The sequence below is a fragment of the Oncorhynchus masou genome, unplaced genomic scaffold (genome assembly GCF_036934945.1).
Source record: "Oncorhynchus masou masou isolate Uvic2021 unplaced genomic scaffold, UVic_Omas_1.1 unplaced_scaffold_643, whole genome shotgun sequence".
In the NCBI taxonomy this organism is placed as follows: domain Eukaryota; kingdom Metazoa; phylum Chordata; class Actinopteri; order Salmoniformes; family Salmonidae; genus Oncorhynchus; species Oncorhynchus masou.
In genome coordinates this window covers 7,293-66,843 of record NW_027012865.1, presented here as the reverse complement: position 1 = coordinate 66,843, position 59,551 = coordinate 7,293, and the positions used below count along the sequence as shown (strand labels likewise).

General features: G+C 43.8%; 3 protein-coding genes across 3 annotated transcripts; 1 reads left to right on the top strand and 2 right to left on the bottom strand.

Moving 5' to 3' along the window:
• Positions 1-11,446: 11,446 nt before the first annotated feature.
• Positions 11,447-20,874, top strand: LOC135536610 (zinc finger protein 32-like). Its single transcript, XM_064962896.1, has 4 exons — positions 11,447-11,885; positions 12,311-12,408; positions 12,610-12,787; positions 19,646-20,874. Exons 1-4 carry the CDS (start codon positions 11,675-11,677, stop codon positions 20,383-20,385), a joined length of 1,227 nt encoding a protein of 408 aa, XP_064818968.1. The 5' UTR covers positions 11,447-11,674; the 3' UTR covers positions 20,386-20,874.
• A 10,456-nt stretch (positions 20,875-31,330) lies between these two features.
• Positions 31,331-35,705, bottom strand: LOC135536611 (zinc finger protein 3-like). Its single transcript, XM_064962897.1, has 4 exons — positions 35,407-35,705; positions 34,853-34,950; positions 34,542-34,719; positions 31,331-32,063 (listed from the first exon to the last, which is right to left on the bottom strand). The coding sequence occupies exons 1-4, from the start codon at positions 35,672-35,674 to the stop codon at positions 31,597-31,599; spliced, it is 1,011 nt and encodes a 336-aa protein (XP_064818969.1). The 5' UTR covers positions 35,675-35,705; the 3' UTR covers positions 31,331-31,596.
• A 12,372-nt stretch (positions 35,706-48,077) lies between these two features.
• On the bottom strand, positions 48,078-55,396 carry LOC135536605 (uncharacterized). Its single transcript, XM_064962892.1, has 6 exons — positions 55,000-55,396; positions 54,482-54,579; positions 54,175-54,352; positions 50,769-51,009; positions 48,639-48,971; positions 48,078-48,372 (listed from the first exon to the last, which is right to left on the bottom strand). Exons 1-6 carry the CDS (start codon positions 55,160-55,162, stop codon positions 48,078-48,080), a joined length of 1,308 nt encoding a protein of 435 aa, XP_064818964.1. The 5' UTR covers positions 55,163-55,396.
• Between the last annotated feature and the right edge of the window lie 4,155 nt (positions 55,397-59,551).

The window sequence follows — 59,551 nt, the reverse complement described above, 5'->3', positions numbered from 1 at the left end:
CAGCCAGGTACAGCCAGGTACAGCTAGGTACAGCTAGGTACAGCCAGGTACAGCCAGGTACAGCTAGATACAGCTAGATACAGCCAGGTACAGCCAGGTACAGCCAGGTACAGCTAGATACAGCTAGGTACAGCCAGGTACAGCTAGGTACAGCCAGGTACAGCCAGGTACAGCCAGGTACAGCCAGGTACAGCTAGGTACAGCTAGGCCAGGTACAGCCAGGTACAGCTAGGTACAGCTAGGTACAGCCAGGTACAGCCAGGTACAGCTAGATACAGCTAGATACAGCCAGGTACAGCCAGGTACAGCCAGGTACAGCTACAGGGTACAGCCAGGTACAGCTAGGTACAGCCAGGTACAGCCAGGTACAGCTAGGTACAGCCAGGTACAGCCAGGTACAGCCAGGTACAGCTAGATACAGCCAGGTACAGGGTACAGCCAGGTACAGCCAGGTACAGCCAGGTACAGCCAGGTACAGCTAGATACAGCCAGGTACAGCCAGGTACAGCCAGGTACAGCCAGGTACAGCCAGGTACAGCCAGGTACAGCTAGATACAGCCAGGTACAGCCAGGTACAGCCAGGTACAGCCAGGTACAGCCAGGTACAGCCAGGTACAGCCAGGTACAGCTAGGTACAGCCAGGTACAGCCAGGTACAGCCAGGTACAGCCAGGTACAGCCAGGTACAGCCAGGTACAGCCAGGTACAGCCAGGTACAGCCAGGTACAGCTAGGTACAGCCAGGTACAGCCAGGTACAGCTAGATACAGCTAAGTACAGCCAGGTACAGCCAGGTACAGCCAGGTACAGCCAGGTACAGCTAAGTACAGCCAGGTACAGCTAAGTACAGCCAGGTACAGCCAGGTACAGCTAGGTACAGCCAGGTACAGCTAGGTACAGCCAGGTACAGCCAGGTACAGCTAAGTACAGCCAGGTACAGCCAGGTACAGCTAAGTACAGCTAAAGTACAGCCAGGTACAGCCAGGTACAGCTAGGTACAGCTAGATACAGCCAGGTACAGCCAGGTACAGCCAGGTACAGCTAGGTACAGCTATGTACAGCTTGGTACAGCCAGGTACAGCTAGGTACAGCTAGGTACAGCCAGGTACAGCTAGGTACAGCCAGGTACAGCTTGGTACAGCCAGGTACAGCCAGGTACAGCTTGGTACAGTCAGGTACAGCCAGGTACAGCTAGGTACAGCTAGGTACAGCCAGGTACAGCTAGGTACAGCTAGGTACAGTTAGGTACAGCCAGGTACAGCTAGGTACAGCCAGGTACAGCCAGGTACAGCTAGGTACAGCCAGGTACAGCTAGGTACAGCCAGGTACAGCTAGATACATCTAGGTACAGCCAGGTACAGCCAGGTACAGCCAGGTACAGCCTGGTACAGCCAGGTACAGCTAGGTACAGCCAGGTACAGCTAGGTACAGCCAGGTACAGCCAGGTACAGCTAGGTACAGTTAGGTACAGCCAGGTACAGCTAGGTACAGCCAGGTACAGCCAGGTACAGCTAGGTACAGCCAGGTACAGCTAGGTACAGCCAGGTACAGCTAGATACAGCTAGGTACAGCTAAGTACAGCCAGGTACAGCCAGGTACAGCTTGGTACAGCCAGGTACAGCCAGGTACAGCCAGGTACAGCCAGGTACAGCCAGGTACAGCTAGATACAGCTAGGTACAGCCAGGTACAGCTAGGTACAGCCAGGTACAGCTAGGTACAGCCAGGTACAGCTAGATACAGCTAGGTACAGCCAGGTACAGCTAGGTACAGCTACAGCCAGGTACAGCTAGATACAGCTAGGTACAGCTAGTACAGCCAGGTACAGCCAGGTACAGCCAGGTACAGCTAGGTACAGCCAGGTACAGCCAGGTACAGCCAGGTACAGCCAGGTACAGCCAGGTACAGCTAGGTACAGCCAGGTACAGCTAGGTACAGCCAGGTACAGCCAGCTTGGTACAGCCAGGTACAGCTAGATACAGCTAGGTACAGCTAAGTACAGCCAGGTACAGCCAGGTACAGCCAGGTACAGCCAGGTACAGCCAGGTACAGCCAGGTACAGCTAGATACAGCTAGATACAGCCAGGTACAGCCAGGTACAGCCAGGTACAGCTAGGTACAGCCAGGTACAGCTAGGTACAGCCAGGTACAGCCAGGTACAGCCAGGTACAGCCAGGTACAGCTAGGTACAGCCAGGTACAGCCAGGTACAGCCAGGTACAGCTAGGTACAGCCAGGTACAGCTAGGTACAGCTAGGTACAGCTAGGTACAGCCAGGTACAGCCAGGTACAGCCAGGTACAGCCAGGTACAGCCAGGTACAGCCAGGTACAGCCAGGTACAGCCAGGTACAGCCAGGTACAGCCAGGTACAGCTAGGTACAGCTAGGTACAGCCAGGTACAGCCAGGTACAGCTAGATACAGCTAGGTACAGCCAGGTACAGCCAGGTACAGCCAGGTACAGCTAGATACAGCTAGGTACAGCCAGGTACAGCCAGGTACAGCCAGGTACAGCCAGGTACAGCTAGGTACAGCCAGGTACAGCTAAGTACAGCTAGATACAGCCAGGTACAGCCAGGTACAGCTAGGTACAGCTAGGTACAGCCAGGTACAGCCAGGTACAGCTAGATACAGCTAGGTACAGCCAGGTACAGCCAGGTACAGCCAGGTACAGCTAGATACAGCTAGGTACAGCCAGGTACAGCCAGGTACAGCCAGGTACAGCCAGGTACAGCTAGATACAGCCAGGTACAGCCAGGTACAGCCAGGTACAGCCAGGTACAGCTAGATACAGCCAGGTACAGCTAGGTACAGCCAGGTACAGCCAGGTACAGCCAGGTACAGCCAGGTACAGCTAGATACAGCCAGGTACAGCCAGGTACAGCCAGGTACAGCCAGGTACAGCCAGGTACAGCCAGGTACAGCTAGATACAGCCAGGTACAGCCAGGTACAGCCAGGTACAGCCAGGTACAGCCAGGTACAGCCAGGTACAGCCAGATACAGCCAGGTACAGCCAGGTACAGCCAGGTACAGCCAGGTACAGCTAGATACAGCCAGGTACAGCCAGGTACAGCCAGGTACAGCCAGGTACAGCTAGGTACAGCCAGGTACAGCCAGGTACAGCCAGGTACAGCCAGGTACAGCCAGGTACAGCTAGGTACAGCCAGGTACAGCCAGGTACAGCCAGGTAAGTAGCCAGGTACAGCCAGGTACAGCTAAGTACAGCCAGGTACAGCCAGGTACAGCTAAGTACAGCCAGGTACAGCTAAGTACAGCCAGGTACAGCCAGGTACAGCTAAGTACAGCCAGGTACAGCTAGGTACAGCCAGGTACAGCCAGGTACAGCTAAGTACAGCCAGGTACAGCCAGGTACAGCTAAGTACAGCTAAAGTACAGCCAGGTACAGCCAGGTACAGCTAGGTACAGCTAGATACAGCCAGGTACAACCAGGTACAGCCAGGTACAGCTAGGTACAGCCAGGTACAGCCAGGTACAGCCAGGTACAGCCAGGTACAGCCAGGTACAGCTAGGTACAGCTAGATACAGCCAGGTACAGCCAGGTACAGCCAGGTACAGCCAGGTACAGCCAGGTACAGCTAGGTACAGCCAGGTACAGCCAGGTACAGCTAGGTACAGCCAGGTACAGCCAGGTACAGCCAGGTACAGCCAGCCAGGTACAGCTAGGTACAGCCAGGTACAGTTAGGTACAGCCAGGTACAGCCAGGTACAGCCAGGTACAGCTAGGTACAGCCAGGTACAGCCAGGTACAGCTAAGTACAGCCAGGTACAGCCAGGTACAGCTAGGTACAGCCAGGTACAGCTAAGTACAGCCAGGTACAGCCAGGTACAGCTAGGTACAGCCAGGTACAGCCAGGTACAGCTAGGTACAGCTAAAGTACAGCCAGGTACAGCCAGGTACAGCTAGGTACAGCTAGATACAGCCAGGTACAACCAGGTACAGCCAGGTACAGCTAGGTACAGCCAGGTACAGCCAGGTACAGCCAGGTACAGCCAGGTACAGCCAGGTACAGCTAGGTACAGCTAGATACAGCCAGGTACAGCCAGGTACAGCCAGGTACAGCCAGGTACAGCCAGGTACAGCTAGGTACAGCCAGGTACAGCCAGGTACAGCCAGGTACAGCCAGGTACAGCCAGGTACAGCCAGGTACAGCCAGGTACAGCCAGGTACAGCTAAGTACAGCTAGGTACAGCCAGGTACAGTTAGGTACAGCCAGGTACAGCCAGGTACAGCCAGGTACAGCTAGGTACAGCCAGGTACAGCCAGGTACAGCTAGGTACAGCCAGGTACAGCCAGGTACAGCCAGGTACAGCCAGGTACAGCTAGGTACAGCTAGGTACAGCCAGGTACAGCCAGGTACAGCCAGGTACAGCCAGGTACAGCCAGGTACAGCTAGGTACAGCTAGGTACAGCTAGGTACAGCTAAGTACAGCCAGGTACAGCTAGGTACAGCTAGGTACAGCTAGGTACAGCCAGGTACAGCTAGGTACAGCCAGGTACAGCCAGGTACAGCTAGGTACAGCCAGGTACAGCCAGGTACAGCCAGGTACAGCTAGGTACAGCTAGGTACAGCCAGGTACAGCCAGGTACAGCCAGGTACAGCCAGGTACAGCCAGGTACAGCCAGGTACAGCCAGGTACAGCCAGGTACAGCCAGGTACAGCCAGGTACAGCCAGGTACAGCCAGGTACAGCCAGGTACAGCTAGGTACAGCCAGGTACAGCCAGGTACAGCTAAGTACAGCCAGGTACAGCCAGGTACAGCCGGGTACAGCCAGGTACAGCCAGGTACAGCTAGGTACAGCTAGGTACAGCCAGGTACAGCCAGGTACAGCCAGGTACAGCCAGGTACAGCCAGGTACAGCTAAGTACAGCCAGGTACAGCCAGGTACAGCCAGGTACAGCCAGGTACAGCCAGGTACAGCTAGGTACAGCCAGGTACAGCCAGGTACAGCCAGGTACAGCCAGGTACCCAGGTACAGCCAGGTACAGCTAGGTACAGCCAGGTACAGCCAGGTACAGCTAAGTACAGCCAGGTACAGCCAGGTACAGCCAGGTACAGCCAGGTACAGCCAGGTACAGCCAGGTACAGCCAGGTACAGCCAGGTACAGCCAGGTACAGCCAGGTACAGCCAGCCAGTACAGCCAGGTACAGCCAGGTACAGCCAGGTACAGCCAGGTACAGCTAGGTACAGCTAGGTACAGCCAGGTACAGCCAGGTACAGCCAGCCAGGTACAGCCAGGTACAGCTAAGTACAGCCAGGTACAGCCAGGTACAGCCAGGTACAGCCAGGTACAGCTAGGTACAGCCAGGTACAGCCAGGTACAGCCAGGTACAGCCAAGACCCCATTTTTGATTGGCAGTTTTTCTAATTTAATTTTAGGTTGCTTGTTGTACCAAATACATATTGACATTGCTCTGTGAACTGTTTTAAAGAACGTCTCAGTGATATGATGGGAGATCATCTGCAAAGGACATAACAGCCGGGGGAGTACATTCATTTTAATTACCGCAATACATCTGACCAATAAAGTCTCAACGAGGATCACCCAATCAGATCCTCCATCTATCGATGATCACCCAATCAGATCCTCCATCTATCGATGATCATCAGATCCTCCATCTATCGATGATCAGAATCAGATCCTCCATCTATCGATCACCCAATCAGATCCTCCATCTATCACCCAATCAGATCCTCCATCTATCACCCAATCAGATCCTCCATCTATCGACTACATCTCTTTCTACTGAATAGACTGCTAATCAGATCCTCCATCTACTGACTACATCTCTTTCTACTGAATAGACTGCTAATCAGATCCTCCTCCATCTATTGACTACATCTCTTTCTACTGAATAGACTGCTAATCAGATCCTCCATCTACTGACTACATCTCTTTCTACTGAATAGACTCTAAGCAGATCCTCCATCTACTGACTACATCTCTTTCTACTGAATAGACTGCTAATCAGATCCTCCTCCATCTATTGACTACATCTCTTTCTACTGAATAGACTGCTAAGCAGATCCTCCATCTATTGACTACATCTCTTTCTACTGAATAGACTGCTAAGCAGATCCTCCATCTACTGACTACATCTCTTTCTACTGAATAGACTGCTAAGCAGATCCTCCTCCATCTACTGACTACATCTCTTTCTACTGAATAGACTGCTAAGCAGATCCTCCTCCATCTACTGACTACATCTCTTTCTACTGAATAGACTGCTAATCAGATCCTCCATCTATTGACTACATCTCTTTCTACTGAATAGACTGCTAAGCAGATCCTCCATCTACTGACTACATCTCTTTCTACTGAATAGACTGCTAAGAGATCCTCCATCTACTGACTACATCTCTTTCTACTGAATAGACTGCTAAGCAGATCCTCCATCTACTGACTACATCTCTTTCTACTGAATAGATTGCTAATCAGATCCTCCATCTATAGACTACATCTCTTTCTACTGAATAGACTGCTAATCAGATCCTCCTCCATCTATTGACTACATCTCTTTCTACTGAATAGACTGCTAAGCAGATCCTCCATCTACTGACTACATCTCTTTCTACTGAATAGACTGCTAATCAGATCCTCCATCTATTGACTACATCTCTTTCTACTGAATAGACTGCTAAGCAGATCCTCCATCTACTGACTACATCTCTTTCTACTGAATAGACTGCTAATCAGATCCTCCTCCATCTACTGACTACATCTCTTTCTACTGAATAGACTGCTAAGCAGATCCTCCATCTATTGACAACATCTCTTTCTACTGAATAGACTGCTAATCAGATCCTCCTCCATCTACTGACTACATCTCTTTCTACTGAATAGATTGCTAATCAGATCCTCCTCCATCTACTGACTACATCTCTTTCTACTGAATAGACTGCTAATCAGATCCTCCTCCATCTATGACTACATCTCTTTCTACTGAATAGACTGCTAATCAGATCCTCCATCTATTGACAACATCTCTTTCTACTGAATCGACTGCTAAGCAGATCCTCCATCTATTGACTACATCTCTTTCTACTGAATAGGCTGCTAAGCAGATCCTCCATCTACTGACTACATCTCTTTCTACTGAATAGACTGCTAATCAGATCCTCCATCTACTGACTACATCTCTTTCTACTGAATAGACTGCTAAGCAGATCCTCCTCCATCTACTGACTACATCTCTTTCTACTGAATAGACTGCTAAGCAGATCCTCCTCCATCTACTGACTACATCTCTTTCTACTGAATAGACTGCTAAGCAGATCCTCCATCTATTGACTACATCTCTTTCTACTGAATAGACTGCTAAGCAGATCCTCCATCTACTGACTACATCTCTTTCTACTGAATAGACTGCTAAGCAGATCCTCCATCTATTGACTACATCTCTTTCTACTGAATAGACTGCTAAGCAGATCCTCCATCTACTGACTACATCTCTTTCTACTGAATAGACTGCTAATCAGATCCTCCTCCAGGCTGCATGATTTATGTAAGATGACATCCGACAGTTCCCTGGAGAGGCGCCCTTAATATAAACACCCTTAATATAGACACCCTTAACCTTAATATAGACACCCTTAATATAGACAACATTAATATAGACACCCTTAATATAGACACCCTTAACCTTAATATAGACACCCTTGATATAGACACCCTTAACCTTAATATAGACACCCTTAACCTTAATATAGACACCCTTAACCTTAATATAGACACCCTTAATATAGACACCCTTAATATAGACACACTTAATATAGACACCCTTAATATAGGCACCCTTAACCTTAATATAGACACCCTTAAGATAGACACCCTTAACCTTAATATAGACACCATTAATATAGACACACTTAATATAGACACCCTTCATATAGACACCCTTAATATAGACACTCTTAATATAGACACCCTTAACCTTAATATAGACACCCTTAACCTTAATATAGACACCCTTAATATAGACACACTTAATAGAGACACCCTTAATATAGACCCCTTAACCTTAATATAGACACCCTTAACCTTAATATAGACACCCTTAATATAGACAACATTAATATAGACACCCTTAAGATAGACACCCTAAACTTAATATAGACACCCTTAACCTTAATATAGACAACATTAATATAGACACCCTTAACCTTAATATAGACAACATTAATATAGACACCCTTAATATAGACAACATTAATATAGACACCCTTAATATAGACACCCATAAGATAGACACCCTTTACCTTAATATAGACAGCCTTAATATAGACAACATTAATATGACAACATTAATATGTGGGTATAGACAACATTAATATGTGTGTCTCTTGTCCAGGGCTGAACTCTGACCCTTTGGGGGTCATGTGGTCAACAACAAAAAGCTCCAATGTTGAGTAAAGTATTTTGACTATTTCAACTGGAATAAATGCTGCCCTTGGTAACAATCACCAACACATGCAGTTAAAATAGAATACTATAGCCTACCATGACTATATCCTACCATGACTATATCCAACCCACCTCCATGTGTTGCCACTATCATGTATCCTACCATGACTATATCCTACCATGACTATATCCATGTGTTGTCACTATCATGTATCCTACCATGACTATATCCAACCCAGCTCCATGACTATCATGTATCCTAATGACTATATCCAACCCACCTCCATGTGTTGCCACTATCATGTATCCTACCATGACTATATCCAACCCTACTCCATGTGTTGCCACTATCATGTATCCTACCATGACTATATCCACCATGACTATATCCATGTGTTGCCGCTATCATGTATCCTACCATGACTATATCCAACCCAGCTCCATGTGTTGCCACTATCATGTATCCTACCATGACTATATCCAACCCACCTCCATGTGTTGCCACTATCATGTATCCTACCATGACTATATCCAACCCACCTCCATGTTTGCCACAATCATGTATCCTACCATGACTATATCCAACCCTACTCCATGTGTTGTCACTATCATGTATCCTACCATGACTATATCAACCCAACTCCATGTGTTGTCACTATCATGTATCCTACCATGACTATATCCAACTCCATGTGTTGTCACTATCATGTATCCTACCATGACTATATCAACCCTACTCCATGTGTTGTCACTATCATGTATCCTACCATGACTATATCCAACCCACCTCCATGTGTTGCCACTATCATGTATCCTACCATGACTATATCCAACCCAACTCCATGTGTTGCCACTATCATGTATCCTACCATGACTATATCAACCCTACTCCATGTGTTGTCACTATCATGTATCCTACCATGACTATATCCAACCCAACTCCATGTGTTGTCACTATCATGTATCCTACTTGGCTGAAGCTTTGATTCAGTGGAAGAAGTATTGAGGAGAAGGAGGTTAAAGGTCACCCCAGGATACAGCTGTTACTCTACACTATCCCTAGATAATACAGTAATGAGAGAAAATGTATAGAATATTTAGGGTCCTATCAAATATATCTCTATAACATCTGCTTTGTTTTTTTTAACCTAATTCATTTTTTTTCTCTCAAATTCTGTTTTCTCTAATTAGTTTTTCCAGATTTCTGATTTGTCCCAATTTCTCTGTTTTTCTCTCTCTGAATCACACTGTTAATAGAGAAACTACACAACTGGATGTTCTAAGTCCACAACAATACTTAAACCACATCAGGAGAACACGTTTGAAGTCTGAGAAAAATCTAAGAAATGTTCATTTTTGTGTGTAGATACCCTTTAATTGAAGTGGCACCAGCAAGAGCCTTGCTTGGTTAGTGGTGTCTCTGTAGCACACATGTGATTGCAGAGCTTTCTGAACAAATCACAACTGGATTGATGCAAATAGTCATGATATCATTCTGCCAGGTTTTGGGGAATCTTTTCCATCAACCAGAAGATGGTTGTCATTTGCATCATCGCTAACAGCTACACATAGTGGATCATTAGCATCATCGCTAATAGCTACACATAGTGGATCATTTGCATCATCGCTAACAGCTACACATAGTGGATCATTAGCATCATCGCTAATAGCTACACATAGTGGATCATTAGCATCATCGCTAACAGCTATAGTGGATCATTAGCATCATCGCTAACAGCTACACATAGTGGATCATTAGCATCATCGCTAACAGCTACACATAGTGGATCATTAGCATCATCGCTAACACATAGTGGATCATTAGCATCATCGCTAATAGCTACACATAGTGGATCATTAGCATCATCGCTAACAGCTAGCATTACATCATAGTGGATCATTAGCATCATCATTAACAGCTACACATAGTGGATCATTAGCATCATCGCTATACATAGCTACACATAGTGGATCATTAGCATCATCGCTAATAGCTAACATAGTGGATCATAGCATCATAGTGTGGATCATTAGCATCATCGCTAACAGCTACACATTGGATCATTAGCATCATCGCTAACATAACAGCTACACATAGTGGATCATTAGCATCATCGCTAACAGCTACACATAGTGGATCATTAGCATCATCACATAGTGGATCATTAGCATCATCATTAACAGCTACACATAGTGGATCATTAGCATCATCATTAACAGCTACACATAGTGGATCATTAGCATCATCGCTAACAGCTACACATAGTGGATCATTAGCATCATCTCTAACAGCTACACATAGTGGATCATTAGCATCATCATTAACAGCTACATCATAGTGGTAGACTGCACTCAGACAGGGGCATTTCTTGGCTGTTTCCTCTTCAGAAAGTTGAAGAAAATACAAATCACTGAGGTGAATTTAAAAACGACTTGCAGGCAGTGGGTTCAGAATAACTATGAATACAAATTATAACACCACCCAATAGGGCACTTCAGAGACTGGAAGGGCAAAGGGGCATGTGCTCTACAAAGGTAGAGTCCTGTCTGTCCACCTCCTATCTGTCCTTAAACAAAGTGGGCACTGCTTCATGTGGCAACAGCAACACTCACATAAATAACCCACATGCCGCTGGGTGAGAGAAGATTTCATTGTATTTGGGAAGCATTATGTGGGGTGTTATTATGTGTTGTTAGTGATGAACCTTGGTCAATTTAGCTCGGAATATGCCACCCTCTTCAATCTGTCACCTAATCCTGACTAATGGGCAGGTCAATCCTGGAGGAAAGTTTTGGCTGTAAGAAGGAAGAGAAAAAATAACATCTGGTTGTTTTTAAATGACTTCTTATGACATTGTTTACCAGAATAAACAGAGTAATGGAGATTCCAGTCTGCGTTACCCACTCCAGTCAGCAGATGGCGAAGTGAGTTTTTCAGGTGATGCTTCTTGCGTGACGTATAATCGAATGGACGGACATGAAGCCGCTTCAACAGCGACAAAAGGCTACTGATTTAAGCGGTGGTTTGCTAGCAAACAAAACATAATCATTGAAGCGTTTTAGACCAATCTTGTGTATATTACTCTTCGTGTTTTGAACATTCATCTGTTTACTTATCTACTAGCTCATTTCAACGTAATTTGCTTGTGAAATTAGCAACATTGATACGGCATTAGGCTAATCTCCCGGAGCATAAACTCACTAAACAAGACGGAGAAAGAAACTGGTGAAATTAGAGAAATAAGCTTTCAGAATGAAAAGGGAGGAAGAGGAGGCTATCACAGTGAAAGAAGAGGATGATATTACACTGAAAGAGGAAGATGGGAAAGAGGTTGTCAGAGTGGAAGAGGAGGTAGAAGCTTTCAGAATCATAAAGGAGGAAGATGAGAATGTAGTGAAAGAAGAGGAAGAGGAAGACGTCTTGGGAGTGAAAAAGGAGGAGACTGAAGAACTGATTAACACCAGTGAGTACTGTCTTAAAAACGGGCACAAAAACGGGCACAAACTATGCAGTTGTTGAACTAATGTGGGCTTTTAAAGGGGCAATCTACTGAAGTTAAACACTTGAATATGTTGTTCAGTACTGTAGGAATTGTTTACGGGTCGATCTGCCATTGGTACATATATTCTGGGAACTTGTAATTAGATGTGTTGGATTCTCCACGTGGTCGATATTAAAGGGCACTTCATCTAATAACAGGATTTTAAAATTCAATACTGGTGCATCATTTTTACTTCAAATATCAAACAGAAAATGAACCCGTAAACAATATTTTATAAAATCATGATGATGATGGCCATTTTAGGCCCTTTTTAGACATATTAAATCCTCTTGTATCATAAGATATAACATAAGTTTACCATCTGTTTGATGTTGTCATTCACGCAGGAGAGAGACATGACTATGGTGGATCCTCTGGGGAGCTTCAACAACATCCTGATGCTGACGAGGCAGAGAAGAGTCTCTCCAGATCAGAACACCAGATGGTACAGCTTGGTCTGGTCTAGAATACAGCTTGGTCTGGTCTAGCATACAGCTTGGTCTGGTCTAGAATACAGCTTGGTCTGGTCGAGCATACAGCTTGCTCTCTCTGGGTCTGGGCTGTGTTTCTGTAAAGCAGTTTATGACAACAGTGACATCAGCATCCATAATGATATGTGTCTGTGTCCCCTCTTTATGGTTACCAGGACAACGCTAGCCCTTCCTCCCTCCCGGAGTCCCCGTGTCGTACCTCTCCTGGTAGCACCTTACTGCTGGGTATGAAGAGGTTGTCTGTGCTGCTGGTGGACTGCAGGAAAACATTGGGGCTGAGTGGAACTGTGAGAGGAGGAGAAGAGAAGAAAGGATCAGATTTGACTCATCAAAGTAAGTGCTGTAGTTTAGTTTCAACAAATAAAATGATTACTAGCCTGTTCAACCTCTCTTTCGTGTCGTCTGAGATTCCCAAAGATTGGAAAGCAGCTGCGGTCATCCCCCTCTTCAAAGGGGGGGACACTCTTGACCCAAACTTCTACAGACCTATATCTATCCTACCCTGCCTTTCTAGGGTCTTCGAAAGCCAAGTCAACAAACGGATTGCTGACCATTTCGAATCCCACAAAACCTTCTCCGCTATGCAATCTGGTTTCAGAGCTGGTCATGGGTGCACCTCAGCCACGCTCAAGGTCCTAAACGATATCATAACCGTCATGGATAAGAAACAATACTGTGCAGCCGTATTCATTGACCTGGCAAAGGCTTTCGATTCTGTCAATCACCACATCCTCATCTGCAGACTCAACAGCCTTGGTCTCTCAAATGATTGCCTCGTCTGGTTCACCAACAACTTCTCTGATAGAGTTCAGTGTGTCAAATCGGAGGGCCTTTTGTTCGGGCCTCTGACAGTCTCTATGGGGGTGCCACAGGGTTCAATTCTTGGTTCGACCCTTTTCTCTGTATGCATCAATGATGTCGCTCTTGCTGCTGGTGAGTCTCTGATCCACCTCTACGCAGACGACACCATTCTGTATACTTCTGGCCCTTCTTTGGACACTGTGTTAACAACCCTCCAGACGAGCTTCAATGCCATACAACTCTCCTCCCGTGGCCTCCAATTGCTCTTAAATACAAGTAAAACTAAATGCATGCTCTTCAAACGATCGCTGCCTGCACCTGCCCGCCCGTCCAACATCACTACTCTGGATGGTTCTGATTTAGAATATGTGGACAACTATAAATACCTAGGTGTCTGGTTAGGCTGTAAACTCTCCTTCTAGACTCATATCAAACATTGCCAATCCAAAGTTAAATCTAGAGTTGGCTTCCTATTTCGCAACAAATCATCCTTCACTCATGCTGCCAAACATACCCTAAAACTGACCATCCTACCGATACTCAACTTCGGCGATGTCATTTACAAAATAGCCTCCAATACCCTACTCAATAAATTGGATGCAGTCTATCACAGTGCCATCCGTTTTGTCACCAAAGCCCCATATACTACCCATCACTGCGACCTGTACTCTCGTTGGTTGGCCCTCGCTTCATACTCGTCGCCAAACCCACTGGCTCCAGGTCATCTATAAGACCCTGCTAGGTAAAATCTCCCCTTAGCTCAGCTCGCTGGTCACCATAGCAGCACCCACCTGTAGCACACGATCCAGCAGGTATATCTCTCGAGTCACCCCCAAAACCAATTCTTTCTTTGGTCACCTCTCCTTCCAGTTCTCTGCTGCCAATGACTGGAACGAACTACAAAAAGCACTGAAACTGGCAACACTTATCTCCCTCACTAGCTTTAACCACCAGCTGTCAGAGCAGCTCACAGATTACTGCACCTACCTGTACATAGCCCATCTATAATTTAGCGTAACAACTACCTCTCCCCCTATTGTAGATTTATTTATTTTGCTCCTCTGCACCCCATTATTTCCCCATTATTTCTACTTTGGCACATTCTTCCACTGCACATCAACCATTCCAGTGTTTTACTTGCTATATTGTATTTATTTCGCCACCATGGCCTTTTTTTGCCTTTACCTCCCTTATCTCACCTCATTTGCTCACATCGTATATAGACTTGTTTATACTGTATTATTGACTGTGTGTTTGTTTTACTCCATGTGTAACTGTCGTATGTGTCGAACTGCGCTGCTTTATCTTGGCCAGGTCGCAGGTGTAAATGAGAACTTGTTCTCAACTTGCCTACGTGGTTAAATAAAGGTGTTCTCAACTAGCCTACCTGGTTAAATAAAGGTGTTCTCAACTTGCCTACCTGGTTAAATAAAGGTGTTCTCAACTAGCCTACCTGGTTAAATAAAGGTGTTCTCAACTTGCCTACCTGGTTAAATAAAGGTGTTCTCAACTTGCCTACCTGGTTAAATAAAGGTGTTCTCAACTTGCCTTCTCAACTTGCCTACCTGGTTAAATAAAGGTGAAATAAATAAATACGTTTAAAAAAATAGATCTTCCCACTGGTATCTTTTACCAGGACAACTAGCAGAGTTATGTTAGTTGACATGAAGCTAGACTGAGAGAAACCAATTGACTCTAGAACTGAACTCCAGACACTCCAATGCGTTACATTGCCTGTCTCAGTCAACCCCCCCCAATGCGTTACATTGCCTGTCTCATATCTTTACAAGACTCTAGAACTAAACTCCACACTCTTCAATGTGACTCTAGAACATACAAACTAAACTCCACACTCAATGTGGTCTGTATTGCTTCATTAACGTCCCATCTACTGAACTTGTTAAAGATGGCACATATGTATTTAAAACAAGCTCTCTAAACCTTTTCTAAAAGCTATGAAATATGATTAAATGAAAAGCTATTTTTGTGAGACTTGTTCTTCGTCTCTGTAATGGATCAAATGTATTCAATTTCCTATTTTAACAGGTCAAATGAAGCCTGAACAACATATAGACCTTAAAGAACATGGTTTAATATGTATATATATATATATATATCTTAAAGAACATTGTTTAATTTGGAAATGACTCACTTTATTTGTTCATGTGTAAATGACGTCAGTGTGGTGCTAACAGTTTAGCTTCCTCAAGTGTCCCTGGATGTCTCCATCTGTGACGTTTCAAGCTAACATTCTCTGTTTCACGGAAACATGGTTCACTCGGGATACGTTATCAGAGTCGGTACAGCCACCTGGTTTCTTCGCATCGCGCCCACAGGAACAAACATCTCTCTGGTAGGAAGAAGGGCTGGGGTGTATATGCCTTATGATTATTAACGAGACGTGGTGTCGTCATAACGACATACAGGAAGTCAAGGCCTTTTGTTCACCTGATCTACAATTCCGTACAATCTAAATGCCGATCGCGTTATCTACCAAGAGAATTCTCTTCAATTATAATCACAGCCATGTATATCGCAGACACCAAGCAGACACCTCGACGGCCCTGAATGAACTTCATTGGACTCTATATGTAAACTGGAAACCACATATCCTGAGGCTGCATTTTTTGTAGCTGGGGATTTTAACAAGGCTAATCTGAAAACAAGGCTCCCTTAATTTTATCAGCATATCGAATGCGCGACCCGGGCTGGCAAAACCCTGGACCCTTTCGGCAAATCTGACCACGACTCCATTTTGTTGCTCCCAGCCTATAGACAGAAACTAAAACAGGATACGCCCATGCTCATGTCTGTTCAACGCTGGTCCGACCAATCTGATTCCACGCTTCAAGATTCTTTGATCACGTGGACTGGGATATGTTCCGGATAGCGTCAAACAGTAACATTGATGTATATGCTGATTAGGCAAGCGAGTTTATTAGCAAGTGCATCGGTGATGTTTTACCCACGGCGATTATTAAAACCTTCCCCAACCAGAAACCGTGTATTGATGGCAGCATTCACGCAAAACTGAAAGCGCGAACCACTGCTTTTAATGAGGGCAAGGTGACCGGAAACAAATAGTGTAGCTATTCCCTCTGCAACACAATCAAACAAGCTAAGCGTCAGTTTAGAGACAAATTAGAGTCGCAATTCAACGGCTCAGACACATGACATATGTGGCAGGGTCTACAGTCAATCACGGACTACAAAAAGAAAGCCAGCCCCGTTGCGGACCCCGATGTCTTGATCCCAGACAAACTAAACAACTTTTTTGCTTGCTTTTTGAGGACAATACAGTGCAAATGACACGGCCCGCTACCAAAACCTGCGGGCTCTCTTTCACCGCAGGCAACGTGAGTAAAACATTTAAACGTGTTAACCCTTGCAAGGCTGCCGGCCCAGATGGCATCCCAAGCCGCGTCCTCAGAGCATGCACAGACCAGCTGGTGTGTTTACGGACATATTCAATCAATCCCTATTCCAGTCTGCTGTTCCTACATGCTTCAAGAGGGCCACCATTGCTCCTGTTCCTAAGAAAGCTAAGGTAATTGAGCTTAATGACTACCGCCCTGTAGCACTCACTTCCGTCATCATGAAGTGCTTTGAGAGCCTAGTCAAGGATCGTATCACCTCCACCCTACCTAACACCCTAGACCCACTCCAATTTGCTTAAAGCCCCAATAGATCCACAGACGACGCAATCGCCACCATACTGCACTATGCCATATGGACAAGAGGAATACCTATGAGAGAATGCTGTTCATCGACTACAGCTCAGCATTTAACACCATAGTACCCTCCAAGCTCGTCATTAAGCCTGAGACCCTGCGTCTCGACCCCGCCCTGTGCAACTGGGTCCTGGACTTTCTGACGGGCCGCCCCCAAGTGGTGAGGGTAGGAACCAACATCTCCACTCCGCTGATCCTCAACACTGGGGCCCCACAAGAGTGCGTTCTCAGCCCTCTCCTGTACTCCTTGTTCACCTATGACTGCGTGGCCATGCACACCTCCAACTCAATCATCAAATTTGCAGACGACACTACAGTGGTAAGCTTGATTACCAACAACGACAAATTGGCCTACAGCGAGGAGGTGATGGCCCTCGGAGTGTGGTGTCAGGAAAATTACCTCACTCAACGTCAACAAAACAAAGGAGATGATCGTGGACTTCAGGAAATAGCAGAGGAGCCACCCCCCTATCCACATCGACGGGACAGTAGTGAAATGGTCCACCCACACAGAAAGCATCGTGAAGAAGACAGCGCTTCTTCAAACTCAGGAGGCTGAAGAAATTTGGCTTATCACCAAAAACACTCACAAACTTTACAGATGCACAATTGAGAACATCCTATCGGGCTGTATCACCGCCTGGTACGGCAACTGCTCCGCCCACAACCGTAAGGCTCTCCAGAGGGTGATGAGGTCTGCACAACGCATCACTGGGGGCAAACTACCTGCCCTCCAGGACACCTACACCACCCGATGTCACAGGAAGGCCAAAAAAGATCATCAAGGGCAACAAACACCCGAGCCACTGCCTGTTCACCCCGCTATCATCCAGAAGGTCGAGGTCAGTACAGGTGCATCAAAGCTGGGACCGAGAGACTGAAAAAGAGAAACTGGAAAACAGCTTCTATATCAAGGCCATCAGACTGTAAAACAGCCTTCACTAACATTGAGTGGCTGCTGCCAACATACTAACTCAAATCTCTAGTCACTTTAATAATACAATTTTTTGATGTAATAAATGTAATCACTAGTCACTTTAAACAATGCCACTTTATATAATGTTTACATACCCTACATTACTCATCTCGTATGTATATACTGTACTCTGTACCATCTACTGCATCTTGCCTGTGCCGTTCGGCCATCGCACATCCATATGTTTATATGTACATATTCTTATTCCATCCCCTTACATTGTGTGTGTAAACGGTAGTTGTTGTGAAATTGTTAGATTACTTGTTAGATATTACTGCATGGTCGAAACTGGAAGCACATGCATTTCGCTACACTCACATTAACATCTGCTAACCATGTGTATGTTAACAATAAAATGTGATTTGATTGGACAGCTCCATCTGTGACGTTTCAAGCTAGCTGTGGAGAGAGTTTTGATTTCCCAAGGAATCGTTCTCACCTCCCAGTTACACATGTTCAGGTTGACTTTCCCAGTCAGGAATCGACCATATACACGACCATACCAGTCAGGAATCGACCATATGCAGTACCAGTCAGGAATCGACCATATGCACTACAGTACCAGTCAGGAAAGTACCAGTCAGGACACAACAGTACCAGTCTCATTCAACCAGTCAGGAATTTTACCAGTCTTTATTTCTACTAATTTCTACATTGTAGAATAGTAGTGAAGACATCAAAGCTATAAAATATCACATATGAAATCATATAGTAACCAAAAAGGGTGAAGTGAATCTTCAAACCACCGTTTGCCTACAGATTCTGGTTTGATACCCAGCTGTGTCGCAGCCGGCCACAACTGGGAGAGCCAATTGGCCCAACATCGTCCGGGTTGGGGGAGGGTTTGGCCGGTGTCCTTGTCCCATCGTGCTCTCCTGTGGCGGGCCGGGCTGATGCACGCTGACACGGTCGCCAGGTGTAAGGTATTTCCTCCGACACATAAGTGCGGCTGGCTTCCGGGTTAATTGTGCATCGTGTCAACCGCATTGCGGTTGTGTTTCGGAGGACGCATGACGTTCGCCTCTCCCGAGTACGGGAGTTGTAGCGATGAGACTAACTACCAATTGATGAAAATTGGGGCAAAAAGGGGGGTAAAAAAATATAAATATAATAATCCTTTTTAAAAATCTGCCCCAAATATTTCATTATTTTTATTTTACCCAAAATACCATTCCATTAGTGATTAGTCTAAATCAGAAAATGTGCCATTTTAACATCATGTTCGAACCATTGAGACAACGGGGAGATGTTACAGAGGTGCTTTGCGTCTCCAATGAAAAAAATACATATTGTTTTTGACAAAATTACTTATTTTAGGTTTAAGGAAGTGTGTAGGTCGCATTCTGTATCATACAGCTATGAAGGTTATATATTTACAACCACCTGCTCAATAGGAATCCAGAGATGTCTGTGTCTTGAGTGTCGTAGAACTGTTGAGTTGTTTGTGTTCTGACTTCTAAAACAGAAAGAAAAATAAGAATATGAATAAGTAAGTAAACATATTACCAGGAAGCTCTACAACATTTGTTTTAAAATCACACCAAGATTGTCTTAAATTATGAAATGTTTGGAAACTGGCCCCAGGTTGAGGGATCTGATTTGGATTAAACCTCATAGCAAGGCAGTTTTATCACGTGGAGATTTAATTCTGTTCTCTCTTTAAATGAACACTGTCTTTGGCAGGAGGAAAACCAAACTTGAAGGAACCAGAGACGACCAAACCAGCAAGACGACACCTCTGCTCCCAGATTGGAAAGAGTTTTACCAAGTTAGGAAGCCTGAAAAGACATGAGAAGAGTCTCACAGGGGAAAAGCCTTACCACTGCTCCCAGTGTGGAAAGGGTTTTAGACAGCAAGGAAGCCTGAAAGCTCACGGCCGAATACACACAGGGGAGAAGCCTTACCACTGCTCCCATTGCGGAAAGGGTTTTAGACAGCAAGGAAGCCTGAAAGTTCATGGCCGAATACACACAGGGGAGAAGCCTTACCACTGCTCCCATTGTGGAAAGAGTTTTAACAGGTTAGGAGGCCTAATAACTCATGAGCGAATACACACAGGGGAGAAGCCATACCGTTGCGCCCAGTGTGGAAAGAGTTTTGGCTCGTTAGGAAACCTGCAATCCCATGCGCGATTACACACGGGGGAGAAGCCATACCATTGCACCCATTGTGGAAAGAGTTTTCGCATGTTAGGAAACCTGCAATCTCATCTGCGAATACACACTGGGGAGAAGCCATACCATTGCACCCATTGTGGAAAGAGTTTTAGCATGTTAGGAAACATGAAAGCTCATGAGCAAATACACACAGGGGATAAGCCTTACCACTGCTCCCAGTGTGGATCTAGGTTTACCAGGTTAGGAAGCCTGAAAAGACATGTGGACACACACCGAAGCCTTTCCATTGCGCCCTGTGTGGAATGAGTTTTAACCATTTAGGAGACCTGAAATTAAATTAGAGAATACACACAGGGGAGAAGCCTAACTATTGCGCCCTGTGTGGAACGAGTTTTAACCATTTAGGAAACCTGAAAAGAAATGAGAGAATACACACAGGGGAGATGCCTTTCCTTTGCGCCTAGTGTGGAAAGAGTTTTAGCTTGATAGGAAACATAAAATATGATCTAAATACACCCATGGGAGAAGCCTTACAAATGTCACTTATAAGGCACGTGAGGATCCACACAGAGAAAAATAACTTCTCCTACTGTGTAAACTGATATTTCACATCACATTGACTTAAAATTCATCAGAGAACATACACAGTGCTCCCATTGTCTTATTTTATTAACTGACAATGTGTTTAATTGTTTATAGCATACTCTAAAATATATTTGTATGTTTTTATTAGAAAATAAAACTGAATATGGAGTCTGTCAGTTTGAATATAGAGTAGATCAGATTCCATGTGTTTAAATGGTCCTTTTTTAAAAGTCTGATTGTGTGTTTATCTGGGTGTGTCATTCCTCCAGCACTACAGATAATCAAGTGATATTTGTAGATCAGATTCCATGTGTTTAAATGGTCCTTTTTTAAAAGTCTGACATTGTGTGTTTATCTGGGTGTGTCATTCCTCCAGCACTACAGATAATCAAGTGATATTTGTAGATCAGATTCCATGTGTTTAAATGGTCCTTTTTTAAAGTCTGACATTGTGTGTTTATCTGGGTGTGTCATTCCTCCAGCACTACAGATAATCAAGTGATATTTGTAGATCAGATTCCATGTGTTTAAATGTTCCTTTTTTAAAAGTCTGACATTGTGTGTTTATCTGGGTGTGTCATTCCTCCAGCACTACAGATAATCAAGTGATATTTGTAGATCAGATTCCATGTGTTTAAATGGTCCTTTTTTAAAAGTCTGACATTGTGTGTTTATCTGGGTGTGTCATTCCTCCAGCACTACAGATAATCAAGTGATATTTGTAGATCAGATTCCATGTGTTTAAATGGTCCTTTTTTAAACTCTGATTGTGTGTTTATCTGGGTGTGTCATTCCTCCAGCACTACAGATAATCAAGTGATATTTGTAGATCAGATTCCATGTGTTTAAATGGTCCTTTTTTAAAAGTCTGACATTGTGTGTTTATCTGGGTGTGTCATTCCTCCAGCACTACAGATAATCAAGTGATATTTGTAGATCAGATTCCATGTGTTTAAATGGTCCTTTTTTAAACTCTGACATTGTGTGTTTATCTGGGTGTGTCATTCCTCCAGCACTACAGATAATCAAGTGATATTTGTAGATCAGATTCCATGTGTTTAAATGGTCCTTTTTTAAAACTCTTTGTGTGTGTTTATCTGGGTGTGTCATTCCTCCAGCACTACAGATAATCAAGTGATATTTGTAGATCAGATTCCATGTGTTTAAATGGTCCTTTTTTAAAAGTCTGACATTGTGTGTTTATCTGGGTGTGTCATTCCTCCAGCACTACAGATAATCAAGTGATATTTGTAGATCAGATTCCATGTGTTTAAATGGTCCTTTTTTAAACTCATTGTGTGTTTATCTGGGTGTGTCATTCCTCCAGCACTACAGATAATCAAGTGATATTTGTAGATCAGATTCCATGTGTTTAAATGGTCCTTTTTTAAACTCTGATTGTGTGTTTATCTGGGTGTGTCATTCCTCCAGCACTACAGATAATCAAGTGATATTTGTAGATCAGATTCCATGTGTTTAAATGGTCCTTTTTTAAAAGTCTGACATTGTGTGTTTATCTGGGTGTGTCATTCCTCCAGCACTACAGATAATCAAGTGATATTTGTAGATCAGATTCCATGTGTTTAAATGGTCCTTTTTTAAACTCTGATTGTGTGTTTATCTGGGTGTGTCATTCCTCCAGCACTACAGATAATCAAGTGATATTTGTAGATCAGATTCCATGTGTTTAAATGGTCCTTTTTTAAAAGTCTGACATTGTGTGTTTATCTGGGTGTGTCATTCCTCCAGCACTACAGATAATCAAGTGATATTTGTAGATCAGATTCCATGTGTTTAAATGGTCCTTTTTTAAAAGTCTGACATTGTGTGTTTATCTGGGTGTGTCATTCCTCCAGCACTACAGATAATCAAGTGATATTTGTAGATCAGATTCCATGTGTTTAAATGGTCCTTTTTTAAACTCTTTGTGTGTGTTTATCTGGGTGTGTCATTCCTCCAGCACTACAGATAATCAAGTGATATTTGTAGATCAGATTCCATGTGTTTAAATGGTCCTTTTTTTAAACTCTTTGTGTGTTTATCTGGGTGTGTCATTCCTCCAGCACTACAGATAATCAAGTGATATTTGTAGATCAGATTCCATGTGTTTAAATGGTCCTTTTTTTAAACTCTTTGTGTGTGTTTATCTGGGTGTGTCATTCCTCCAGCACTACAGATAATCAAGTGATATTTGTAGATCAGATTCCATGTGTTTAAATGGTCCTTTTTTTAAAGTCTGACATTGTGTGTTTATCTGGGTGTGTCATTCCTCCAGCACTACAGATAATCAGAATAAGACCTTCAAATATGTCAATCATCATGTCACCATAACAACAGGCTGCACCTGTGTCCTTGTATGAATAAAGTCCCGCCCAGGAACAGGAAACTATAAAGATATGTGCTCATCACTCAATGCTTCAGGAATTCAGACTGTCTCCACTGCACTGTGTAACTCTGTTATTCTCTCTGAGCTCAGAAATAAAGAATCTTGGTTTGACTTGGACTCCAGCAGATCCTTATTTTATAATATCCACCACAACTCTCCCACGGATTGCTGTTTATTATTGTCTCAATGAAGAGTTCCTCTTTCGACTTTCCTGGGGGCATTTACAAACCTCCCACTGGTTGAATAAACGTTGTTACCCGAATTATGAGATTATTATTGTTTTTGTCAAATGGCAACCAAGCATCGATCATCATGTCACCAGAATAAGAACCTCAAAATGTATTGGAAAGGAGCATCAAGCTCATCACGTGCACTTTCACCACCCTGTGAAGTTCATAACTTATTTCATCTGTAGCCTAATAAACTCCACATGGTTTCTCAAGTGGTAGTGGGAGGACCACACAACATATCATCACGTGACTCCAAGTTAACTAAGATGTGATTGTTATTATATAAATATTTGCTCATAAAGGAGATTCCATCGCCATTTCTCACTTATACATTTTTACTGACACAAAAAGACCTGTACCATGTCAAACAAACTAACAAATTGTCTGTACTGGTGACGATCAGTCAGTGATGAGACTCCAGGGATGGTGATGAAGGCTGTAGGAATGAAGATCAGACAGTAGTGCTGGTCAGGTAGGGGTGTGATTGAGGCAGCCAATGATTATGAGGAAGCATGCGGGGAACAGGCTCCTTTCTACTACCATTCTGGGGTCTGGATACATGCCAACAAAGACTACAACTGCTTCAAACAATGGGAGTGGCTACCATTGACCATCACACTTTCTTTCATAACCAGGAAGCCCATGTTGAGCCAGCAGTGTTCCCACCATGGAAGAGGGAGAAGGAAGCCGTCATCCAGTTTCTCATATTGTCCATGTTGAAGTTATTCAGGTACATTGACCCCCTGTATATAGCCTCCACATTGACTCTGTACTGGTACCCCCTGTATATAGCCTCCACATTGACTCTGTACTGGTACCTCCTGTATATAGCCTCCACATTGACTCTGTACTGGTACCTCCTGTATATAGCCTCCACATTGACTCTGTACTGGTACCCCATGTATATAGCCTCCACATTGACTCCGTACTGGTACTCCCTGTATATAGCCTCCTCATTGACTCTGTACTGGTACCCCATGTATATAGCCTCCACATTGACTCTGTACTGGTACCCCATGTATATAGCCTCCACATTGACTCTGTACTGGTACCTCCTGTATATAACCTCCACATTGACTCTGTACTGGTACCCCATGTATATAGCCTCCACATTGACTCCGTACTGGTACTCCCTGTATATAGCCTCCTCATTGACTCTGTACTGGTACCCCATGTATAAAGCCTCCACATTGACTCTGTACTGGTACCCCATGTATATAGCCTCCACATTGACTCTGTACTGGTACCCCATGTATATTGCCTCCACATTGACTATGTACTGGTACCCCCTGTATACAGCCTCCACATTGACTCTGTACTGGTACCCCCTGTATATATCCTCATTATTGTTTTTTTTTTAATGTTTATTTAGTAAATATTTTCTTAACCCTTATTTTTCTTATCTACGTTGTTGGTTAAGTGCTTGTCAGTAAGCATTTCACGTTAAGATCTACACCTGTTGTATTCATGTGACAAATAATATTTGATTGTAACTAAATATGAAGTATGTCAGTTTCAATGTTACGGTCTTTGATTCAATTATATTTTTGAAACTCTGGCTGTGTGTGTTTATCTGCGTCATTCCTTGATCATTCCTTGTGGTCCTGTAGCTCAGTTGGTAGAGTATAGTGCTTGTTAAACCAGGGTAGTGGGTTTGATTCCTGGGACCACCCATATGTAATGTGTTTGCACACATTACTGCAAATCACTTTGGATAAAAGTGTCTGCTAAATGGCATATATTCTAGTCCGGAACAGCTGATGCCCTCATGCATGCCTCAGTGTTGCTTGCCTCGAAGTGATTTAGCTCGTCTGATAGGCTCGTGTCACTGGGCAGCTCGCGGCTGTGCTTCCCTTTGTAGTCTGTAATAGTTTTCAGGCCCTGCCACATCCGACGGGCTTCGGAGCCGGTGTAGTATGATTCAATCTTAGCTCTGTATTGAGGCTTTGCTTGTTTGATGGTTCGTCGGAGGGCATAGCAGGATTTCTCAGAAGCTTCTGGTTTAAGAGTCTCGCACCTTGAAAGCGGCAGCTCCCTTTAGCTCAGTGCAAATGTTTCCTTTAATCCATGGCTTCTGGTTGGGGTATGTACCTACAGTCACTGTGGGGACGATGTCCTCAATGCACTTATTTCTAAAGCCAGTGACGGATGTGGTATACTCCTCAATGCAAAACAGTCCTGGCATTACACACCTGGCTAAAAGACTATTGTAGCTCTGCTGGAGTCACTTTTATTGATAACTTTGACACCTTCTGATAAGCATTAAAAACCTTTGGTGATACAGTGGCAGCAACACATGGTTATAACATCTACAGAAAAGACAGAAATGCCAACGGAGGCGGTTTTGCTGTTTATATTCAGAACCACATTCCTGTAAAGCTTAGAGACGATCTAATGTGAAATACTGTTGAAGTAATGTGGCTACAGGTTCACCTGTCTCACCTAAAGCCCATTCTGGTGGGAAGCTGCTATAGACCACCAAGTGCTAACAGTCAGTATCTGGATAATATGTGTGAAATGCTTGATAATGTATATGATATCAACAGAGAAGTATATGTTCTGGGTGATTTAAATATTGACTGGCTCTCATCAAGCTGCCTACTCAGGAATAAACTTCAAACTGTCACCAGTGCTGGCAACCTGGTTCAGGTTATCAATCAACCTACCAGGGAAGTTACAAACAGTAGAGGAATGAAATCATCAACATGTTTTGATCATATCTTTACTAATGCTGCTGAAATGGGTTTTAAAGCAGTATCCAGATCCATCAGATGTAGTGATCACAATATAGTAGCCATGAGTAGCCGCTAACTCATCCAGTTTGTTATTTAATGACCTGCACATTTTGACGGGGTGATCACCGGGAGCGGGCGAGTTCTGCCCCGCCTCCATAAGCTGTTCCTGATAACTTAGTTATCTTAGTTAACTTCTTCTTAGTTAACCTTTTGTTTGTTTGTTGATTTTGTAGAACAACCATCTGGCAAGGCCATGCTGTTTTGGAGAGTGTGCACTTCATCTGGGAAAGAGAGCAGAAACTCACGGGAGTAGGTGATAGTGGTTGATTTACTCACTGAATCCATACAACCATTGTAACATTTCCGCATATTACTGCGTTTAGGTGTCACGCCCTGACCTTAGAGAGCTTTTCAATTTCTCTATTTGGTTAGGGTGTGATTTAGGTGGGCAATCTAGTTTTCCTATTTCTTTTGTTCGGCCTGTTCCCAATCAGAGGCAGCTGGTTAGGTCGGGGTGTGACTAGGGTGAGCATTCTAGTTTCTTTATTTCTAGGTTGGCCTGGTATGGTTCCCAATCAGAGGCAGCTGTCTGTCGTTGTCTCTGATTGGGGATCATACTTAGGCAGCCTTTTTCCCCACCTTAGGTTGTGGGATCGTGATTTTGTATCTGTGCTGTGTAGTAGAACTTTACCTTCGTTTTGTTTTTTGTTTTGGTGTTCATTTTAAATAAAAGTAAGATGTTCGCCGACCACGCTGCACCTTGGTCTCATTCCAACAACGTACGTAACATTAGGATTAAGGTCGTCACACATGCCACCGAACAATATACTTTTAAACTGGCGACGGATTTAGACAAAATGAAACCAAATTTAACATATAAGCAAACAAACAATTCACGCAGGTGAGATCAGGGACTGGCGACGCCCAAAACAGGATACAACAGGTTCTATCTCATACAACAGGTTCTATCTCATACAACAGGTTCTATCTCATACAACAGGTTCTATCTCATACAACAGGTTCTATCTCATACAACAGGTTCTATTTCATACAACAGGTTCTTACTCATACAACAGGTTCTATCTCATACAACAGGTTATATCTCATACAACATGTTCTTTCTCATACAACAGGTTCTTTCTCATACAACAGGTTCTATCTCATACAACAGGTTCTTTCTCATACAACAGGTTCTTTCTCATACAACAGGTTCTATCTCATACAACAGGTTATATCTCATACAACAGGTTATATCTCATACAACAGGTTATATCTCATGTAACAGGTTCTATCTCGTAGTATTGCGATCCTAGCGAGGCAACACAAACATTCTAAATTCTAAATGTTCTTTATGAGTAGTATTGTGATCCTAGCGAGGCAACACAAACATTCTAAATTCTAAATGTTCTTTATGAGTAGTATTGTGATCCTAGCGAGGCAACACAAACATTCTAAATTCTAAATGTTCTTTATGAGTAGTATTGTGACCCTGGGGTGGCAACACAAACATTCTAAATTCTAAATGTTCTTTATGAGTAGTATTGTGACCCTGTGGTGGCAACACAAACATTCTAAATGTTCTTTATGAGTAGTATTGTGACCCTGGGGTGACAACACAAACATTCTTAATGTTCTTTATGAGTAGTATTGTGACCCTGGGGTGGCAACACAAACATTCTAAATGTTCTTTATGAGTAGTATTGTGACCCTGGGGTGGCAACACAAACATTCTAAATGTTCTTTATGAGTAGTATTGTGACCCTGGGGTGACAACACAAACATTCTAAATGTTCTTTATGAGTAGTATTGTGACCCTGGGGTGGCAACACAAACATTCTAAATGTTCTTTATGAGTAGTATTGTGACCCTGGGGTGGCAACACAAACATTCTAAATTCTAAATGTTCTTTATGAGTAGTTTTGTGACCCTGGGGTGGCAACACAAACATTCTAAATGTTCTTTATGAGTAGTATTGTGACCCTGTGGTGGCAACACAAACATTCTAAATTCTAAATGTTCTTTATGAATAGTATTGTGACCCTGGGGTGACAACACAAACATTCTAAATTATTAATGTTCTTTATGAGTAGTATTGTGACCCTGGGGTGGCAACACAAACATTCTAAATTCTTAATGTTCTTTATGAGTAGTATTGTGACCCTGGGGTGGCAACACAAACATTCTAAATTCTTAATGTTCTTTATGAGTAGTATTGTGACCCTGGGGTGGCAACACAAACATTCTAAATGTTCTTTATGAGTAGTATTGTGACCCTGTGGTGGCAACACAAACATTCTAAATTCTAAATGTTCTTTATGTTCTTTATGTAGTATTGTGACCCTGGGGTGGCAACACAAACATTCTAAATGTTCTTAATGTTCTTTATGAGTAGTATTGTGACCCTGGGGTGGCAACAAACATTCTAAATTCTAAATGTTCTTTATGAGTAGTTTTGTGACCCTGGGGTGGCAACACAAACATTCTAAATGTTCTTTATGAGTAGTATTGTGACCCTGTGGTGGCAACACAAACATTCTAAATTCTTAAATGTTCTTTATGAGTAGTATTGTGACCCTGGGGTGGCAACACAAACATTCTAAATGTTCTTTAATGTTCTTTAACACAAACATTCTAAATTCTAAATGTTCTTTATGAGTAGTATTGTGACCCTGGGGTGGCAACACAAACATTCATTCTAAATTTCTAAATGTTCTTTATGATGAGTAGTATTGTGACCCTGGGGTGGCAACAAAAAATTCTAAATGTTCTTTATGAGTAGTATTGTGACCCTGGGGTGGCAACACAAACATTCTAAATTCTTAATGTTCTTTATGAGTAGTATTGTGACCCTGGGGTGGCAACACAAACATTCTAAATGTTCTTTATGAGTAGTATTGTGACCCTGGGGTGACAACACAAACATTCTAAATGTTCTTTATGAGTAGTATTGTGACCCTGGGGTGAACACAAACATTCTAAATGTTCTTTATGGTAGTATTGTGACCCTGGGGTGACAACACAAACATTCTAAATTCTTAATGTTCTTTATGAGTAGTATTGTGACCCTGGGGTGGCAACATTCTAAAAACATTCTTAATGTTCTTTATGAGTAGTATTGTGACCCTGGGGTGGCAACACAAACATTCTAAATGTTCTTTATGAGTAGTATTGTGACCCTGGGGTGGCAACACAAACATTCTAAATTCTTAAATGTTCTTTATGAGTAGTATTGTGACCCTGGGGTGGCAACAAACATTCTAAATGTTCTTTAAACAAACATTCTAAATTCTAAATGTTCTTTATGAGTAGTATTGTGACTCTGGGGTGGCAACACAAACATTCTAAATGTTCTTTATGAGTAGTATTGTGACCCTGGGGTGGCAACACAAACATTCTAAATGTTCTTTATGAGTAGTATTGTGACCCTGGGGTGACAACACAAACATTCTAAATGTTCTTTATGAGTAGTATTGTGACCCTGGGGTGACAACACAAACATTCTAAATGTTCTTTATGAGTAGTATTGTGACCCTGTGGTGGCAACACAAACATTCTAAATGTTCTTTATGAGTAGTATTGTGACCCTGGGGTGGCAACACAAACATTCTAAATTCTTAATGTTCTTTATGAGTAGTATTGTTACCCTGGGGTGGCAACACTAACATTCTAAATTCTAAATGTTCTTTATGAGTAGTATTGTGACCCTGGGGTGGCAACACAAACATTTTAAATGTTCTAAACCAGGCCAGAACTTGTCCGTAACAGACCAATTTGGGTTTCCAATCTCTCCAAAAGAATGTGGTGATCGATGGTATCAAAAGCAGCAATAAGGTATCGGAGCACGAGGACAGATGCAGAGCCTCGGTCTGACGCCATTAAAAGGTAATTTACCACCTTCACAAGTGTAGTCTCAGTGCTATGATGGGGTCTAAAACCAGACTAAAACCATAATAACATAATATTGTATATAATATTTATATAATAACCATCATATCTGAGTTAACTTGGAGTCACATGATGATATGTTGTGTGATCCTCCCACTATGACTTGAGAAACCATGCAGTTTATTAGGCTACAGATTAAATAACTTATGAACAACACAGGGTGGTGAAAGTGCACGTGATGAGCTTGATGCTCCTTTCCAATACATTTTGATGGTCTTATTCTGGTGACATGATGATTGATGCTTGGCTGCCATTTGACAAATAAAATAATATCTCTCTTATCCATAATAATCTCATCATGTAGGTAGCCTACCAACACTGTATCTGTGAGCTGCTGACTACAGTGCACGGGACAAGAGCACATTTTCTATATAACGCAGCAGTTTTATAAAACCGTCAGTAGAGTTGAAATTGATTTAACTTGTATTTTTCATTCGGTAATTTCGAGAATTTAACAGCAAACGTAATTTTTTTGTGCACTACGTACCAATAATAATAATAATAATCTCATCATGTAATCATGTAGGTAGCCTACCTGCACTGTATCTGTGAGCTGTTGGCTATAGAGCACGTTTTCTATATAATGAGAAGAGCTGAAAATGCAAAAGAACACCTGCTGCTTATTCAAACCAGCCCACTGGGCACAGACGTCAGTTTAACATCTCGTTTCTATTTACATTTCTTTGAGTTGTCAACTAAAGTGAATTCAACACGAAATCAACACAAAATGTCACCGGTCACTGGATTTAGGTTGCAAGTTGGGTGAAACACAAAAACATAAAAGTACCTGAGAAAAATACCTGATTTTTACAAATCCAATCAGTTTTCTACATTGATCTAACACCATCACATGGATTTGTTTTGTTGAAATTATGAAACAAAGTTTATTCAACCAGTGGGAGGCTTGTAAATGAAACCAGGAAAATAAAACAAAGAACTCTTCATTGAGACAATGATAAACAGCAATCCGTGGGAGAGTTGTGGTGGATATTATAAAATAAGGATCTGCTGGAGTTCAAGTCAAACCAATATTCTTTATTTCTGAGCTCAGAGAGAATAACAGAGTTACACAGCGCAGTGTAGACAGTCTGAATTCCTGAAGCATTGAGTGATGAGCACATATCTTTATAGTTTCCTGTTCCTGGGCGGGACTTTATTCATACAAGGATGCAGGTGCAGCTTGGTTTGCAACACAGGATGATAGTCCCAAAAACAGGAGATTATAATAGGACACATACTCAGTTATGTTTTCCATTACAGAGTCTGAACATTTTAATTTCATTAAATCATCATTGGGCCAACAATGCAAATGTAAACAATGGAGCAAATGCATCAGATCCAAATATCACTTGATTATCTGTAGTGCTGGAGGAATGACACACCCAGATAAACACACACATAGTCAGAGTTTAAAAAAATAATATACTACTCTATATTCAAACTTACATACTCAATTAATGTTTTCTAATAAAAACACACAAATATATTTTTGAGTATACTTTGTACAATTCAATATGGTATAAACAGGTAAACACATTCTCAGTCAACAATATAAGACAACGGGACCACTGTGTATGTTCTCTGATGAATTTTAAGTCAACGTGATGTGAAATATCAATATACACACTAGAAGTAATTATTCTCCAGTGTGGATTCTCACATGACGTTTAAGTGACCATGATGAGTAATACGTCTTCCCACAGTCTGAGCATTTGTAAGGGTTCTCCTCTGTGTGCAGTCTCATGTGTTCTTTCAGCTTTCCTGAATGGTTAAAACGCTTTCCGCAGTGAGAGCAGTGGTAAGGCTTCTCCCCTGTGTGCATTCGCTCGTGAACATTCAGGTTTCCCGACTCTCCAAAACTCTTTCCACACTGGGAGCAATGGAAAGGCTTCTCCCTTGTGTGTATTCGTTCGTGAGATTTCATGTTTCCTAACTGGTTAAAACTCTTTCCACACTGTGTGCAATGGTGTGGCTTCTCCCCTGTGTGTATTCTCTCATGTCTTCTCAGGCTAACTAACTGGTTAAAACTCTTTCCACAGTGGGAGCAGAGGTGTTGTCTTGCTGGTTTGGATGTTTCTGGTTTCTCCAAGTTTGGTTTTCCTCCTGCAATAAACAGTGTTAATTTAAAGAGAGACCTGAATGAAATCTCGACATGATAAAAACTGCCTTGCTATGAGGTTTAATCCAAATCAGATCCCTCAATGTCCTGAGGTCAGCTTTCAAACATTTCATAATTCAAAACAATCTCGGTGTTATTTTTAAATCAAATGATGTTGTAAAGCTTCTTGGTAATCACTGATATGTTTACATTAACTATTATTATCTCAGTTTTATAAGTCGGAACACAAACAACTAGAATGTCTGTCTTGAGTGATCTAGAACATCGCTGGATTCCAATTGAACAGGTGGTTCTAAATATATAACCTTCATAGCTGTATGATACAGAATGTGACCTACACACTTCCTTAAACCGAAAATAAGTAAAGTCCAAAAACTTGGAAACAGGCACATAGCACATTAGTAACATCTCCCATTGTCAATAGGGTCGACACAATGGCTTTTTTTTTTATTCACACATATTTAATATTTTGACTACCATTAAGGTCACGATAATTTGGGTAGATGTTCCAAAAAACCTTGTGCTGGGGACAATATAAATATTTAAGTGAAAAGATTATTTCTCTCAAATTTGGTGCACAAATTTGTTTACATCCCTGTTAGTGAACATTTCTCATTTTTGCCAAGAAAATCTATCCACCTGACAGGTGTGGCATATCAAGAAGCTGATTAAACAGCATTATCATTACAATAAAAGGCCACTAAATGTGTTTTGTCACACAACACAATGCCACAGATGTCTCAAGTTTTAAGGGAGTGGCAATTGGCAATGCTGACTGCAGGAATATCCACTGGAGGTGTTCACTTGGGGGTGTACTTACTTTTTTGTTGCCAGTGGTTTAGACATTAATAGCTGTGTGTTGAGCTATTTTGAGGGGACAGCAAATTTACACTGTTATACAAGCTGTACACTCACTACTTTACATTGTAGCGGAAAGTGTAATTTCTTCAAAGTGTAAAAAGATTTTCAATTTTACAGTGTTGTCACATGAAAAGATATACTTCAATATTTACAAAAATGTGAGGGGTGTACTCACTTTTGTGATATATATATATATATATATATATGTATGTAGTCACAAGTATGGACTCACCTACTCATTCAAGGGTTTGTATTTTTTACAATTTTCTACATTGTAGAATAATAGTGAAGACATCAAAACTACGTCAAATAACACAAATGGAATCATGTAGTAACATCAAAACTACGAAATAACACAAATGTGATAAACAAATCAAAATATATTTTAAATTTGAGATTCTTCAAAGTAGCCACCCTTTGCCTTGATGACAGCTTTGCACACTCTTGGCATTCTCTCAACCAGCTTCATTAATTATGTAATGGCGGAGACGCAGGTTCATATAGGGTCGATTTTAAATTAAGACGTACAGAAAACGTTTGACCTCTGTCATTGCCAACAAAGGGTATATAACAAAGTATTGAGATAAGCTTTTGTTATTGACCAAATACTTATTTTCCACCATTATTTGCAAATAAATTCATTAAAAATCCTACAATGTGATTTTCTGGATTTTTTCTCATTTTGTCTGTTGTAGTTGAAGTGTACCTATGATGAAAATTACAGGCCTCTCATCTTTTTAAGTGGGAGAACTTGCACAATTGGTGGCTGACTAAATACTTTTTTGTCCCACTGTATGGTCGATTCCTGACTGGTAGTGTATATGGACGATTCAGTGGGAAAGTCAACCTAAACATGTGTAACGGAGGTGAGAACGTGCCGTAAACTCACTCCACAGCTTGAAACGTGACAGATGGAGCTGTCCAACTGGTACCTTTTCTATAGCTCCATCGGTTCATTGTCAAGGAGAAAGGTCACATGTGATGAGAAGCAGAGGATCACTAGTTTGAGCACAGTATGGGGACAGTGACAATGGAGGCTAAACTGGCACACTAACGTCAGTTACACATGAACAAATAAATGAATTTTGTCCATTACAGAGACCGAGGCCAAGTCTCACAAAAAAGGCTTTTCATTCAATCATATTTCATGGCTTTTAGAAAAGGTTTACGGAGCTTGTTTTAAAAATATATGTATTTGACATTTTTAACCAGTTCTGTATATCAGATGTTAATGAAGTAATACAGACCACATTGAAGTGTTTTGAATTGCTCTTGCCTGTTCTACAGTCTTGTAAAGACAGGGGGGGTTGACTGGGACAGGCAATGTAACATCCATAATGTTTTATGGAAACGTTTTTGTAAAACAAGCACCTTACATCAGATCAACTAGAAACTTTTTCTCCAAAGACAACTTTCAAGGTTTTATATGGTCTATTGGTTTCTCTCTTTTCATTGGCAGAATCCTTTTTCAGTGTTATGATATTCATAACATCCATATCCACCAGTCCACCTTCCTGTCAACTAACAGAACTCTGCTGGTTGTCCTGGTAACAGATACCAGTGGGCAGATCTATTGTATTTGTTCAAACTAAACTACTTACTTTGATGTGTCAAATCTGATCCTTTCTTCTCTTCTCCTCCTCTCATAGTTCCACTCAGCCCCGTTGTTTTCCTGCAGTCCACCAGCAGCACAGACAACCTCTTCATACCCAGCAGTAAGGTGCGACCGGGAGAGGCATGACACAGGGACTCTGGGAGGGAGGAAGGGCTAGTGTTGTCCTGGTAACCATAAAGGGGACACAGACACATATCATTATGGATGCTGATGTCACTGTTGTCATAAAGTGCTTTACAGAAACCCAGCCCAGACCCCGATAGAGCAAGCTGTATGCTAGACCAGACCAAGCTGTACCATCTGGTGTTCTGATCTGGAGAGACTCTTCTCTGTCTCGTCAGCATCAGGATGTTGTTGAGGCTCCCCAGAGGATCCACCATAGTCATGTCTCTCTCCTGTGTGAATGAGAACAGCAACAGAGTCTTACAAAAGGCATGAATATGTCTAACATCATGATTTTATAAAATATTGTTTGTGATACAAATGTAAAATGGGATATATTAAATGGGATATATTAAAGGGTCATTCCATGAAATGGAATGGAAATGGGTGCCTGTTGCATCCCTTTGATATTTAAGTAGACATTATGCACCAATATTGAATTTTAAAAGCCTGTTATATAGTAGATGAGGTACTCTTTAATATAGACCACGTGGAGAATTCAATATATCTAATTTAAAAGTCCCAAAAATATATGTACCAATGGTGGATTGCACCTTTAACAATTTATACAGTACTGAACATATTCAAGTGTAGAACGTCAGTAGAATGCCCCTTAAAAACCCCACGGTGGTTCAACAAATGCCTACTTTGTGCCCGTTATTAATTATTGTTTGTAAGACAGTACTCACTGGTCTTAATCTGATATTCAGTCTCCTCCTTTTTCACTCCCAAAACGTCTTCCTTCTTCTCTTTTATTGAGATAGCCTCCTCTTCCTCTTTTACTCTAAAATGTTCTTCCAATGTTATGGCATCTTCCTCCTTTCTGACAACCTCTTTCACTGTAATATCATCATCTTCTTTCAATGTGATAGCCTCCTCTTCCTCCTTTTTCATTCTGAAAGCTTCTTCCTCTCCTTTCATCACAGCTTCTTTCTCCGTCAAGGTTAGTGACCTCATGATCCGGACGATTAGCTTAGTGCAGTATCAATTTAACACATTTGCAAATTTAACAAGCAAATTACGTTTAAATTAACTAGCAAAAACGTAAACACATTTTTGTTCTAAACACTAAGAGTAATATACACAAGATTGGTCTAAAAAAAACTTCAATGTTTCGGTTTTATGTTAACTAGCAAGCTGCCGCGTGATTAAATCAGCATGTTGTTGCTGGTGAAGAAGCTGCCCGTCTCGTCCACTAGATTATACGTCACACAAGAAGCATTATCCTGAAAGACGCACATCGCCATCTGCTGACTGGAGTGGGTAACGCAGACTGGAGAAACATCTCCCTTACAATGTTTATTCTGGCAAGCAATGTCATTCATTTAAAAACAACAAGATGTTATGTTTTCTCATACTTCTTACTGCCAATACTTTAATACAGGTCATCCTCCATGGAGTTCGACAGACCCTGGTGGAAAGCGGTGACCAGAGCCTCAGTAGTCCACCCACTCTCTGTGGCGACGCCTGTAGCACTGGGTGATGAGACTTGGGCATTGGCTCTTCCTGGGTTGGAGTTGCCAATACAGGGCTAAAATTAAATTGTACTACACCAGCTCTGACGCTCGTCTTATGTGGCAGGGCTTGCAAACCATTACAGACTACAAAGGGAAGCACAGCCGCGAGCTGTCCAGTGACACGAGCCTACCAGACGAGCTAAATCACTCCTATGCGCACTTCGAGGCAAGCAACACGTCGGTTCTCCATAGCATGAGTAACACCTTAAACAGGTCAACATTCACAAGGCCGTGGGGCCAGACGGATTACCAGGACCATCGAGTCTGCTGATAAGAATGCGCTGATTGACAGAGTCAAAAGCCTTGGCCAGGTCGATGAAGACGGCTGCACAGTACTGTCTCTTATCGATTGCTGTTATGGCGGTTATGATATCGTTTAGGACCTTGAGTGTACGGCTAAAGGCTATAAGAACTGGTCGTCTAGTGCCTTAGGAACAGAGAATAAAAGGAGCAGGTTTCTGGGCGTGGTAGAATAGATTCAGGGCATAATGTACAGACAGGGGTATGGTAGGATGTGAGTACAGTGGAGGTAAACCTAGGCATTGAGTGACGATGAGAGCGGTTGTGTCTCTGGAGGCACCAGTTAACCCAGGTGAGGTCTCCCCATGTGTGGGGTGGGACAAAAGAGATATCTAAGGCATGTTGAGCGGGACTTGGGGCTCCACAGTGAAATAAAACAATAAGAACTAACCGAAACAGCAGTAGACAAAGCATATTGATGTCAGAGGCCTAAAGCAATCAAAGGTGTTGCTAAGCTAAAACAACAACGGGGCAGTTAGGACGCAGGACCTGAGTTGAAGGCCGACAGATCAACTAAATGAGGTACAGTGTTAATGAACAGTCCAGCAGGCATCAGCTGTGTAGCCGAGTGATCATAGGGTCCAATGAGCAGCAATAGGTGAGTCAGGGAGCCGTTCGGGAGTCGCTACTACGCTCGGCAAGCGGGAGACACGGCGTTCAGAAAGCTATCGGGCCGGGGCTTGCAGATGGGTCTTCGGATATCGCAATGGAAAAGCCTGTTGAAACCACATCGGGCGATTACGTCGGCAGAACAGTCGTGATGGATCGGCTCGGTGTCGACAATAAAGGGTCCAGGCCAATTGGAAAAAGAGGTTTTGTAGCCCAAGAATTAGCTGTTATTACTTCGTCGGCTAGTCGGGAGATGCGCCTAGCTCAAGGCTAACTGGTGCAGGCTTCGGGACAGAGGCGCTAGCCACAATAGCCACTCGGTTGCAGCAAGCGAGCAGCAATGATCTGGTGTAATGGTCCAGAGCATGCGGCAGGAATCCCGGTGATGTGGTAGAGAAAAGCAGTCCGATATCCTCTGGTTTGATATCGCGCTGTGCAGACTGGCAGGAAGCTGGTGTCTGAGCTAAAGGTGAAGACCGCTGGCAGTGGCTAAGAATGACTAGTAGCTAGTTTGCTGGCTAGCATCTGATGGAGGTTCCAGTTATAAGGTATATTTAAAAAATGATGAACCAACTCCTTTTCCATATTTCTATAAGAGCCCCCGTGACCCAATTCACATCAGGACTAAGCAAACCCCAGCATGAGCTGTGGTTGCGGATAGTTAAATATCCACAAAACATCATATCTACATAACGGTTGCGGATAGTTAAATATCTACACAACGAACAGTGAGCTGTGGTTGCGGATAGTTAAATATCTACAAAACATCATATCTACATAACGGTTGCGGATAGTTAAATATCTACACAACGAACAGTGAGCTGTGGATGCGGATAGTTAAATATCTACACAACGAACAGTGAGCTGTGGATGCGGATAGTTAAATATCTACACAACGAACAGTGAGCTGTGGATGCGGATAGTTAAATATCTACACAACGAACAGTGAGCTGTGGATGCGGATAGTTAAATATCTACACAACGAACAGTGAGCTGTGGTTGCGGATAGTTAAATATCTACATAACGAAAAGTCACTTACGTTCCAAATAACGGGAGGACTTGTTCTCAACCATACAGGAACAGGAAACGTGGCAGCTTTTGCTCTAACACGTGAAATGTTATGAACTCTGAAATATTGATCACTCAAGAAGAAGTGAGTCCTCGGTGACAGACAGCAGCTGGAAAGGTAGCAAATCTAGTACGACAACACTGACCGACGTGGACCTCCAGAGAGAGGTAGACCTTTCAGACCACGTGACCACACCACAAGCGTTATATTTATATAATTAATTATATAAATTATAATTATATATTCAGGAAAATTATAACTTTGTAATCTGAACATTTTCTGTGGTGCCCCGACTTCCTAGTTAGTTAAATTTACATGATTTGTTTAATCACGTAATAATAACTACAGAGAATTGATTTGATAAAATAACAGTCTTCCCCTTTTTATGATACTAAAGACAAGACAATATAGTTATTGTACAGTCGTGGCCAAAAGTTTTGAGAATGACACAAATATTAGTTTTCAAAGTCTGCTGCCTCAGTTTGTATGATGGCAATTTGCATATACTCCAGAATGTTATGAAGAGTGATTAGATGAATTGCAAAGTCCCTCTTTGCCATGCAAATGAACAGAATCCCCCAAAACATTTCCCTGCATTTCAGCCCTGCCACAAAAGGACCAGCTTACATCATGTCAGTGATTCTCTCGTTAACACAGGTGTGAGTGTTGACGAGGACAAGGCTGGCAATCACTCGGTCATGCTGATTGAGTTCGAATAACAGACTGGAAGCTTCAAAAGGAGGGTGGTGCTTGGAATCATTGTTCTTCCTCTGTCAACCATGGTTACCTGCAAGGAAACACGTGCCGTCATCATTGCTTTGCACAAAAAAAGGCTTCACAGGCAAGGATATTGCTGCCAGTAAGATTGCACCTAAATCAACCATTTATCGGATCATCAAGAACTTCAAGGAGAGCGGTTCAATTGTTGTGAAGAAGGCTTCAGGGTGCCCAAGAAAGTCCAGCAAGCACCAGGACCGTCTCCTAAAGTTGATTCAGCTGCGGGATCGGGGCACCACCAGTACAGAGCTTGCTTAGGAATGGCAGCAGGCAGGTGTGAGGGCAGCAGGCAGGTGTGAGTACATCTGCACGCACAGTGAGGCAAAGACTTTTGGAGGATGGCCTGGTGTCAAGAAAGGCAGCAAAGAACCAACTTCTCTCCAGGAAAAACATCAGGGACAGACTGATATTTTGCAAAAGGTACAGGGATTGGACTGCTGAGGACTGGGGTAAAATAATTTTCTTTGATGTATCCCCTTTCCAATTGTTTGGGGCATCCGGAAAAAAGCTTGACCGGAGAAGACAATGTGAGCGCTACCATCAGTCCTGTGTCATGCCAACAGTAAAGCATCCTGAGCCTATTCATGTGTGGTGTTGCTTCTCAGCCAAGGGAGTCTCACTCACAATCTGACAGAAATATCTAAAGACAGTGATGCAGCAAACTTTGTGGAAATTAATATTTGTGTCTCAAAACCTTTGGCCACGACTGTAGGATACCTGATAGTGGCAACACATGGAGTAGTGTTGATATAGTCATGGTAGGATACATGATAGTGACAACACATGGAGTAGGGTTGATATAGTCATGGAGACAACACATAGGATACATGATAGTGGCAACACATGGAGTATAGTCATGGTTGATATAGGAACTGCATGGTAGGATACATGATAGTGGAGTAGGGTTGATATAGTCATGGTAGGATACATGATAGTGGCAACATGGAGTGGGTTGATATAGTCATGGTAGGATACATGATAGTGGCAACACATGGAACTAGGGTTGGATATAGTCATGGTAGGATACATGATAGTGACAACACATGGAGTAGGGTTGGATATAGTCATGGTAGGATACATGATAGAGACAACACATGGAGTAGGGTTGATATAGTCATGGTAGGATACATGATAGTGGCAACACATGGAGTAGGGTTGATATAGTCATGGTAGGATACATGATAGTGGCAACACATGGAGTAGGGTTGATATAGTCATGGTAGGATACATGATAGTGGCAACACATGGAGTAGGGTTGGATATAGTCATGGTAGGATACATGATAGTGACAACACATGGAGTAGGGTTGGATATAGTCATGGTAGGATACATGATAGTGACAACACATGGAGTAGGGTTGGATATAGTCATGGTAGGATACATGATAGTGACAACACATGGAGTAGGGTTGGATATAGTCATGGTAGGATATATGAGTGACAACACATGGAGTAGGGTTGATATACATGGTAGGATACATGATAGTGACAACACATGGAGTAGGGTTGATATAGTCATGGTAGGATACATGATAGAGACAACACATGGAGTAGGGTTGATATAGTCATGGTAGGATACATGATAGAGACAACACATGGAGTAGGGTTGGATATAGTCATGGTAGGATACATTGAGCGGCAAGATGTTCTTTACGATTCGGCCATCAGATTTGCCAACAATGCTCCTTTTTGGACACATCACTACACTCTATACTCCTCTGTAAACTGGTTCTCTCTGTATACTGTACTATACTCTGTATAGCCGTCGCAAGACACACTGGTTGATGCTTAGCTCACTCCCCTCTATCCAAGATACCTACATAACTACCTACCTACCTATACTTATTTCCCACCATAATTTGCAAATAAATTCATTAAAAATCCTACAATGTGATTTTCTGGATTTTTGTCTGTCATAGTTGAAGTGTAACTATGATGACAATTACAGGCCTCATCTTTTTAAGTGGGAGAACTTGCACAATTGGTGGCTGACTAAATACTTTTTTGCCCCACTGTATGTTTAAATGTCTGGACTAAAGTTTTTGAATAAAATAAATATTTGAAAGAAAATGTAATTTACCTTCAATGAATTAAAACTCTCTCTCTCACACCTTGGGTAGGAATGTTAAGGGTCAAGAAGTTGTGAATCTAGGGGGGCCCTTGTACACAGGGGAACTATATGTACACAAAATAATTAACAACCTGGACCCCCAGGTGTCTTTTAAAACATATGTTTTACTAACGACCTAAACAGATTATTTGTACTATTTTAAAAATAGTTCTCGGGGTGGATGTGTCTGTCTTTGAAAGGGTCCTTGTAATATTTAAGATGTCCCCTTTACTGATGACCTAAACAAATACATTCTACCCCCCATAAAAGAGGGATGTCTCAGTCAACCCCCCTACATATCCCAAGAGGCCTCACACCACCCTCTTTGAAAGGGTCATTGTAATATAACTCATTGAACTCTTTAACTATGCTTGCTTTACTGAGGACCTAACAGATCACTTTTACACTTTTAAAAATAGTTGTCAGTTTCCCAGATTTAAAAGTCAAGAGGTCGTGAACCTAGAGGGGCCCTTGAACACATGTTGTGTTTCGGTAAACGTTTTCTGTTTATGAAGGAATAAATGATTGACCGGATATTGACCACAAATAATATATCATTGTAGTCTTTAACGATGTGCCCTTTACTAATAACTTAAACAGATCATTTTACCCTTTTACTGCAGGGGGCAAATTATGGGGCCTTCACTGCTGCAGAAATGTTTTGGTACCCTTCCCCAGATCTGTGCCTCAACACAATCCTGTCTCGGAGCTCTACGGACAATTCCTTCGACTTCATGGCTTGGTTTTTGCTTTGACTTGCACTGTAAACTGTGGGACCTTATATCGACAAGTGTGTGCTTTCCAAATCATGTCCAATCAATTGAATTTACCCCAATCAAGTTGTAGAAACATCAAGGATGATCAATGGAAACAGGATGCACCTGAGCTCAATTTTGAGTCACAAAGCAAAGGGTCTGAACAATTATGTAAATGTGATATTTGTTTTGAATAAATGTGATTTTTTTTTTTTTACATTTGTTTTATTTAATCAATTGTAGAATAACGTTGTAACATAACAAAATGTGGAAAAAGTCAAGGGGTCTGAATACTTTCCAAAGGCACTGTAAGTGATTCAGACAGCATAATTTCTATATTCTAATTCAAAATCATTGACCCATAAGAACACCTGACCAAAGCCAGGCGTGACCCATATAGAATTAAAACATTCTTAATAAGAAATATAATCTAATAAACAAATGTTTGCATAACCAAAGACATCAACACTGACACCAACATTGTATTTAGCTTGGCTTTCATATGGCCAGGAAGGTCATTCAGAATAACAATAGACAATAGTTATTGTTGCTAGTTTAGCGATGAAGACAGTGAAGGTTCAAGAATGTTGGATCCACCCATTCCCCCCCCCCATTTTCACCATTATTGACAAACCCAAATCCAACTGCCTGTAGCTCAGGACCTGAAGCAAAGATATGCAGATTCTTGATACCATTTGAAAGGAAAGACTCTGAAGGTTACGGAAATGTGAAAGGAATGTTTGTAACATCTTTGAAATGCAAGAGAAAGGCCATACTGTATTATTCCAGCACAGGTGCTATTTAGATTTTGGCCACTAGATGGCAGCAGTGTGTGTGTGTAAAGTTTTAGACTGGTAACGTCAGGAATGAGCGAGCGATATGACATTTAGTAGGAAGTCACCCAGGTGTCCCAGACAAGTTGCCCAAATGTACCCAAGTGGCCGAATTGGTAAAGTGATACATTTTCAAGAAAATAACTATATACAACATACAAAAAATGATATGTTAACACCCCCCCCCCAAAAAAAAAGTAGAATGACAGTAGAATGACAGTTTTGGAAGACCCTCAGTCCTCTACACAATAATATCCTGCTGCTGATGCAAGGCCCATAACAGTCTCAGTCCTCCACACAATAATATCCTGCTGCTGATGCCAAGGCCCATAACAGTCTCAGTCCTCTACACAATAATATCCTGCTCCTGATGCCAAGGCCCATAACAGTCTCAGTCCTCTACACAATAATATCCTGCTGCTGATGCCAAGGCCCATAGCAGTCTCAGTCCTCTACACAATAATATCCTGCTGCTGATGCCAAGGCCCATAACAGTCTCAGTCCTCCACACAATAATATCCTGCTGCCAAGGCCCATAACAGTCTCAGTCCTCTACACAATAATATCCTGCTGCTGATGCCAAGGCCCATAACAGTCTCAGTCCTCTACACAATAATATCCTGCTGCTGAAGGCCCATAACAGTCTCAGTCCTCTACACAATAATATCCTGCTGCTGATGCCAAGGCCCATAGCAGTCTCAGTCCTCTACACAATAATATCCTGCTGCTGATGCCAAGGCCCATAACAGTCTCAGTCCTCTACACAATAATATCCTGCTGCTGATGCCAAGGCCCATAACAGTCTCAGTCCTCTACACAATAATATCCTGCTGTCTGTCCTCTATGCCAAGGCCCATAACAGTCTCAGTCCTCTACACAATAATATCCTGATGCCAAGGCCCATAACAGTCTCAGTCCTCTACACAATAATATCCTGCTGCTGATGCCAAGGCCCATAACAGTCTCAGTCCTCTACACAATAATATCCTGCTGCTGATGCCAAGGCCCATAACAGTCTCAGTCCTCTACACAATAATATCCTGCTGATGCCAAGGCCCATAACAGTCTCAGTCCTCTACACAATAATATCCTGCTGTCTGATGCCAAGGCCCATAACAGTCTCAGTCCTCTACACAATAATATCCTGCTGCTGATGCCAAGGCCCATAACAGTCTCAGTCCTCTACACAATAATATCCTGCTGCTGATGCCAAGGCCCATAACAGTCTCAGTCCTCTACACAATAATATCCTGCTGCTGATGCCAAGGCCCATAACAGTCTCAGTCCTCTACACAATAATATCCTGCTGCTGATGCCAAGGCCCATAACAGTCTCAGTCCTCTACACAATAATATCCTGCTGCTGATGCCAAGGCCCATAACAGTCTCAGTCCTCTACACAATAATATCCTGCTGCTGATGCCAAGGCCCATAACAGTCTCAGTCCTCTACACAATAATATCCTGATGCCAAGGCCCATAACAGTCTCAGTCCTCTACACAATAATATCCTGATGCCAAGGCCCATAGCAGTCTCAGTCCTCTACACAATAATATCCTGATGCCAAGGCCCATAACAGTCTCAGTCCTCTACACAATAATATCCTGCTGCTGATGCCAAGGCCCATAACAGTCTCAGTCCTCTACACAATAATATCCTGCTGCTGATGCCAAGGCCCATAACAGTCTCAGTCCTCTACACAATAATATCCTGCTGCTGATGCCAAGGCCCATAACAGTCTCAGTCCTCTACACAATAATATCCTGATGCCAAGGCCCATAACAGTCTCAGTCCTCTACACAATAATATCCTGCTGCTGATGCCAAGGCCCATAGCAGTCTCAGTCTCTAGTCCTCTACAAATAATATCCTGCTGCTGATGCCAAGGCCCATAACAGTCTCAGTCCTCTACACAATAATATCCTGCTGCTGATGCCAAGGCCCATAACAGTCTCAGTCCTCTACACAATAATATCCTGCTGCTGATGCCAAGGCCCATAACAGTCTCAGTCCTCTACACAATAATATCCTGCTGCCAAGGCCCATAACAGTCTCAGTCCTCTACACAATAATATCCTGATGCCAAGGCCCATAACAGTCTCAGTCCTCTACACAATAATATCCTGCTGCTGATGCCAAGGCCCATAACAGTCTCAGTCCTCTACACAATAATATCCTGCTGCCAAGGCCCATAGCAGTCTCAGTCCTCTAAGGCCCAAGGCCCATAGCAGTCTCAGTCCTCTACACAATAATATCCTGCTGCTGATGCCAAGGCCCATAGCAGTCTCAGTCCTCTACACAATAATATCCTGCTGCCAAGGCCCATAGCAGTCTCAGTCCTCTACACAATAATATCCTGCTGCTGATGCCAAGGCCCATAGCAGTCTCAGTCCTCTACACAATAATATCCTGCTGCCAAGGCCCATAACAGTCTCAGTCCTCTACACAATAATATCCTGCTGCTGATGCCAAGGCCCATAACAGTCTCAGTCCTCTACACAATAATATCCTGCTGCCGATGCCAAGGCCCATAACAGTCTCAGTCCTCTACACAATAATATCGCTGCTGATGCCAAGGCCCATAACAGTCTCAGTCCTCTACACAATAATATCCTGCTGCCGATGCCAAGGCCCATAACAGTCTCAGTCCTCTACACAATAATATCCTGCTGCTGATGCCAAGGCCCATAGCAGTCTCAGTCCTCTACACAATAATATCCTGCTGCCAAGGCCCATAACAGTCTCAGTCCTCTACACAATAATATCCTGCTGCTGATGCCAAGGCCCATAACAGTCTCAGTCCTCTACACAATAATATCCTGCTGCTGATGCCAAGGCCCATAACAGTCTCAGTCCTCTACACAATAATATCCTGCTGCTGATGCCAAGGCCCATAACAGTCTCAGTCCTCTACACAATAATATCCTGCTGATGCAAGGCCCATAACAGTCTCAGTCCTCTACACAATAATATCCTGCTGCTGATGCCAAGGCCCATAGCAGTCTCAGTCCTCTACACAATAATATCCTGCTGCCAAGGCCCATAACAGTCTCAGTCCTCTACACAATAATATCCTGCTGCTGATGCCCAAGGCCCATGCTAGTCTCAGTCCTCTCTACACAATAATATCCTGCTGCTGATGCCAAGGCCCATAACAGTCTCAGTCCTCTCTATCCTGCTGCCAAGGCCCATATCTCAGTCCTGCACAATAATATCCTGCTAACTGATGCCAAGGCCCATAACAGTCTCAGTCCTCTACACAATAATATCCTGATGCCAAGGCCCATAACAGTCTCAGTCCTCTACACAATAATATCCTGCTGCTGATGCCAAGGCCCATAACAGTCTCAGTCCTCTACACAATAATATCCTGCTGCTGATGCCAAGGCCCATAACAGTCTCAGTCCTCTACACAATAATATCCTGATGCCAAGGCCCATAACAGTCTCAGTCCTCTACACAATAATATCCTGCTGCTGATGCCAAGGCCCATAACAGTCTCAGTCCTCTACACAATAATATCCTGCTGCTGATGCCAAGGCCCATAACAGTCTCAGTCCTCTACACAATAATATCCTGCTGCTGATGCCAAGGCCCATAACAGCAGTCTCAGTCCTCTACACAATAATATCCTGCTGCTGATGCCAAGGCCCATAGCAGTCTCAGTCCTCTACACAATAATATCCTGCTGCCAAGGCCCATAACAGTCTCAGTCCTCTACACAATAATATCCTGCTGCTGATGCCAAGGCCCATAACAGTCTCAGTCCTCTACACAATAATATCCTGCTGCCAAGGCCCATAGCAGTCTCAGTCCTCTACACAATAATATCCTGCTGCTGATGCCAAGGCCCATAACAGTCTCAGTCCTCTACACAATAATATCCTGCTGCTGATGCCAAGGCCCATAACAGTCTCAGTCCTCTACACAATAATATCCTGCTGCCAAGGCCCATAGCAGTCTCAGTCCTCTACACAATAATATCCTGCTGCTGATGCCAAGGCCCATAGCAGTCTCAGTCCTCTACACAATAATATCCTGCTGCCAAGGCCCATAACAGTCTCAGTCCTCTACAATAATATCCTGCTGCTGATGCCAAGGCCCATAACAGTCTCAGTCCTCTACACAATAATATCCTGCTGATGCCAAGGCCCATAGCAGTCTCAGTCCTCTACACAATAATATCCTGCTGCCAAGGCCCATAACAGTCTCAGTCCTCTACACAATAATATCCTGCTGCTGATGCCAAGGCCCATAGCAGTCTCAGTCCTCTACACAATAATATCCTGCTGCTGATGCCAAGGCCCATAACAGTCTCAGTCCTCTACACAATAATATCCTGCTGATGCCAAGGCCCATAACAGTCTCAGTCCTCTACACAATAATATCCTGCTGCTGATGCCAAGGCCCATAACAGTCTCAGTCCTCTACACAATAATATCCTGATGCCAAGGCCCATAACAGTCTCAGTCCTCTACACAATAATATCCTGCTGCTGATGCCAAGGCCCATAGCAGTCTCAGTCCTCTACACAATAATATCCTGCTGCTGATGCCAAGGCCCATAACAGTCTCTTTCTGGTGTAAAGCAGAGGGTAACAGAACAAGTGGTGCAGGCGACAGGGCCTTTCCTGTGACACAGAACACAACGACGCCTCCCCACGGTGCCCTTTTTACCCCGAGGCACATTCATGCCTGCAGATAAGAATTTGGGAATGTGAACACCACTGGTGGCAGGAGTAGAAGGGACAGAATGTGACGCAGTGGACACGTTGCCGCAGTCAGCAAGCTCCTGGATGAGCAGCTCTCTGAAGGCTAACTGTGTCATGGAGGTCTGTCCACGGCTCTGAGCCATTTCCTTATGAAGGACGAACGCATTTATCACAGCAATGTCCATGAAATGATAGAACAATGTCCTGTACCATTTCATGGTCTTGTGAAGAACATTGTTGTAGCCAAGCAGAGCGTCTGACTGGTCCACACCTCCCATGCTCTTGTTGTAATCCTTTATAGCAGCAGGAATGGGGACCCTTTTGGTGGTCCATGCACCATTGGCGTCCTTCACACGCCTGTTGACGTGATCGCCACTGAACGATTTGTGGATAGTGGAGCACATCGCCACCTCTCTGGCGTCCATCCACTTCACAAACAGCAGGCCATCTTCACGGATCCATCGCATGGTCCCCCGATCAACCCTCTTAGGCATGTCATTCTCCCTGGTTTTCGGAAAGCCCTGCCTGTTGGTACGGATGGTGCCACAAGCCCACACATCCTGCTTCCTCAGGTCTGTGAACAGGGTAGGGCTTGTGTAGAAGTTATCCACAAACAGTTTGTAGCCCGTCCCCAGCAGTTGAAAATCCAACAACTCCATAACGGAATCATAACTGAGTCCCTTACCGTCGCAAAACTGCTTTCCCCTCACAAACAAACAAATTCCAAGTGTAGGCACACGCAGAATCGGCCAAAACAAAGAGTTTGTAGCCACACAGCTTGTTACACATACGTTGTCTGAGGCCATCTCCGGCCTCTGAGGCTACCATCCTCTCATCTATGGACAGGTTCTGGCTGGGCTGAAAATGGGTCTTGCAGGCCTCAACCATGCTGGAGTAGAGAGGTTTGATTTTGCAGAGCCTGTCAAAGCTTGCTGTGCCTCTCTTCTTGTCGTTGTCGTCGTCAACTTGTGGGTCACTGATATGAAGGGCCCGCGAGATAGTCAGAAACCTTTTACAGGATATGACAGTGGTGGGGAAAGGCAGTTGGTAAGGAGGTGACGTTCTCCAGTAGCTCTTCAGGGTTTTCAACTTCACCAACCCCATGTAAATAACCATTGAGATGTAACAGTACAGGTCTTGGATGGAAATGGGCTTCCAGGCCTCTTTCTTGCCTGCTTGTTTCTTAGCCCCATACTTGTTGGTGTTAGAAACCAGCGAATCAAGAACTGCCAAGGAGAAAACATCTGGAAAAGATGCCGGGGGCTGTACTCTGCAGTCATGTCCAGCTGAGGTCCCGGCTGCCTTCTCGGTCTAAATGTTGGTGGAAGTGGCTCCACATCATCTTCTAGCACAGTGTGCCAACGGTCCTCTGCCTCGGTGGTAGTTGTCGCTGGTTCACTGGCCCTCCTCTGCTTCTGGGCTGGTCTCTTCACACCTCTAGATGGCCGGGCGGGGGAAGGGGTGGAGCCGGAGGCAGCAGGGGTCCAGCTGGATGAACCAGCTTCAGCGTCTGAATTAGTGGGGGATGGACACCTTGACATTGTGGGGTCCCATTGTTCATCCGAGTCCCTGGCACTGTGTAATAAAGAACAAATCAGTAAGAATGCTTTTACAGATGAGCCCTGTATCAACACGTCAATCAAACAGATATCTATTATATAGAGTAGAGGGAACACAATCACTATGGTGAAGTGCTGTTCCATTCCACCCATTGTTGTGGGCCGCCCTCCCCTCACCAGCCCCCAATGGATATTTATATAACAATGGAATGGAGTGAATGGAACAGCAAACTCACCTCACCACAGTGACCGTATACTGTGTGGAGTAGAGGGGACACGGTCACTGGGGTGAGGTGACTGTGTGGAGTAGAGGGAACACGGTCACTGTGGTGAGGTGACTGTGTGGAGTAGAGGGGACACGGTCACTGTGGTGAGGTGACTGTGTGGAGTAGAGGAGACACGGTCACTGTGGTGAGGTGACTGTGTGGAGTAGAGGGGACACGGTCACTGTGGTGAGGTGACTGTGTGGAGTAGAGGGGACACGGTCACTGTGGTGAGGTGACTGTGTGGAGTAGAGGGGACACGGTCACTGTGGTGAGGTGACTGTGTGGAGTAGAGGGGACACGGTCACTGTGGTGAGGTGACTGTGTGGAGTAGAGGGGACACGGTCACTGTGGTGAGGTGACTGTGAGAGGAGGAGACACGGTCACTGTGGTGAGGTGACTGTGTGGAGTAGAGGGGACACGGTCACTGTGTGAGGTGACTGTGTGGTGGTGACCCCCATATCTTCCTGTGTGGAGTAGAGGGGACACGGTCACTGTGGTGAGGTGACTGTGTGAGTAGAGGAGACACGGTCACTGTGGTGAGGTGACTGTGTGGAGTAGAGGGGACACGGTCACTGGGGTGAGGTGACTGTGTGGAGTAGAGGGGACACGGTCACTGTGGTGAGGTGACTGTGTGGAGTAAGGGACACGGTCACTGTGGTGAGGTGACTGTGTGGAGTAGAGGGGACACGGTCACTGTGGTGAGGACTGTGTGGAGTAGAGGGGACACGGTCACTGTGGTGAGGTGACTGTGTGGAGGTGAGGTGACTGTGTGGAGTAGAGGGGACACGGTCACTGTGGTGAGGTGACTGTGTGGAGTAGAGGGGACACGGTCACTGTGGTGAGGTGACTGTGTGGAGTGAGGTGACTGTGTGGAGTAGAGGGGACACGGTCACTGTGGTGAGGTGACTGTGTGGAGTAGAGGGGACACGGTCACTGTGGTGAGGTGACTGTGTGGAGTAGAGGGGACACGGTCACTGTGGTGAGGTGACTGTGTGGAGTAGAGGAGACACGGTCACTGTGGTGAGGTGACTGTGGTGGTGAGGTGACTGTGTGGAGTAGACGGGACACGGTCACTGTGGTGAGGTGACTGTGTGGAGTAGAGGGGACACGGTCACTGTGGTGAGGTGACTGTGTGGAGTAGAGGGGACACGGTCACTGTGGTGACTGGTGACTGTGTGGAGTAGAGGGGACACGGTCACTGTGGTGGTGGTGACTGTGTGGTGAGTAGTGTGGAGTAGAGGGACACGGTCACTGTGGTGAGGTGACTGTGTGGAGTAGAGGAGACACGGTCACTGTGGTGAGGTGATTGTATGCTGTTCCATTCTACTACATTCCATTTTTATATAAAATCTATTGATATTGATTATATAAATAATATATTGATTAAATAATATAGATATATTCACATTCACCCACAATGTATAGCCAATGTCTTTACACATTTCATTACTGATTATAATGTAAAAAATCTCTAATAAAAATTCTCTAATAGATAATATTTGATATTATTTATTTCAAATCACGGCATTATCATGAGAAGAACTTACCAGTCCAAAACGACGTCCTCGCCGTGTAGAAACATATCTTCCGTCTGGGAGTCAAAGCTGTGTTCGCTCAGTGACTCGTCTTCGTCCTGTAGTAATTCTGTGTCACTTTCCCCATCTCCAGTGTGTGTCCCCTCATGTCTGTTCAGGCTTCCTAACCTGGTAAAACTCTTTCCAATCTGGGAGCAGAGGTGTCGTCTTGCTGGTTTGGACGTCTCTGGTTCCTCCAAGTTTGGTTTTCCTCCTGCCAAAGACAGTGTTTATTTAAAGAGAGAACAGAATTAAATCTCCACGTGATAAAACTGCCTTGCTATGAGGTTTAATCCAAATCAGATCCCTCAACCTGGGGCCAGTTTTCAAACATTTCATAATTTAAGACAATCTTGGTGTGATTTTAAAACAAATGTTGTAGAGCTTCCTGGTAATTAATTACTAATTAATTCTGTATTAGAAGTCAGACTACACACAACTAGACACAGACGTGGATGGATTCCTATCCATCAGGTGGTTCTAAATATATACAACCTTCATAGTTGTAAGATACATAAGTTCACTTTTTCCATACGCGCAAAAGCTTATTTCAATAATTTTGTGCTTACATTTTTTTTGTAGCCCTTTGCCAAGATAATCCATCCACCTGACAGGTGTGGCATGTCAAGAAGCTTATTAATTAATAACCTATTGAAGCTAGGGGGCACTATTTTTATGTTTGGAAAAATAACGTTCCCAAAGTAAACAGCCTATTTCTCAGGACCAGATAATAGAATATGCATATTTATTTCAGCTTTATTTAAACAGGTAGGCAAGTTGAGAACAAGTTCTCATTTACAATTGCGACCTGGCCAAGATAAAGCAAAGCAGTTTGACACATACAACGACAGATACACATGGAGTAAAACAAACATACAGTTAATAATACAGTATAAACAAGTCTATATACAATGTGAACAAATGAGGTGAGATAAGGGAGGTAAAGGCACAAAAAGGCCATGGTGGCAAAGTAAATACAATATAGCAAGTAAAACACTGGAATGGTAGATTTGCAGTGGAAGAATGTGCAAAGTAGAAATAAAAATGATGGGGTGCAAAGGAGCAAAATAAATAAATAAAATAAATACAGTAGGGAAAGAGGTAGTTGTTTGGGCTAAATTATAGGTGGGCTATGTACAGGTGCAATAATCTGTGAGCTGCTCTGACAGTTGGTGCTTAAAGATAGTGAAGGAGATAAGTGTTTCCAGCTTCAGAGATTTTTGTAGTTCGTTCCAGTCATTGGCAGCAGAGAACTGGAAGGAGAGGCGGCCAAAGAAAGAATTGGTTTTGGGGGTGACCAGAGAGATATACCTGCTGGAGGGCGTGCTACAAGTGGGTGATGCTATGGTGACCAGCGAGCTGAGATAAGGGGGGACTTTACCTAGCAGGGTCTTGTAGATGACATGGAGCCAGTGGGTTTGGCAACGAGTATGAAGCGAGGGCCAGCCAATGAGAGCGTACACGTCGCAATGGTGGGTAGTATATGGGGCTTTGGTGACAAAACAGATTGCACTGTGATAGACTGCATCCAATTTGTTGAGTAAGGTATTTGGAGGCTATTTTGTAAATGACGTCGCTGAAGTTGAGGATTGGTAGGATGGTCAGTTTTACAAGGGTATGTTTGGCAGCATGAGTGAAGGATGCTTTGGGGCGAAATAGGAAGCCAATTCTCGATTTAACTTTGGATTGGAGATGTTTGATGTGGGTCTGGAAGGAGAGTTTACAGTCTAACCAGACACCTAGGTATTTATAGTTGTCCACGTATTCTAAGTCAGAGCCGTCCAGAGTAGTGATGTTGGACAGGCGGGCAGGTGCAGGCAGCGATCGGTTGAAGAGCATGCATTTAGTTTTACTTGTATTAAGAGCAACTGGAGGCCACGGAAGGAGAGTTGTATAGCATTGAAGGGTTGTCTGGAGGGTTGTTAACAGTGTCCAAAGAAGGGCCAGAAGTATACAGAATGGTGTCGTCTGTGTAGAGGTGGATCAGAGACACACCAGCAGCAAGAGCGACATCATTGATGTATACAGAGAAGAGAGTCGGTCCAAGAATTGAACCCTGTGGCACCCCCATAGAGACTACCAGAGGTCCGGACGGCAGACTCGATTTGACACACTGAACTCTATCAGAGAAGTAGTTGGTGAACCAGGCGAGGCAATCATTTGAGAAACCAATATATAATTGACAGATTAGGATAGAAAACACTAAAGTTTCCAAAACTGTCAATTTTATCTGAGTTAAACAGAACTGATATTGCAGGCTAAAACCTGAGGAAAATCAAATCAGGAAGTGCCCCTGTTTTGAAACCTCTGTTATGCATCCCTATTGCCCATTTAAATTGACATCAACCAAATTCTTTTGTATGGCTTCCCTAAGGTCCCAGTCACAGCCATGTTAGACATAGTTTCAGGCTTTATTTTGAAGAAATGCTGCCATCTATCCATGGTTTCTGGTTATCATATCCCAGTCCGCGTGATCAAAACACATTGCATAAGTGGTTTGAGGAGAGGAATCAGAGTAAGCTGTGCGCAAAAAGGGAAAGGAAGCCATTGTTAGGCATCAAGGAAGTCCTGGAGTAAGCGCGTTAATACAATGAACTGTATGTTATCACAATCCCACCCCGAGTAGTTCATCATGAAATCACTGCCCTTCTTCCCAGGAGATATTTATTCCTCAGATCCCAAATAAATTCTTCAGAGTTCAACAAGAGACTTGCTTTGGGAAAGAAACACGAGCAATGGACATTAAACCTGTGGAAATCTGTCCTTTGGTCTGGTGAGTCCAAATTTGAGATTTTTGGTTCCAACCGCCGTGTCTTTGTGAGATACAGAGTAGGTGAACGGTTGATCTCCACATGTGTGGTTCTCACCGTGAAGCATGGAGGAGGTGGTGTGATGGTGCTTTGCTGGTGACACTGTCAGTGATTTATTTAGAATTCAAGGCACACTCATTAACCAGCATGGCTCCCAAAGCATTCTGCAGTGGTATGCCATCCCATCTGGATTGCACTTAGTGGGATTATTGTTTGTTTTTCAACAGGACAATGACCAAACAGCTTCAGGCTGTGTAAGGGCAATTTGACCAAAAAGGAGTGATGAGTGCTGCATCACATGACCTGGCCTCCACAATCACTCGACCTCAACCCAATTGAGATGGTTTGAGATGAGTTGGACTGCAGAGTGAAGGAAAAGCAGTCAACAAGTGCTCAGCAAATGTGGGGCCTTTTTCAAGACTATTGGAAAAGCATTCCAGATGAAACTGGTTGAGAGAATGCCAACAGTGTGCAAAGCTGTATTTGATTTAGTCAGGGACAGCCCTACTGGGAACAGATACCAGGGGGCAGATCTATTTTATTTGTTCAAACTGAACTTCAGCACTTACTTTGATGAGTCAAAGCTGATCCTTTCTTCTCTTCTCCTCCTCTCACAGTTCCACTCAGCCCCGTTGTTCTCCTGCAGTCCACCAGCAGCACAGACAACCTCTTCATACCCAGCAGTAAGGTGCTACCGGGAGAGGCACGACACAGGGACTCCGGGAGGGAGGAAGGGCTAGCGTTGTCCTGGTAACCATAAAGAGGGGACAAATATCATTATGGATGCTGATGTCACTGTTGACATAAAGTGCTTTACAGAAACCCAGCCCAGACCCAGATAAAGCAAGCTGTATGCTAGACCAGACCAAGCTGTACCATCTGGTGTTCTGATCTGGAGAGACTCTTCTCTACTTCGTCAGCATCAGGATGTTGTTGAGGCTCCCCAGAGGATCCACAATAGTCATGTCCCTCTCCTGTGTGAACGAGAACATCAAACAGATGGTAAACTTATGATCTACTATTACAATCACATAGGGTCTTACAAGAGGCATTAATATCTCTAAACAGGGCCTATAATGCTTATGTTAAAGGGTTGTTCCACGAAATGGGTGCCTGTTGCATCCCGTTGATATTTTAAGTAGAAAATATGCACCAATATTGAATTTTAAAAGCCTGTTATATTAGATGTAGTGCACTTTATAATATAGACCACGTGGAGATTTCAATACATTAATTGAAAACTCCCACAAATATATGTACCAATGGCAGATTGCCCCTTCAACAATTCCTACAGTAATGAACAACATTTTCAAGTGTAACTTCAGTCGAATGTCCCTTTAAAACCTTAGTTCAACAACTGCATAGTCTGTGCCCGTTTTTAAGTTAGTATTCACTGGTGGTAATCAGATGTTCAGTCTCCTCCGCCTCCTTTTTCACTCCCCAAACGTCGTTCTTCTCTTTTACTGAGGTAGCCTCCTCTTTCATTCCAAAATGTTCTTCCTCTTTTTTCACTACAGTCACTTCTTTCAATGTTATGGCATCTTTCTCCTTTTTCATTCTGAAAGCTTCTTTCTCCGTCTTGCTTAGTGAGTTTATGCTCCGGGAGATTAGCCAAATGCTGTATCAATGTTGCTAATTTCACAAGCAAATTACGTTGAAATTAGCTAGTAGATAGGTAAACAAAAGTATGGTCAAAACACTAAGAGTAATATACAACAAATTGGTCTAAAACGCTTCAATGAATCGGTTTTATGTTTGCTAGCACACCACCACGCTGGTCAAATCAGTAGCCTTTTGTCGCTGTTGAAGAAGCCTCCAGTTCCGTCCACTAGATTATACGTCACACAAGAAGCATCACCTGAAAAACTCACAACGCCATCTGCTGACTGGAGTGGATAACGCAAATTGGAATCTCCATGACGACGTTTATTCTGGCAAACAATGTCATAACTAGTCATTTAAAAACAACCAGATGTTGTGTTTTCTCATACTTCTTACAGCCAATAATTTAATCCAGGGCTGGCCTGCCCATTAGGCAGGATTAGGTGACAGATTGACGAGGGTGGCATATTCCTAGCTAAATTGACCAAGGCTCATCGCTAACAACAAATATTAACACCTCACATAATGATGCCCAAAAACAATGCTAACTTCTCTCACCCAGCGGCATGTGGGATATTTATGTGAGTGTTGGTGTTTCCACATAAAGCAGTGGGTGGTGGAATAGTTTGTATTGCAAGTTGTCATTAAATTAGCCTCAGTGATTTGTATTTTCCTTCAACATTCTGAAGAGGAAACAGCCATGAAATGCCCCTGTCTGAGTGCATTTGTCTACCACTATGTGTAGCTGTTAGTGATGATGCTAATGATCCACTATGTGTAGCTGTGCTAATGATCCACTATGTGTAGCTGATGATGCTAATGATCCACTATGTGTAGCTGTTAGCGATGATGCTAATGATCCACTATGTGTAGCTGTTAGCGATGATGCTAATGATCCACTATGTGTAGCTGTTAGTGATGATGCTAATGATCCACTATGTGTAGCTGTTAGTGATGATGCTAATGATCCACTATGTGTAGCTGATGATGCTAATGATCCACTATGTGTAGCTGATGCTAATGATCCACTATGTGTATGCTGTTATGATGCTAATGATCCACTATGTGTAGCTGTTAGTGATGATGCTAATGATCCACTATGTGTAGCTGTTAGTGATGATGCTAATGATCCACTATGTGCTAATGATCCACTATGTGTAGCTGTTAGTGATGATGCTAATGATCCACTATGTGTAGCTGTTAGCGATGATGCTAATGATCCACTATGTGTAGCTGTTAGTGATGATGCTAATGATCCACTATGTGTAGCTGTTAGCGATGATGCTAATGATCCACTATGTGTAGCTGTTAGCGATGATGCTAATGATCCACTATGTGTAGCTGTTAGCGATGATGCTAATGATCCACTATGTGTAGCTGTTAGCGATGATGCTAATGACAACCATCTTCTAGTTGATGGAAAAGCGTTCCCAAAAACGTTGTCAATTAAACGTCAACTACAAAGTAATCTATGCCTCCCTGGCAGAATGATATCATGACTATTAGTAGTCTATGCCTCCCTGGCAGAATGATATCATGACAATTAGTAGTCTATGCCTCCCTGGCAGAATGATATCATGACTATTAGCATCAATCCAGTTGTGATTTCTTCAGCAAACTCTGCAATCACATGTGTGCTACAGAGACACCACCAACCAAGCAAGGCTCTTGTAGAAATATCTGAAGGATGATCAATGGAAACAGGAGGCACCTGAGCTCAATGTCGAGTCTCATATAGCAAAGGGTTCTGAATACTTATGCAAATAAAGTATTTCTGTTGTTTTTTTGTTTTTAATACATTTGCTAAAATGTATAAAAAGCCTGTTTTCGCTTTGTCATTATGGGGTATTGTGATGTCATTATGGGGTATTGTGATGTCATTATTACATTTAAGTCATTTAGCAGACGCTCTTATCCAGAGCGACTTACAAATTGGTGAATTCACCTTCTGACATCCAGTGGAACAGCCACTTTACAATAGTGCATCTAAATAATTTAAGGGGGGGGGTGAGAAGGATTACTTATCCTATCCTAGGTATTCCTTGAAGAGGTGGGGTTTCAGGTGTCTCCGGAAGGTGGTGATTGACTCCGCTGTCCTGGCGTCGTGAGGGAGTTTGTTCCACCATTGGGGGGCCAGAGCAGCGAACAGTTTTGACTGGGCTGAGCGGGAACTGTACTTCCTCAGTGGTAGGGAGGCGAGCAGGCCAGAGGTGGATGAACGCAGTGCCCTTGTTTGGGTGTAGGGCCTGATCAGAGCCTGGAGGTACTGCGGTGCCGTTCCCCTCACAGCTCCGTAGGCAAGCACCATGGTCTTGTAGCGGATGCGAGCTTCAACTGGAAGCCAGTGGAGAGAGCGGAGGAGCAGGGTGACGTGAGAGAACTTGGGAAGGTTGAACACCAGACGGGCTGCGGCGTTCTGGATGAGTTGTAGGGGTTTAATGGCACAGGCAGGGAGCCCAGCCAACAGCGAGTTGCAGTAATCCAGACGGGAGATGACAAGTGCCTGGATTAGGACCTGCGCCGCTTCCTGTGTGAGGCAGGGTCGTACTCTGCGGATGTTGTAGAGCATGAACCTACAGGAACGGGCCACCGCCATGATGTTAGTTGAGAACGACAGGGTGTTGTCCAGGATCACGCCAAGGTTCTTAGCGCTCTGGGAGGAGGACACAATGGAGTTGTCAACCGTGATGGCGAGATCATGGAACGGGCAGTCCTTCCCCGGGAGGAAGAGCAGCTCCGTCTTGCCGAGGTTCAGCTTGAGGTGGTGATCCGTCATCCACACTGATATGTCTGCCAGACATGCAGAGATGCGATTCGCCACCTGGTCATCAGAAGGGGGAAAGGAGAAGATTAATTGTGTGTCGTCTGCATAGCAATGATAGGAGAGACCATGTGAGGTTATGACAGAGCCAAGTGACTTGGTGTATAGCGAGAATAGGAGAGGGCCTAGAACAGAGCCCTGGGGGACACCAGTGGTGAGAGCGCGTGGTGAGGAGACAGATTCTCGCCACGCCACCTGGTAGGAGCGACCTGTCAGGTAGGACGCAATCCAAGCGTGGGCCGCGCCGGAGATGCCCAACTCGGAGAGGGTGGAGAGGAGGATCTGATGGTTCACAGTATCGAAGGCAGCCGATAGGTCTAGAAGGATGAGAGCAGAGGAGAGAGAGTTAGCTTTAGCAGTGCGGAGCGCCTCCGTGATACAGAGAAGAGCAGTCTCAGTTGAATGACTAGTCTTGAAACCTGACTGATTTGGATCAAGAAGGTCATTCTGAGAGAGATAGCGGGAGAGCTGGCCAAGGACGGCACGTTCAAGAGTTTTGGAGAGAAAAGAAAGAAGGGATACTGGTCTGTAGTTGTTGACATCGGAGGGATCGAGTGTAGGTTTTTTCAGAAGGGGTGCAACTCTCGCTCTCTTGAAGACGGAAGGGACGTAGCCAGCGGTCAGGGATGAGTTGATGAGCGAGGTGAGGTAAGGGAGAAGGTCTCCGGAAATGGTCTGGAGAAGAGAGGAGGGGATAGGGTCAAGCGGGCAGGTTGTTGGGCGGCCGGCCGTCACAAGAAGCGAGATTTTATCTGGAGAGAGAGGGAGAAAGAGGTCAGAGCACAGGGTAGGGCAGTGTGAGCAGAACCAGCGGTGTCGTTTGACTTAGCAAACGAGGATCGGATGTCGTCGACCTTCTTTTCAAAATGGTTGACGAAGTCATCTGCAGAGAGGGAGGAGGGGGGGAGGGGGAGGAGGATTCAGGAGGGAGGAGAAGGTGGCAAAGAGCTTCCTAGGGTTAGAGGCAGATGCTTGGAATTTAGAGTGGTAGAAAGTGGCTTTAGCAGCAGAGACAGAGGAGGAAAATGTAGAGAGGAGGGAGTGAAAGGATGCCAGGTCCGCAGGGAGGCGAGTTTTCCTCCATTTCCGCTCGGCTGCCCGGAGCCCTGTTCTGTGAGCTCGCAATGAGTCGTCGAGCCACGGAGCGGGGAGGGGAGGACCGAGCCGGCCTGGAGGATAGGGGACATAGAGAGTCAAAGGATGCAGAAAGGGAAGAGAGGAGGGTTGAGGAGGCAGAATCAGGAGATAGGTTGGAGAAGGTATGAGCAGAGGGAAGAGATGATAGGATGGAAGAGGAGAGAGTAGCGGGGGAGAGAGAGCGAAGGTTGGGACGGCGCGATACCATCCGAGTAGGGGCAGTGTGGGAAGTGTTGGATGAGAGCGAGAGGGAAAAGGATACAAGGTAGTGGTCGGAGACTTGGAGGGGAGTTGCAATGAGGTTAGTGGAAGAACAGCATCTAGTAAAGATGAGGTCGAGCGTATTGCCTGCCTTGTGAGTAGGGGGAAGGTGAGAGGGTGAGGTC

Coding starts and splice junctions, on each gene's coding strand:
- LOC135536610 (XM_064962896.1), top strand. CDS start 11,675: ATGAAAAGGGAGGAAGAGGAGGCTATCACAGTGAAAGAAGAGGATGAT. Junction 12,409..12,609: donor CCAGATCAGAACACCAGATG/GTACAGCTTGGT, acceptor TATGGTTACCAG/GACAACGCTAGCCCTTCCTC. Junction 12,788..19,645: donor ATCAGATTTGACTCATCAAA/GTAAGTGCTGTA, acceptor TGTCTTTGGCAG/GAGGAAAACCAAACTTGAAG.
- LOC135536611 (XM_064962897.1), bottom strand. CDS start 35,674: ATGAGGTCACTAACCTTGACGGAGAAAGAAGCTGTGATGAAAGGAGAG. Junction 34,720..34,852: donor CCAGATCAGAACACCAGATG/GTACAGCTTGGT, acceptor TATGGTTACCAG/GACAACACTAGCCCTTCCTC. Junction 32,064..34,541: donor ATCAGATTTGACACATCAAA/GTAAGTAGTTTA, acceptor TGTTTATTGCAG/GAGGAAAACCAAACTTGGAG.
- LOC135536605 (XM_064962892.1), bottom strand. CDS start 55,162: ATGAAAAAGGAGAAAGATGCCATAACATTGAAAGAAGTGACTGTAGTG. Junction 54,353..54,481: donor CCAGATCAGAACACCAGATG/GTACAGCTTGGT, acceptor TATGGTTACCAG/GACAACGCTAGCCCTTCCTC. Junction 48,972..50,768: donor GAGGACGTCGTTTTGGACTG/GTAAGTTCTTCT, acceptor TTTATTACACAG/TGCCAGGGACTCGGATGAAC.